At 41.8% G+C, this 72,089-nt stretch overlaps 5 gene segments (V, D, J or C); 4 read left to right on the top strand and 1 right to left on the bottom strand.

Moving 5' to 3' along the window:
• The first annotated feature begins 6,171 nt into the window (after nucleotides 1–6,171).
• Nucleotides 6,172–7,790, top strand: LOC139378461 (Ig kappa-b4 chain C region-like). The segment is given in 2 exon segments: nucleotides 6,172–6,281; nucleotides 7,203–7,790. Coding segments are annotated over 2 exon segments (402 nt in total).
• A 30,955-nt stretch (nucleotides 7,791–38,745) lies between these two features.
• Nucleotides 38,746–40,208, top strand: LOC139379590 (Ig kappa-b4 chain C region-like). The segment is given in 2 exon segments: nucleotides 38,746–38,830; nucleotides 39,693–40,208. Coding segments are annotated over 2 exon segments (402 nt in total).
• A 1,206-nt stretch (nucleotides 40,209–41,414) lies between these two features.
• LOC139379588 (probable non-functional immunoglobulin kappa variable 6D-41) lies at nucleotides 41,415–41,912 on the bottom strand. The segment is given in 2 exon segments: nucleotides 41,415–41,737; nucleotides 41,864–41,912. Coding segments are annotated over 2 exon segments (372 nt in total).
• Nucleotides 41,913–49,861: 7,949 nt separating this feature from the next.
• LOC139379587 (Ig kappa-b4 chain C region-like) lies at nucleotides 49,862–54,462 on the top strand. The segment is given in 2 exon segments: nucleotides 49,862–49,874; nucleotides 54,146–54,462. Coding segments are annotated over 2 exon segments (330 nt in total).
• A 3,186-nt stretch (nucleotides 54,463–57,648) lies between these two features.
• On the top strand, nucleotides 57,649–59,212 carry LOC139378459 (Ig kappa-b4 chain C region-like). The segment is given in 2 exon segments: nucleotides 57,649–57,762; nucleotides 58,626–59,212. Coding segments are annotated over 2 exon segments (402 nt in total).
• Nucleotides 59,213–72,089: the final 12,877 nt, after the last annotated feature.

Genomic DNA, 72,089 nt, shown 5'->3' with positions numbered 1-72,089 from the left:
TATAAATACTAATAGAGCACTGAAGCATGTGCTGCTGTATTTGAAGAGCTCTTCTTCTTTCTGGATTGGGTTGGAGGATTGCATTCAATTTAAGGGTGTATAAACTGCCACCTACTGTACTAAATTGTGAGGCCATCTTCATTAGATTACCTTTATTATTCCTGTTCCTAAAAGGAAAAACTTACACACCAACTAACCCTACACCTACATACCACTATTTCATAAAAACACTGTCCCATGAACTCTTCTGCAGTAATATCTCGTACACTCAGGTACTTCCCTTCAGCTACCACCTACATATTAAAACCCACTACCATTTTCCACTACTTTGACCCTATCTGCTCCTGCACCATGCCAATGGCCTGGCATGACGGGACACCACCCCTCAACACACCCTGTAACTCTTCTGAAGTTGGCATCCTGAGTGGCACAGCGGTCTAAGACACTGCATCACAGGTTTCTGAGGCACTGCATCGCAGCTGTCTACGGCACTGCATCACAGTGCTTGAGGTGTCACTTCAGACCTGGGTTTGATCCCAGGCTGTGTCACAGCTGGCCGTGACTGTGAGACCCATGAGGCGGCGCACAATTGGACCACTGTCGTCCGGGTTAGGGGAGGGTTTGGCCAGCCGGGATTTCCTTGAATTAGAATGTATTTATTTAGAATGTATTTATATAGAATGTATTTATTTAGAATGTATTTATATAGAATGTATTTATTTAGAATGTATTTATATAGAATGTATTTATATAGAATGTATTTATTTAGAATGTATTTATATAGAATGTATTTATATAGAATGTATTTATATAGAATGTATTTATTTAGAATGTATTTATATAGAATGTATTTATTTAGAATGTATTTATATAGAATGTATTTATATAGAATGTATTTATATAGAATGTATTTATATAGAATGTATTTATTTAGAATGTATTTATATAGAATGTATTTATTTAGAATGTATTTATTTAGAAGTCCTTTAATATTTATTTAGTCCTATCGTGTGCTGTGTTTTGCTTTCTTTCTTATTTACTTATTTGATTGACTTCCTTTGAATTGGTTAACGCCTTTTGAGTGCTCTTCTCGTTGAGTGAATGAGGGAAGGAGTGTGTTAGTTAGGGACCTGAACCACAACCCCCACACCTGAGGAGTATTGGGGTTAATGAGCTGCCCTGCACAAAGGCAGCTCAGACAATGTTCAGGACATTCAAGCCAGCAACGGGAGAGGATAGGTGCCCCAGACTGTGGCTACATCACTGCTGTGTCTGGAGAGAAGAAACCAGATGAGTGTGACACTGCTCGGGAAGAGCCGAACAGAATGTGATGACACATTGGTGTGGCTAGCTTCAGGGTTAAGCGAACAGTGTGTCAAGAAGTGGTGTGGCTTCGCAGGGTTGTGTTTTGGAGGACGCATGGCTCTCAACCTTTGACTGTCCCGAGTCCATAGGGGAGTTGCAGCGATCGGACAAGACTGTAACTACCAATTGGATATCACAAAATTAGGGACAACAAATATAATAGTAACTCTTCTGAAGTTTACTCTCGTATACCCAAGTACTTCTCTGCAGCTGCCACCACAAAATCTTTTCTCTGTGGTTTACGTTCCATTTCTGCGGTATAGTTGACAACCATTGCTATGAACGCTAAGAAGACAACCTTACTAAAGCATAACTCACATGTTTCCTTATCCCTCTGTGCTGGCACACATCCTCTATTCTCAGGATACCTCACCTATTGTATTATACTAGTAATGCAGTACTATGAGTCCCTACTGCATTATACTAGTAATTCAGTACTATGATTCCCTTCTGCATTACACTAGTAGTTCAGTTCTATCAGTCCCTGTGGGTGTGGTCATCTATGAACATTTGAACATCTTGGCCATGTTCTGTTATAATCTCCACCCGGCACAGCTAGAAGAGGTCTGGCCACCCCTCATAGCCTGGTTCCTCTTTAGGTTTCTTCCTAGGTTCTGGCCTTTCTAGGGAGTTTGTCCTAGCCACCGTGCTTCTACACATGCATTGCTTGCTGTTTGGGGTTTTAGGCTGGGTTTCTGTACAGCACTTTGAGATATCAGCTGATGTAAGAAGGGCTATATAAATACATTTGATTTGATCCCTAATAAATGTCTGACTCTCCGTACCTGCTTCTCCTGTCCGGCGTCAGTCCTTACAGTTTGCAACTGTTGGACGAATGATTACACGCTAGGTCAGCAAGATGCAGGCAAGAGTGTGCAAGGCGGTATTGAATGTGTCACTGTCTGTCCATGTGTCACTGTCACCTCAAATCTTTCTCTCGAGCTGTGTGCACCTATATTGAATTCATAGGCTAGGTGGTTGGGAACCTCATGATGGGTATAGGGAAAATGCAAGTAATATTTAGTAGCCTAAACCAATCTATGTTAAACTGGGTGAATGGAATATCAATGACAGTCATCCAATATGCTGTAATAGAAATAAGGCCATGCTCATAATAAAACATAATCATCCTCCCTCATCTTAAATGGCACCGACTGCCACTGTTTAGTTCAGTCAGTGGTCCATGTCACTGTCTCTTCCCCCTGGCTGAACATCTGGTGACAGTGCTGGTCTATTCTGGGACAAGCAGAACCACCCAGCCCTGTCTATGTAAATCTCAGTTTCACTCCTACAGCTCCCAGTCTACCAGTTGACCAGTTTCACTCCCTGATATACCCTGGACTTGGACTGATGTGAGGGAGGTGACTGATTTGATCCTCTATGGCGGATTCAGGGAGGGACACATAACAGATAAGGCACCAAGTAATTAATGACAGATAAAAAATAATTATACCTCACGATGATAGTGTGTAGTGTATGTCTCTATGTAAATGTGTCTCATGTTTGAGCCCAGCATCCTGTCTCATTCACAGATCTAACAGCTCAGGAAAAGGGTTAATACATGCTAGTTGATCACATCAATAGCTGCTTGTGAAGTGCATGTAGGGATTTGGTTTGAGGGGCTGATGATGATTTAACATCACTTTTCTTTTACTTCTGTAGATCTTACTCTGCATATGGACTGGTAATGTGTTTCAAAACGTCTAATAACTTTCATACACACTTTCAGTTCATTACCAATATAACAAGATACAACCATGATGATGATATTAATGATGATGATGATGAGGACGATAATGAGGACGTTGGAGAACGTGTGATTTGTATCATGCGTTCTAACCATTTTCAAAGTTGACCTGCTCAGTGTTCCATGTCAATGTCTCTTCCTGCAGTAGGTCCCAGCTGTAGCAGTACTGTCACTGTGCAGTCTGACTGAGGGAGGTTTTTGTACGACTTCAGACAGTATTCCCTGCAATGCTTCGGCTGTTAATTCCTGAAGACCCAAAAACCTTTCAGCTGCAGATACAATTATGTCCAGTTTCTTGGATTTCTTGTTCGTTTGGGCAGTACAATTTATCACCTGCACAATAAATGCCTCAAAATCCACCTTCTCAGGATCAGTGTATCAGGATCCTTCAAGGACATTCTCAGGCTCTGGGGCATCCACTGCCATAGGTTCCCCAGCTCAACTCCTACAACTATTTCCACCTCCTCTGTGTAAGAGACCTGTTGAAGAGGTTTGTGTGAGCAGCAGCATTTTAAAGGTTGGGGCTGATTGTCCAGGCAATCATGGCCCTGGTGAACTAGATTTAACTGGGCTAAATTAAAGTGTGGCAAGGTGCTACAGGAGAGCGGGAGAGCGGTCTTGCTCTTGACCGAACCTCACGTTGTTTTAGGGGCTTATAACTTTGTTATACCATCTCAATAAATATGGATGAATCTTTGCTTGAAATTCACTTCCTGACAGAGGGATCTTACTGGGGATTTTGTTCTGAAATGATGTGAGACACTTGTTGTTGCACAGAGTCCATTCAACGTATTATGTGACATGTAAAGGCAATGTTTACATATGAACTACAGCAACATAAGAGGAATACTAATGCAATCTGGACATATGGGTGTTATCACTTAAGGAATGATTTAACATGAAGGTGGATGAGTTGACATTACTGTCAGCATCACTGATATATTTAGCTCAGTGTCTCTTCCCCCTCAGCACCTGCAGTAGGTCCCAGCTGTATCAGTACAGTCACTGTGCAGTCTGACTGAGGGAGGTTTTTGTACGACTCTGTATCACTGTGTGAACACTCCATCACTGTGGTAACTCTGACAGTAGTAATCTCCTGCATCTTCAGCCTGGACTCCACTGATGGTCAGAGTGAAGTCACTCCCAGATCCACTGCCACTGAATCTAGATGGAGTCCCAGACTGAAGTGTTGTAGCTGAGTAAATAAGGAGTTTAGGAGCTCCTCCAGGTTTCTGTTGGTACCAGGCTAGATAGTAACCACCGTGAACATCACTGCTGGTTTTACAGTCAAGAGTGACTGTCTGTCTTGGCAGAACAGCTTTCACTGTAGGAGTCTGAATCACAGTGTACTGTCCTCTGGATTCTGAAACAGAGAATAAAAACATTTCTATAAATGAAATATTACATATAGTAATGAATAATTCTGAATAGAAATAGTAACATTGATATAGATGTCGACGGTATAGATTTAATTTATTTTCAACAAAACATTCTGAAAATTGTAACCTTGAAAGCAGAAAGCAAGTGTCCAGATGAAGATGGTGATAAAAGTCATGGTTGTTGTGGGTTCTGTTGTCATGACGAACAGATCTCAGTCATGAAGTGTTCAACTCACAGGGATATAAATGCTCTTAGAGCAGCAGGACAGATGCATTATGCAAATTATGGTTTCAAATCTATTTCAGGTTCCAAGTAGTATCCCATCAGTATATATTTCGGCTTGGTTGAGCTTTCTTTTATAATAATTAGGTGGGTGCTTAAATTCGTCCTATTTCCCACATGTACACGTTTGTTTTATGCCCATTTGTGAATTGGAAATGTGTTTTTTTTGTGTTTTTGGATATTCCAACTCCCCTTGAGTCATCCTTGGAGAGTAGGTTCGAGACCAGGGTTTGCCAGTGCCTTGTTCAAAGGTACATCAAAACATTTTTCACCTTGTCGACCCAGATATTTGAACTAGTGACCTTTCAGTTACTGGCCCAACACTCTAACCGCTAGCTACCTGCTGCCCCTTTTACAACATCAAACAGCAACTGTTTACTCAGATCCCTAATGTATGGTAACTTTTATGTCACACTACCATTATATTGTTATTCTGATGATGATCAGATATAATGAACTGTCTGTTCACTCATGCTTGGTCTCTCATGTAAGTTCCTCTAATCAGTTAGTGAACACTTCTCTAAACTAAATCTGGTGGGATTCCTCTGGTAGTGTTGTCTGTCCTCTGTGACTTTACCACCACTGTTAAATCTGAGATCAACATGTTTAATAAAGGAATATACAACATGGATCACTATCACTACTGCTGCTGCTGTTGTCTTTCATATGGACAATATGGAGGAATACTAGCAACACTGATCTAATGCTGGACTGTACCTCCAGACTAGGAGAACCTGATACACAGAGGAAGGAAAAATGTCTCACATCTGGATTTAAGATACAATTCATATTTGTATAATCTAGAAACAGCTTATATGAAGTGTTTGTTCTACCTGGAAGATGTTAAAGTGTATTTGTGTTGATTATGATTCTGTATGAGTGATCTTCACTGTAACGCTGCAGCAACACAACACAGAGGTTTTTGTACCAGCAGTAATAGGGATTGTATCACTGTGGAGGACTTTTGGTAGCGGTACCAGACTTGATGTTGGAAGTAAGTAAAGTCCAAATTAACTATTTATTCAACTTTTGATGTCGTGTTTCAATTTCTCTATACGTTTTGACTTGATATTGAGGAATTTTCAAATTAACTTAATTAGATGATTTAAACAAAATACACAAGGCCTACACATACTATGGCCACTTTTAATATGAATGTTATTACATCTAATCAAATTTGACCTGCCTTTAAACTATGAAAGTGATTAGCCTACATTTTAGATTAGTTGTATGAATAAACATGCTGCACCTACAGTAGTAGGAGATGTACAAGAAAAAGTCAGGTTTGGTCCATGTTAAGGAAATCAACATAAAAAACACTTTATTTCTAATTGAGTAGAATAATTCATTTCTGAAATGTATTCATACTATAGTAGAGTTAATTATTTGAACCACAGTCTAAAGAAATGAAGAGTGCCAAACATGCAGGAGGTTGTTGTACCAGCAGTAATAGGGATTGTATCACTGTGGTACACTTTTGGTAGCGGCACCAGACTAGATGTTGGAAGTAAGTAACACGCTCTTTGATATTTCTTTCTGATTCTTTTTTGGGGTATTTTACTCTGTGAAACTTCGTCTATATGAATATATTGCGATTTTTCATATTTTCCTTCCTAAAAAAATATATTTTTTGTATTACTTTTGACTAAGCCTTCTTTCAAATGAAATGTTATTTAAATAACATGTTCAAATGTAGGTGTTTATTTAAATGTGTGGTTTGATGGATTGCAGAGGAGAGTTCCAGTATGATAACTATTTAATAATATGGAATATAGTTGTTGCATTGTGTATTACTGTTTGTGTGCCATTTTTTAGTTATATTTTTATTATCTTTAACTCAAAAAATGTTGGTTAAATGTAGATTTTGACTGAGCCTTCTTTCAAATAACTATTTATTGAATCAAAATTATACATTTTAGGTTTAAATACATGTTTTATTTGTATAATTGCAGAATATAACTCCTAATTCTGGTATAATAACTAATGGTATTTTATATAGTATGCATCATTGTTGCATTCTGTTCATGGTAGACTTCACTGTTAGTGTGAAGACAAAGGATCTCAGTTATGGTTGTAACTGACTTCATAATCCAACATGTTTGATATGTGATGTAAATACTATGAATATGACTTGGCTGTTCTGATCAGATCCATTCCTAAACAATATCTGTATAACATGTATAACTGACACCATATGACTAGTAACTCTAGTTATTTAACCACTTTATACTTGTTTGGTTCATAAATCTGCTTTGTATCCTATTACTTTAGTGTTTTCTCCACATCTTTTAAATAATCCAACTTCTACATTCATATTTAGAGGGCATTTCCAATTCACTTTATTTGGTTGTGGACCTTAATGGAGATAATCTCTTAGTGTTGCTGTACTTGTTGTAATTACTTAGTTGATGTGTTCTGTTTGTTCCAGGTAACAGTGCCCCCACCCTCACTGTCCTGCCCCCCTCTAGTGAGGAGCTGTCCAGTACAACAACAGCCACACTGACGTGTCTGGCCAACAAGGGCTTCCCCTCAGACTGGACCTTGAGCTGGAAAGTGGACGGGACCAGCCAGAAGCAGGAGACCAGTTCTAGGGTCCTGGAGAAGGATGGCCTGTACAGCTGGAGCAGCACCCTGACTCTCACTGGCCTGGAGTGGACCAAGGCAGGAGAGGTGACCTGTGAAGCTCAGCAGAATTCCCAGACTCCAGTCACCAAGACCTTGAGGAGGGCTGACTGTTCTGGGTAGGCCCCCTAGTCACACACCCCTGTGGATAGAGGCTGCTGGTTCCTCTGCTTTGACTCTGTTCTGAGATCAGATGTTCTCTGTCTTATTGATCACTGACATGTAGACTAACAGGGGGCTTTGCTTGAGTTCATGTGTCAATCCTCTCTGTAGACTGATGTTGTATCAGTGTTAGATGTGATGTGTTCTGTTATATAACTATTAGAATCTGTAGGAATGTTTGCTTTGATGCTTTGATGAATAGATGAAAATAAAGACTTATCTTAGAAACAAATATGTTTTTGTCTCTTTCAATAATTTTACTTTAGTCTTAAATGTTGAATGACATAGAACATTTTTCATAAAGTAGGACTCACAGTTTCTATGAAAACTATCTGACCTAAACCTTATTGCTTAGTTATTTATGTTCTAACCACAACGTCATTAACAGGTAGTTCATACTAACAAAGGATACTACTATTTTCACAGATTAACAGGAGAGGTTTAGCCATTTGTAGTACAGTAGGTACTCTTTATTCATATTTCTCAGAAGTTTTTGACCTGCTTGACTTCTAGATTTATAAATACAATAATGTAATGCTATTGAACATTTGATCGATATCTCACACCTGCATTTAGCTACATTTATTTAAAAAGTTGTCCACATAATATTACCAGTATCACATCTGCAAGATAGTCATAGAGTCTTCTCTACCTCTAACACCCTGGTAACAGAGTGAACATCTGGTGACATTAGAGCTCTATTCTGGGACATGCAGGACCACCCAGCTCTGTCTATGTACATTTTAGTTTCACTCCCACAACTTCCAGTCTAGCTGATGAACAGTTTCACTGCCTGAAATATCCTGGACTGGGCCAGATGTGGGGGAGTGGACTGGTTTGAACGTTTATGGTTGATTCAGGGAGGGAGACATAACAGATACATAAGTAATCAGTAATAAATGGACATCATACTTAAATTAGATATGTGCATAAACAAGTCTCATATTTGAGCCCAGCATCATGTCTCATTCACTAATGTAACAGTCAGTAACCTGCTCATAAAGATAGTTCATATAATGCTAGATGATCACATCATATGTTTGGTTGTGAGGTTCATATGGAGATTCTATTTATGGTGCGGATGCTGATGTAACATCACCTCACTTGAATATGGACTGATATTGTGTGTGTTTAATAGCATCAAATAACATTTATAGGTGTACTTTCAGACTGTGACAAATATAATGAGTCAACCATGAAATTATGATGATGATGGTGGTGAGGATGATACTGTTGATGACGATGGAGAACATGTGATCTGAATGAAGGTTTCTAACGTTATTCAAAGTTTCGTCACTGATCAGTGTTCCATGTCACTGTCTCTTCTCCCTCAGTCACTGTGCAGTCTGACTGAGTTAGGTTTTTGTACGGCTCTGTATCACTGTGTGAACACCCAGACACTGTTGGGGTAGTGTAAACTCTGACAGTAGTAATCTCCTGCATCTTCAGCCTGGACTCCACTGATGGTCAGAGTGAAGTCAGTCCCAGATCCACTACCACTGAATCTAGATGGTCCCAGTGAACTTGTTGTTTATCTGATAAATGAGGAGTTTAGGAGCTTCTCCAGGTCTCTGTTGGTACCAGTGCAGATAATTACTGTATATACCACTGCTGAGTTTACAGCCAATGTTGACCGTCTCTCCATTGCCATCAGCTTTCACTGCAGGTGTCTGAGTCAGAGTGTACTGTCCTCTGGATTCTGAATATTGAATGGTGAGAGAAACAAACAAAACATATCTGAAATGATGTAATGAATACGTTATTATGAGATAATCATGCATTACTTACTCAATTATTGTTACTTAGATAATCATAATTCTTATACCTTGTATGTAGAAGACAAGTGTCCAGATGAAGATGGTGATGAAAGCCATGGTTGTTGTGGGTTCTGTTGTCATGAAGAACAGCTCTCAGTCATGAAGTGTTCAACTCACAGGGATATAAACACTATTAGAGCAGTGGAGCAGATGCATTATGCAAATGAATGTTTCAAATCTTTATCAGTTTCCAAGTAGGCTCCCATCAGAATATATTTTGTCCCGTATGAGCTTTCTTTTAGAATAACTAGGCGGTGCTTATATTTGTCCTATTTCACGCATGTGTAAATGAAAAATGTTTATGTTTTTATATCCCAACTCCCCCTGAGACAGCCTCAGAGAGTGGGGTCAAGGCCAGGATCTGCCATTATCAACTGCGACCCTGGAGCAATTAGGGTTAAGTGCCTTGCTAAAGGGAACATCGACAGATGTTTCACCGTGTCGGCCTGGGGATTTGAACAAGCAACCTTTCGGCTACTAGCGCAACGCTCTAACCGCTAGCTACATGTCGCCCCTTTAACATCATCAAACAGCAACTGTTTTATCTGATAACTAATGTATGGTAACTTTTATGTCACACCACCATTATATTATTATTCTGATGATGATCAGATATAATGAACTGTCTGTTCACTCATGCTCGTTCTCTCATGTAAGTTCCTCTAATCAGTTAGTGAACACTTCTCTAAACTAAAGCTGGTAGGATTCCTCTGGTTGTGTTATCTGTCCTCTGTGACTTTACCACCACTGTTAAATCTGAGATCAACATGTTTAATAAAGGAATATACAACATGGATCACTATCACTACTGCTGCTGCTGTTGTCTTTCATATGGACAATATGGAGGAATACTAGCAACACTGATCTGATGCTGGACTGTACCTCCAGACTAGGAGAACCTGATACACAGAGGAAGGAAAAATGACTCAGATCTGGATTTAAGATACAATTCATATTTGTATTATCTAGAAACAACTAATATGAAGTGTTTGTTCTACCTGGAAGATGTTAAAGTGTATCTGTGTTGATTATGATTCTGTATGAGTGATCTTCACTGTAACAGCTGCAGCATCACAACACAGAGAGGTTTTTGTACCAGCAGTAATAGTGTAATGAACACGATGGGAGACAGAGAGCTGGTTTCAAGTGCAGGGCGCAGCAGGTGTTTGTTTGTAAAGGACAACAGGAGGAGGCACGTAGCTGGGTCCAGGGACAGGCAGAAGGTCATACACAGGGGTCCAAAAAGGCAACAGTACAGGCAGCGACAAGGCTAGGAATGTAGTCCGGGAGAGCAGGCAAGAGGTTGATAACAGGAAATCCGTTAGGCTGAAGTACAGGCAGGGAATAGGCAACAGGCATCGTTAGTGAGGCAGGCCAAAAACTATCATACACAGGACTGAATACGGGACAAACAGAGCTCTGAATAGAAGTGTGTCACAAAACAAACAATACCTCACAATGACGGGGTGAAAAGAACAGAACTAAGTAGTGTGTGTAAATGACATACAGGTGTGTGAATAGAATTCAGGTGATTGAGGTCTGGACAGTGAGCTAGAGGGGATCTAGGTGTTTGAGAGTGTGAGTTGGAAAGTGAGCTGCGTTCAGGGGATCTATGTGTTTGAGAGTGTGAGTTGGAAGCAGACGTTACAAATAGGGATTGTATCACAGTGGTACACTTTTGGTAGCGGCACCAGGCTAGATGTTGGAAGTAAGTAAACAGCAAAATGTATCATTTTATTCACTTTTGTTGTCGTGAGTCAATACTTTTGAATGAGCCTTCTTTCAAATAACATTTTATTGAATCAAAATGCTAAATTATAAGTTTGTATGTATGGTTTGTATGATTGCAGACTATAACTCCCAATTCTGGTATAATAACTAATAGTATTGTATATAGTATTCATCATTGTTGCATTGTGTTCATGGTAGACTTCACTGTTAGTGTGAAGACAAAGGGTCTCAGTTATGGTTGTAACTGACTTGATAATCCAACATGGATGATATGTGATGTAAATACTATTAATATGACTTGGCTGTTCTGATCAGATCCATTCCTAAACAATATCTGTATAACATGTATAACTGACACCATATGACTAGTAACTCTAGTTATTTAACCACTTTATACTTGTTTGGACCAAGGCAGGAGAGGTGACCTGTGAAGCCCAGCAGAAATCCCAGGCTGTTGGTTCCTCTGCTTTGACTGTTCTGTTCTGTTCTGAGATCAGATGTTCTCTGCCTTATTGATCACTGACATGTAGACTAACAGGGGGCTTTGCTTGAGTTCATGTGTCAATCCTCTCTGTAGACTGAGATTGAATCGGTGTTAGATTTGATGAATTCTGTTTTTTTACTGTTAGATACTGTAGGAATGTTTGCTTTGATGCTTTGATGAATAGATGAAAATAAAGATTTCCCTTTGGAACACATATTTCTGTCTCTTTTAATAATTTGACTGCAGTCTTAAATGTTGTTGAATGGTATAGACATACAGTAATCAAGCCTGATTCACAGTTTCCTTGAAAACTATCAGGCCTGAATGTCATTGCTTAGTTATTTATGTTCTCACTTGAAACCACATCATCTTCAACCAGCAAATCAAATCAAAACAAATGTTACTAATCACATGCGCCGAATACAACAGACCTTACAGAGAAATGCTTACTTACGAGAGCCCCACCCCTGAGGGGTCCTCGTGCTGAGAATCAGCGTTGCAGATGTGTTGTTACCTACCCTTACCACCTGGGGGCTGCCCGTCAGGTTGTCTAGGATCCAGTTGCAAAGGGAAGTGTTTATTCCGATGGTCCTTAGCTTATTAATGAGCTTTGAGGGCACTATGGTGTTGAAAGATGAGCTGTAGTCAATGAATAGCATTCTCACATAAGTGTTCCTTTTGTCCAGGTGGGAAAGGGCAGTGTGGAGTGCAATAGAGATTGCATCATCTGTGGATCTGTTGGGGCGGTATGCAAATTAGAGTGGGTCTAGGGTTGCTGGGATGATGGTGTAGATGTGAGCCGTGACCAGCCTTTCAAAGCAATTCATGGCTACAGATGTGAGTGCTACGAGTTGGTAGTCCTTTAGGCAGGTTACCTTAGTGTTTTTGGGCACAGTCACTATGGTGGTCTGCTTGAAACATGTTGGTATTACAGACTCAGACAGAGAGAGGTTGAAAGTGTCAGTGAAGAGACTTGCCAGTTGGTCAGCGCATGCTCGCAGTACACGTCCTGGTAAAAATGTTGACCTGTTTAAAGGTCTTACTCACATCGGCTGCAGAGAGCATGATCACACAGCCTTCCATGACAGTTGGTGCTCTCATGCATGTTTTAATGTTATTTGCCTCGAAGCGAGCATAGAAGTTATTTAGCTCATCTGGTATGCTCGTGTCACTGTGCAGCTCTCGGCTGTGCTTCCGTTTGTAGTCTGTAATGGTTTGCAAGTACTGCCACATCCGTCTAGCGTCAGAGCCAGGGAGGTACAATTCGATCTTAGTCCTGTATTGACGCTTTGCCAATTTGATGGTTTGTCGGATGGCATAGCAGGATTTCTTATAAGCTTCCGGGTTAGAGTCCTGCTACTTGAAAGCGGAAGCTCTAGCCTTTAGCTCAGTGTGAATGTTGCCTGCAATCCATGGTTTCTGGTTAGGGTTTGTACATACGGTCACTGTGAGGATGACGTCATCAATGCACTTATTGATTAAGCCAATGACAGATGTGGTGTACTCCTCAATGCCACTGAAGGAATCCCGGAACATATTCCAGTCTGTGCCAGCAAACAGTCCTGTTGCTTAGAATCTGCTTCATCTGACCACGTTTTTATTGATCAAGTCACTGATGCTTCCTGCTTTAATTTTAGCTTGTACGCAGGAATCAGGAGGATAGAATTATGGTCAGATTTGCCAAAAGGAGGGCGAGGGAGGGTTTTGCATGCGTCTCTGTATGCGGAGTAAAGATGGTCCAGAGGTCTTTTTCCCCTTGTTGCACATTTAACAGGAGAGGTCTAGATACTACAATGTTAACAGATTAACAGGAGAGGTCTAGATACTACAATGATAACAGATTAACAGGAGAGGTCTAGATACTACAATGTTAACAGGTTAACAGGAGAGGTCTAGAAACTACCATGTTAACAGATTAAATCAAATCAAATTTATTTATATAGCCCTTCTGTCACGCCCTGACCATAGTTTACTTTGTATTTTCTATGTTTTGGTTGGTCAGGGTGTGATCTGAGTGGGCATTCTATGTTACATGTCTAGTTTGTCCAGTTCTATGTTCGGCCTGATATGGTTCTCAATCAGAGGCAGGTGTTCGTCATTGTCTCTGATTGGGAACCATATTTAGGTAGCCTGGGTTTCACTGTGTGTTGGTGGGTGATTGTTCCTGTCTATGTGTTTTTCACCAGATAGGCTGTTTTAGGTTTTCGTTACGTTCATCACGTTCTTTATTTTTTGTAGTGTTTGCATTGATTCGTGTTTTACGTTTGTTCATTAAAACATGGATCGCAATCTACATGCTGCATTTTGGTCCGACTCTCCTTCACATATAGAAAACCGTTACAGAATCACCCACCACCAACGGACCAAGCAGCGTGTTAACAGGCAGCAACAGCAGCGTAAAGAGGAATGGACATGGGAGGACGTTTTGGATGGCAAGGGCTGTTACACTTGGGAGGAGATACTGGCTGGAAGAGATCGCCTCCCATGGGAACAGGTGGAGGCACTTAGGAGAGCTGAGGCAGCCGGAGAGAGGAGCCGGCGATATGAGGGAACACGGCTGGCAAGGAAGCCCGAGAGGCAGCCCCAAAAATTTCTTGGGGGGGGGCTAACAGGGAGTATGGCTACGCCAGGTAGGAGACCTGCGCAAACTCCCTGTGCTTACCGGGGGGCTAGAGAGACCGGACAGGCACCGTGTTATGCAGTGGTGCGCACGGTGTCTCCAGTGCGGGTGCATAGCCCGGTGCGGTATATTCCAGCTCCGCGTGTCGGCCGGGCTAGATTGAGCGTCGAGCCTAATGCCATGAAGCCGGCTCTACGCAGCTGGTCCCCAGTGCGTCTCCTTGGGCCGGCTTACATGGCACCAGCCTTGCGCTCGGTGTCTCCGGTTCGCCTGCATAGTCCAGTGCGGGCTATTCCACCTCGCCGCACTGGCAGGGCGACCGTGAGCATTCAACCAGGTAAGGTTGGGCAGGCTCGGTGCTCAAGAGCTCCAGTGCGCCTGCACGGTCCGGTTTTTCCAGTACCACCTCCACACCCCAGCCCTCCGGTAGCAGCTCCCCGCACCAGGCTTCCTGTGCGTGTCCTCGGCCCAGTACCACCAGTGCCAGCACCACGCATCAGGCCTACAGTGCGCCTCGCCTGTCCAGCGCTGTCGGAGCCCTCCTCCTCTCCAGCGCTGTCGGAGTCTCCCGCCTGTTTAGCGCTGTCAGAGCTTTCCGCCTCTACAGCGCTGCCGGAGTCTCCCGCCTGTTCAGAACTGCCAGTTAACATAGAGCTGCCAGTTAGCATAGAGCTGCCAGTTAGCATAGAGCTGCCAGTTAGCATAGAGCTGCCAGTTAGCAAGGAGCTGCCAGTCTGCAAGGAGCTGCCAGTCTGCAAGGAGCTGCCAGTCTGCAAGGAGCTGCCAGTCTGCAAAGAGCTGCCAGTCTGCATGGAGCTGCCAGTCTGCAAGGAGCCGCCAGAGCTGCCTGTCTGCAGGATGCCGCCAAAGCTGCCAGTCTGCAAGGAGCCGCCAGAGCTGCCAGTCTGCAAGGAGCCGCCAGAGCTGCCAGTTAGCATGGAGCAGCCAGGGCCGCCAGTCAGCATGGAGCAGCCAGGGCCGCCAGTCAGCATGGAGCAGCCAGGGCCGCCAGTCAGCATGGAGCAGCCAGGGCCGCCAGTCAGCATGGAGCAGCCAGTCAGCATGGAGCAGCCAGTCAGCATGGAGCAGCCAGAGCAGCCAGTCAGCATGGAGCAGCCAGAGCTGCCAGTCAGCATGGAGCAGCCAGTCAGCATGGAGCAGCCAGAGCTGCCAGTCAGCATGGAGCAGCCAGTCAGCATGGAGCAGCCAGAGCTACCAGTCATCATGGAGCAGCCAGTCAGCATGGAGCAGCCAGAGCTGCCAGTCGACCAGACTCTTCCAGATCTGCCAGTCGTCCAGACTCTTCCAGATCTGCCAGTCGTCCAGACTCTTCCAGATCTGCCAGTCGACCAGACTCTTCCAGATCTGCCAGTCGACCAGACTCTTCCAGATCTGCCAGTCGACCAGACTCTTCCAGATCTGCCAGTCGTCCAGACTCTTCCAGATCTGCCAGTCGTCCAGACTCTTCCAGATCTGCCAGTCGTCCAGACTCTTCCAGATCTGCCAGTCGTCCAGACTCTTCCAGATCTGCCAGTCGACCAGACTCTTCCAGATCTGCCAGTCGACCAGACTCTTCCAGATCTGCCAGTCGACCAGACTCTTCCAGATCTGCCAGTCGACCAGACTCTTCCAGATCTGCCAGTCGACCAGACTCTTCCAGATCTGCCAGTCGTCCAGACTCTCTCAGATCTGCCAGTCGTCCAGACTCTCTCAGATCCGCCAGTCGACCAGATTCTCCCAGATCCGCCAGTCGACCAGATTCTCCCAGATCCGCCAGTCGACCAGATTCTCCCAGATCCGCCAGTCGACCAGATTCTCCCAGATCCGCCAGTCGACCAGGATCTGCTGAAACCGCCAGTCGACCAGGATCTGCTGAAACCGCCAGCCAGCCAGGTTCTGGTAGTTTCTACTACCTGCCTGGGCTTCCTCTCAGTGCTGAGCTTCTTCTCAGTGCTGAGCTTCCTCTCAGTGCTGAGCTACCCATCTGTCCCGAGTTACCTCTGTCCCGAGCTGTCCCTCTGTCCCATGTTATCATTGTGGTGGGTAACCTATTTAGGGACGTTTAGGAGGGGGATTAAAACTGTCATGGAGTGGGGTCCACGTCCAGCGCCAGAGCCGCCACCGCGGACAGATGCCCACCCAGACCCTCCCCTATAGGTTCAGGTTTTGCGGCCGGAGTCCGCACCTTGGGGGGGGGGTACTGTCACGCCCTGACCATAGTTTACTTTGTATTTTCTATGTTTTGGTTGGTCAGGGTGTGATCTGAGTGGGCATTCTATGTTACATGTCTAGTTTGTCCAGTTCTATGTTCGGCCTGATATGGTTCTCAATCAGAGGCAGGTGTTCGTCATTGTCTCTGATTGGGAACCATATTTAGGTAGCCTGGGTTTCACTGTGTGTTGGTGGGTGATTGTTCCTGTCTATGTGTTTTTCACCAGATAGGCTGTTTTAGGTTTTCGTTACGTTCATCACGTTCTTTATTTTTTGTAGTGTTTGCATTGATTCGTGTTTTACGTTTGTTCATTAAAACATGGATCGCAATCTACATGCTGCATTTTGGTCCGACTCTCCTTCACATATAGAAAACCGTTACACCTTCGTACATCAGCTGATATCTCAAAGTGCTGTACAGAAACCCAGCCTAAAACCCTAAACAGCAAGCAATGCAGGTGTAGAAGCACGGTGGCTAGGAAAAACTCCCTAGAAAGGCCAAAACCTAGGAAGAAACCTAGAGAGGAACCAGGCTATGTGGGGTGGCCAGTCCTCTTCTGGCTGTGCCGGGTGGAGATTATAACAGAACATGGTCAAGATGTTCAAATGTTCATAAATGACCAGCATGGTCGAATAATAATAAGGCAGAACAGTTGAAACTGGAGCAGCAGCACAGTCAGGTGGACTGGGGACAGCAAGGAGTCATCATGTCAGGTAGTCCTGGGGCATGGTCCTAGGGCTCAGGTCCTCCGAGAGAGAGAAATAGAGAAGGAGAGAATTAGAGAACGCACACTTAGATTCACACAGGACACCGAATAGGACAGGAGAAGTACTCCAGATATAACAAACTGACCCTAGCCCCCCGACACATAAACTACTGCAGCATAAATACTGGAGGCTGAGACAGGAGGGGTCTTGATACTACAATGTTAACAGGTTAACAGGAGAGGTCTAGATACTACAATGTTAACAGGTTAACAGGAGAGGTCTTGATACTACAATGTTAACAGGTTAACAGGAGATGTCTTGATACTACAATGTTAACAGGTTAACAGGAGATGTCTAGATACTACAATGTTAACAGGTTAACAGGATAGGTCTAGATAGTACGTTACCAGATTAACAGGAGAGGTCTAGATACTACAATGTTAACAGAAGAGGTCTAGATACTACAATGTTAACAGATTAACAGGAGAGGTCTAGATACTACAATGTTAACATATTAACAGGAGAGGTCTAGATACTACAATGTTAACAGATTAACAGGAGAAGTCTACATACTACAATGTTAAAAGGTTAACAGATGAGGTCTAGATACTACAATGTTAACAGATTAACAGGAGAGGTCTACATACTACAATATTAACATATTAACAGGAGAGGTCAAGATACTACAATGTTAACAGATTAACAGGAGAGGTCTAGATACTACAATGTTAACATATTAACAGGAGAGGTCTAGATACTACAATGTTAACAGGTTAACAGGAGAGGTCTAGATACTACAATGTTAACAGGTTAACAGATGAGGTCTAGATACTACAATGTTAACAGATTTACAGGAGAGGTCTAGATAATACAATGTTAACAGATTAACAGGAGAGGTCTAGATACTACAATGTTAACAGATTAACAGGAGAGGTCTAGATACTACAATGTTAACATATTAACAGGAGAGGTCTAGATAATACAATGTTAACAGGTTAACAGGAGAGGTCTAGATACTACAATGTTAACAGGTTAACAGATGAGGTCTAGATACTACAATGTTAACAGATTAACAGGAGAGGTCTAGATAATACAATGTTAACAGATTAACAGGAGAGGTCTAGACACTACAATGTTAACAGATTAACAGGAGAGGTCTAGATACTACCATGTTAACAGATTAACAGGAGAGGTCTAGATACTACAATGTTAACAGATTGACAGGAGAGGTCTATAGATACTACAATGTTAACAGGTTAACGGGATAGGTCTAGATAGTACGTTACCAGATTACCAGGAGAGGTCTAGATACTACCATGTTAACAGATTAATAGGAGAGGTCTAGATACTACAATGTTAACGTGTTAACAGGAGAGGTCTAGATACTACCATGTTAACAGGTTAACAGGAGAGGTCGAGATACTACAATGTTAACAGGTTAACAGGAGAGGTATTGATACTACAATGTTAACAGGTTAACATGAGAGGTCTTGATACTACAATGTTAACAGATTAACAGGAGAGGTCTTGATACTACAATGTTAACAGATTAACAGGAGAGGTCTTGATACTACAATGTTAACAGGTTAACAGGAGATGTCTAGATACTACAATGTTAACAGGTTAACAGGATAGGTCTAGATAGTCTGTTACCAGATTAACAGGAGAGGTCTAGATACTAAAATGTTAACAGATTAACAGGAGAGGTCTAGATACTACAATGTTAACAGATTAACAGGAGAGGTGTAGATACTACAATTTTAACAGATCAACAGGAGAGGTCTAGATACTACAATGTTAACAGATTAACAGGAGAGGTCTAGATACTACAATGTTAACAGATTAACAGGAGAGGTCTAGATACTACAATGTTAACAGATTGACAGGAGAGGTCTATAGATACTACAATGTTAACAGGTTAACAGAATAGGTCTAGATAGTACGTTACCAGATTAACAGGAGAGGTCTTGATACTACAATGTTAACAGGTTAACAGGAGATGTCTAGATACTACAATGTTAACAGATTAACAGGAGAGGTCTAGATACTACAATGTTAACAGATTAATAGGAGAGGTCTAGATACTACAATGTTAACAGATTAACAGGAGAGTTCTAGATACTACAATGTTAACAGATTAACAGGAGAGGTCTAGATAATACAATGTTAACAGATTAACAGGAGAGGTCTAGACACACACTGTAGATGGTACTCCTTACTCATTTTTCTTGGACTGTTTTTTACCTGCTTGATTTATAGACTCATAAAGACAGTAAACTAATGTTATTGAACATTTGATCAATATCTTGGACTCTCAACAATGTGATCACACCTACATTAAGCTACATTTGTTTTACAAGATCCACATAATATAACCAGTATCACAGCTTCACGATAGTCATAGTCTTTTCTATCTCCAACCCTCTGGGGACAGTGTGAACATCTGGTAACAGTGCTGCTCTATTCTGGGACAAGCATAACCACCCAGCCCATGTAAATCTCAGTTTCACTCCCACAGCTACCAGTCTAGTAGTTAGACTGGGACATATATGAGTGACTGGTTTAAACCTCTATGGTGGATTCAGGTTAGTTACAATTACAGATATTATGACAGATCAAATGTATATTATTCAAACATATTTCATGTTTGAGCCCAGCATCATGTCTCATTCACAGATGTAACAGACCTGCTCATCAAGATAGTTCATATATTGCTCGATGATCACATCACATGTTTGGTTGTGAGGTTCATATGGAGATTCGATTTATGGGGCTGATGCTGATGTAACATCACCATTGTTCATTTTTTACATCTGTGGATCTGACTCTGATTATGAACAGGTAATGTGTGTTTTAAAACTTCATATAACTTTTATAAGTGAACTTCACGACCATGACAATAAATATTCACAAGTGTGATGAGGTTGATGGGGAACTTGTGATCTGAATGATGCTTTGTAAACATACTCAAAGTTGACCTCCTCTACTGATCAGTGTTCCATGTCACTGTCTACCCCTCAGCACCTGGGATAAATTTACATTATAGACACCATCACTGATATATTTAGCTCAGTGTAATTTAGTTCAGTCAGTGTTCCATCTCAATGTCTATTCCTCCTCAGCACCTGCAGTAGGTCCCAGCTGTATCAGTACAGTCACTGTGCAGTCTGACTGAGGGAGGTTTTTGTACGGCTCTATATCACTGTGTGAACCACCGAGTGCTACCTGGAAAGTGTAAACTCTGACAGTAGTAATCTCCTGCATCTTCAGCCTGGACTCCACTGATGGTCAGAGTGAAGTCACTCCCAGATCCACTGCCACTGAATCTAGATGGAGTCCCAGACTGAAGTGTTGTAGCATAGTAAATAAGGAGTTTAGGAGCTCCTCCAGGTTTCTGTTGGTACCAGGCTATGTGATTATTAGAATACACATCACTGCTGATTTTACTTTTCAGAAAGATGTTCTGTCCTGGGAGAGCAGCTTTTACTGTAGAAGTCTGAGTCACAACGTACTGTCCTCTGGATTCTGAAAAATATAATAAAAACATTTATATTAATGAAATATTACATATAGTAATCAAACCTTTTGAACAACATTGATATACATGTCGATAGTGTAGATTTAATTCAAAAAAATTGTAACCTTGGAAGCAGAAAACAAGTGTCCAGATGAATATGGTGATAAAAGTCATGGTTGTTGTGGGTTCTGTTGTCATGAAGGACAGATCTCAGTCATGAAGTGTCTCTTAAACTCACAGGGCTATAAACACTCCCAGACCACTGAAGCTTGTGCTGCCAATGCAAAGTGTCCTCTCTTTGCAAACTTACTTTTTTGGTCCTACTAGGAAACTGTAGTTGAAGAGGTTCTTCTTCTTCTCATAATTATTATTTTTTCAGACTACAACCCCCCCAAAAAGTTGTATTACTGCACTTCATTTATGCCGAGAAAAGGGAGAGGGGTGAAAATGTTCCTAAAAAAAATTCAAGAAATATTTATGTACTCCATAGGTCAAAGTCACCTGTCTAATCAGGTCCCGACACAGTCTCAGGGGGCTGGCAGGGAGAAACATCTTCAGACAGTATTCCCTGCAATGCTTCGGCTGTTAATTCCTGAAGACCCAAAAACCTTTCAGCTGCAGATACAATTATGTCCAGTTTCTTGGATTTCTTGTTCGTTTGGGCAGTACAATGTATCACCTGCACAATAAATGCCTCAAAATCCACCTTCTCAGGATCAGTGTATCAGGATCCTTCAAGGACATTCTCAGGCTCTGGGGCATCCACTGCCATAGGTTCCCCAGCTCAACTCCTACAACTATTTCCATCACCTCTGTGTAAGAGACCTGTTGAAGAGGTTTGTGTGAGCAGCAGCATTATAAATTAGTGTCTGGCTAAATTAGAGTCTTGCAAGGTGCTGGAAGGTTCTAGCAGGAGAGATGTTTTTTTAGGGGCTTATAACTTTGTTACACCATCTCAATAAACATGGATGAATCTTTGCTTGAAATTCACTTCCTGACAGAGGGATCTTAAAGAGACTGGGGATTTTGTTCTGAAATGATGTGAGACACTTGTTGTTGCACAGAGTCCATTCAACGTATTATGTGACATGTAAAGGCAATGTTTACATATGAACTACAGCAACATAGGAGGAATACTAATGCAATCTGGACTTATGGGTGTTATCACTTAAGGAATGATTTAACATGAAGGTGGATGAGTTGACATTATTGTCAGCATCACTGATATATTTATCTCAGTGTATTTCAGTTCAGTCAGAGTTCCATGTGACTGTGTCTTCCCCCTCAGCACCTACAGTCACACTCAACTAGTGCAGTTACTGTGAGATCTGAGAGAGGTTTTTGTACGACTCTACATCACTGTGTGAACACCCAGACACTGTTGGAGTAGTGTGCACTCTGACAGTAGTAATCTCCTGCATCTTCAGCCTGGACTCCACTGATGGTCAGAGTGAAGTCACTCCCAGATCCACTGCCACTGAATCTAGATGGAGTCCCAGACTGAAGTGTTGTAGCTGAGTAAATAAGGAGTTTAGGAGCTCCTCCAGGTTTCTGTTGGTACCAGGCTAGATAGTTATTAGAATACACATTACTGCTGGTTTTACAGTTCAGAGAGATTTGCTGTCCTGGGAGAGCAGCTTCCACTGAAGGAGTTTGTGTTATGGTGAGTGAATGAGGACCCAAAAGCGAACTAACTTAAACAGAGCTTCTTTAATAACCAAACATAGGTAGGCTCAGATAGACCGGCAGATTCCGACAGGACAGGACAAGGTTACAGCAAACATGACGATAGTCTGGCTCAGGCATGAAACACAACAAACAAGAATCCGACAAGGACAGGAACAGAAACAGAGAGAGATATAGGGACCTAATCAGAGGGAAAAAGGGAACAGGTGGGAAACGGGGTGAATGGGTAGTTAGAGGAGACATGGAACAGCTGGGAGAAAGCGGGGGAGAAAAGGTAACCTAACAACGACCAGCAGAGGGAGACAGGGTGAAGGGAAAGGACAGAGACAAGACACAACATGACATTACATGACAGTACCCCCCCACTCACCGAGCGCCTCCTGGCGCACTCGAGGAGGAAACCTGGCGGCAACGGAGGAAATCCTCGATCAGCGCACGGTCCAGCACGTCCCGAGAGGGAACCCAACTCCTCTCCTCAGGACCGTACCCCTCCCAATCTACGAGGTACTGGTGACCACGGCCCCGAGGACGCATGTCCAAAATTCTACGGACCCTGTAGATGGGTGCGCCCTCGACAAGGATGGGGGGGGGGGGGGGAAGACGAGCGGGGGCGCGAAGGACGGGCTTGATGCAGGAGACATGGAAGACCGGGTGGACGCGACGAAGGTATCGCGGAAGAAGAAGTCGAACTGCGACAGGATTAATGACCCGAGAAATACGGAACGGACCAATGAACCGCGGGGTCAACTTGCGAGAAGCCGTCTTAAGGGGAAGGTTCTGAGTGGAGAGCCAAACTCTCTGACCGCGACAATATCTAGGACTCTTAGTTCTACGCTTATTAGCAGCCCTCACAGTCTGCGTCCTATAACGGCAAAGTGCAGACCTGACCCTCTTCCAGGTGCGCTCGCAACGTTGGACAAAAGCCTGAGCGGAGGGGACGCTGGACTCGGCGAACTGAGATGAGAACAGCGGAGGCTGGTACCCGAGGCTACTCTGAAAAGGAGATAGCCCGGTCGCAGACGAAGGAAGCGAGTTGTGGGCGTATTCTGCCCAGGGGAGCTGTTCTGACCAAGACGCAGGGTTACGAAAAGAAAGACTGCGTAAGATGCGACCAATAGTCTGATTGGCCCGTTCTGCTTGACCGTTAGACTGGGGGTGAAAGCCGGAAGAGAGACTGACGGAAGCCCCAATCAAACGGCAAAACTCCCTCCAAAATTGAGACGTGAATTGCGGACCTCTGTCCGAAACGACGTCTGACGGAAGGCCATGAATTCTGAAAACATTCTCGATGATGATTTGTGCCGTCTCTTTAGCAGAAGGAAGCTTAGCAAGGGGAATGAAATGAGCCGCCTTAGAGAACCTATCGACAACCGTAAGAATAACAGTCCTCCCCGCTGACGAAGGCAGTCCGGTGACAAAATCTAAGGCGATGTGAGACCACGGTCGAGAGGGAATAGGAAGCGGCCTGAGACGGCCGGCAGGAGGAGAGTTACCGGACTTAGTCTGCGCGCAGACCGAACAAGCAGCCACGAAACGACGCGTGTCATGCTCCCGGGTGGGCCACCAAAAACGCTGGCGAATGGAAGCAAGCGTACCCCGAACGCCAGGGTGGCCGGCTAACTTGGCAGAGTGAGCCCACTGAAGAACGGCCAGACGAGTAGGAACGGGAACGAAAAGAAGGTTCCTAGGACAAGCGCGCGGCGACGGAGTGTGAGTGAGCGCTTGTTTTACCTGCCTCTCAATTCCCCAGACAGTCAACCCGACAACACGCCCCTCAGGGAGAATCCCCTCGGGGTCAGTGGAGGCTACTGAAGAACTGAAGAGACGAGACAAAGCATCAGGCTTGGTGTTCTTAGAGCCCGGACGATAAGAAATCACGAACTCGAAACGAGCGAAAAACAGCGCCCAACGCGCCTGACGCGCATTAAGTCGTTTGGCAGAACGGATGTACTCAAGGTTCCTATGGTCAGTCCAAACGACAAAAGGAACGGTCGCCCCCTCCAACCACTGTCGCCATTCGCCTAGGGCTAACCGGATGGCGAGCAGTTCGCGGTTACCCACATCATAGTTACGTTCCGACGGCGACAGGCGATGAGAAAAATACGCGCATGGGTGGACCTTGTCGTCAGAGAGGGAGCGCTGAGAAAGGATGGCTCCCACGCCCACCTCTGACGCGTCAACCTCGACAACGAACTGTCTAGAGACGTCAGGTGTAACAAGGATAGGAGCGGATGTAAAACGATTCTTGAGGAGATCAAAAGCTCCCTGGGCGGAAACGGACCACTTAAAGCACGTCTTGACAGAAGTAAGGGCTGTGAGAGGAGCTGCCACCTGACCGAAATTACGGATGAAACGACGATAGAAGTTCGCGAAGCCGAGAAAGCGCTGCAGCTCGACGCGTGACTTAGGGACGGGCCAATCAATGACAGCTTGGACCTTAGCGGGATCCATCTTAATGCCTTCAGCGGAAATAACAGAACCGAGAAATGTGACGGAGGAGGCATGAAAAGTGCACTTCTCAGCCTTCACAAAAAGACAATTCTCTAAAAGGCGCTGGAGGACACGTCGAACGTGCTGAACATGAATCTGGAGTGACGGTGAAAAAATCAGGATATCGTCAAGGTAAACGAAAACAAAGATGTTCAGCATGTCTCTCAGGACATCATTGACTAATGCCTGAAAGACAGCTGGAGCGTTAGCGAGGCCGAAAGGAAGAACCCGGTATTCAAAGTGCCCTAACGGAGTGTTAAACGCCGTCTTCCACTCGTCCCCCTCCCTGATGCGCACGAGATGGTAAGCGTTACGAAGGTCCAACTTAGTGAAAAACCTGGCTCCCTGCAGGATCTCGAAGGCTGAAGACATAAGAGGAAGCGGATAACGATTCTTCACTGTTATGTCATTCAGCCCTCGATAATCTATGCAGGGGCGCAGAGACCCGTCCTTCTTCTTGACAAAAAAAAACCCCGCTCCGGCGGGAGAGGAGGAGGGGACTATGGTACCGGCGTCAAGAGCTACAGACAAATAATCTTCGAGAGCCTTACGTTCGGGAGCCGACAGAGAGTATAGTCTACCCCGGGGGGGGGTGGTTCCCGGAAGGAGATCAATACTACAATCATACGACCGGTGTGGAGGAAGAGAGGTGGCCCTGGACCGACTGAACACCGTGCGCAGATCGTGATATTCCTCCGGCACCCCTGTCAAATCACCAAGCTCCTCCTGTGAAGAAGAGACAGAGGAAACAGGAGGGATAGCAGACATTAAACATTTCACATGACAAGAGACGTTCCAGGAGAGGATAGAATTACTAGACCAATTAATGGAAGGATTATGACAAACTAGCCAGGGATGGCCCAAAACAACAGGTGTAAAAGGTGAACGAAAAATTAAAAAAGAAATGGTTTCACTATGATTACCAGAAACAGTGAGGGTTAAAGGTAGCGTCTCACGCTGAATCCTGGGGAGAGGACTACCATCCAGGGCGAACAAGGCCGTGGGCTCCTTTAACTGTCTGAGAGGAATGTCATGTTCCCGAGCCCAGGTCTCGTCCATAAAACAGCCCTCCGCCCCAGAGTCTATTAAGGCACTGCAGGAAGCTGACGAACCGGTCCAGCGTAGATGGACCGACAAGGTAGTGCAGGATCTTGAAGGAGAGACAGGAGTAGTAGCGCTCACCAGTAGCCCTCCGCTTACTGACGAGCTCTGGCCTTTTACTGGACATGAAGTGACAAAATGACCAGCGGAACCGCAATAGAGACAGAGGCGGTTGGTGATTCTCCGTTCCCTCTCCTTAGTCGAGATGCGGATACCTCCCAGCTGCATGGGCTCAGCACCCGAGCCGGCAGAGGAAGATGGTAGTGATGCGGAGAGGGAGGCGACGGAGAGCGCGAGCTCCTTTCCACGAGCTCGGTGACGAAGATCAACCCGTCGCTCAATGCGAATAGCGAGTTCAATCAAGGAATCCACGCTGGAAGGAACCTCCCGGGAGAGAATCTCATCCTTTACCTCTGCGCGGAAACCCTCCAGAAGACGAGCGAGCAAGGCCGGCTCGTTCCAGCCACTGGAGACAGCAAGAGTGCGAAACTCAATAGAGTAGTCTGTTATGGATCGATTGCCTTGACATAGGGAAGACAGGGCCCTGGAAGCCTCCTCCCCAAAAACAGATCGATCAAAAACCCGTATCATCTCCTCCTTAAAGTCTTGATACTGGTTAGTACACTCAGCCCTTGCCTCCCAGATTGCCGTGCCCCACTCACGAGCCCGTCCAATAAGGAGAGATATGACGTTGACTCCACTGATGGTCAGAGTGAAGTCACTCCCAGATCCACTGCCACTGAATCTAGATGGAGTCCCAGACTGAAGTGTTGTAGCATAGTAAATAAGGAGTTTAGGAGCTCCTCCAGGTTTATGTTGGTACCAGGCTAGATAGTTATTGTTGTTAACATCACTGCTGGTTTTACAGTTCAGAGAGACTGTCTGTTCTGGGAGAACAACTTTCACTACCGGAGTCTGTGTCACAACGTACTGTCCTCTGGATTCTGAAAAATATAGTAAAAACATTTATATGAATTAAATATTACATATAGTAATGAATAGTTCTGAATAGAAATATTAACATTGATATAATGTACATGTAAACACTGTAGATTTAATTAATGTTCAACAATAAATTCCAAAAACTGTAACCTTGAAAGCAGAAAACAAGTGTCCAGATGAATATGGTGATAAAAGTCATGGTTGTTGTGGGTTCTGTTGTCATGAAGAACAGCTCTCAGTCATGAAGTGTTAAACTCACAGGGATATAAACACTCTCAGAGCACTGAAGCATGTGCTGTCAATGCAAAGTGTTCTCTCTATGCAAACAGACTATTGGTCCCTCAGGGAAACTGTAGTTGAAGAGCTCTTCTTCTTTGGGATTGGGTTAGAGGATCACATCTAATTTAAAGGTGTACACACCACCCCCTACTGTACTAAATTGTAAGGCCAGTCACTGCCTACCATATCAACATTAAATTATCTTTATTATTCCTGTTCCTAAAAGGACAAACTTGCCCCACCAACTAACCCTACATACCACTATTTCATACAAATAAAATCACCCCATGAACTGTTCTAGTGTATCACCTCATACACCAGGTACTTCTCTTCAGCTACCACCTACCCATTAAAACCCACTACCCCATTTCCACTACTTTGACCCTATCGACTCCTGCACCATGCCAACGACCTGGGAGGACGGGACACCACCACTCAACACACCTTGCAACTCTTCTTAAGTGAAATCTCATATACCCAAATACTTCTCTGCAGCTGCCACCTCGACAGCTATTTCCAAAAATGTACATTACATTTCTATGGTACAGTTGATAATGAATGCTATGAACGCTAAGACAACCTTACTGAAGCATAATTCACTCACTGCCCTATCCCCCTGTGCTGGCACAAATCTACTACTTACTGGGATCCCTCACCCTTCACCCATCCTCTTCCACTTCCTTCATTGCCTCAGCATACGACATCCTCTGCACTACTCTGACTCTGGTCATGTCAACCTGCCTCTCTCGCACCTGACACTTACGATCTCCAACAACATCAGCACCCCTACTGTTGACACAACTTTATCCAGCAAATCTACACAATCCTCTGTCCCATGCCCTCCTGCACACTTCCCACATCTTGGAATCTCCCTCCTACACACTGCTGCAACATGAGCATGAACGTTGCACCTGAAACAGTACAGTGGATTCTGCACAAAAGCTCTAACAGGATAACTAATATAGACTCAAAACTCAAAAGGACTGACAATGACTCCTCTGCTTCACCACCGGATCTACGGCGCACCAAACGGCGGGCGTCACAAACACCAGGTATTTAAACTTCAATTGCTCCACCTCCACACTTATCACTTGCCAGAATTCACCCCTTTCAATGGTGCCATGTGTCATGTAAAAATCTCTCCCAGTGTGAAATAGTCCAACCGTTCTGATTGTTTTCTGATTGTACATCATGATGTAAAATCTCTCCCAGTGTGAAAATGTTCAATACAATAATTGCATGCGCATCTCTTTATGTAACCTGTGTCCCCTGACCTCGACAAACAGTTCTGTGGGCACGCACATTTGCTTCACACATCTGCCAATCAATGGTGGCCAGGGGTATTGACTCTGACCAATCAGAAGCTTGTTGAGGCGTGAGGTCAGCATATAAACACCCAGACTTGCACGTCAAAGTGCTGAGGGTTGATGTGAGGAGAGAACTAACAGCGATGGCAAAGACTTGGATGCTACATTTTCGATTGACAGTGCATATATTTGTTAGTAAGTTAGCTATACAAACATGTTAAAACCGTACACCTCTGAGAACAAGTTATCTTGACCAGTTTACAGCTCATTATGCTACTTAGATAGTTAAATCAAGGGCGAGGTGGTGTGAGAGAAACATCTGCAGGAGCTCAGCCATCCACAGACACGCGTGCAACTGACTAGAAACATTTTCACACTGAAAAGTTTTACATGACTTCACAATCACAACAATTAAGAGCTACTTCACACTGGGAATATTTTTACATTACATCCTGTTGCTAAAAGCAAAGCAAGAAACAGATCATGACCCAAGTTGAGTGACACAGAGAACCCGCTCCCTCTAATCAGAAGAAACACAAACATCACAAGTCCACTACAGGTTACCTTCACTGATTCAACTGCACCCAACTCCTTTCTGACCCAACCTGAAATCAGAAATGGATCTGCCAAAAGGCAAGGGATTCCTATTGGTCCAGATTCTTCTTTATCATGTCTGACACCATTCTTCCTCAACAAACATCTTCCCAATTCCCACATCTTCTCCTTCTTCCTCGCTGTCCACAATCACATCTATCTGTTCACCAAGCTCCTGCCTCTCCATCAGCTACATTGCTTACAGAGCACTGATGGTGTTTCTCCAAAACCCAACTTCTGTTCCTGACCTCTCCATGCTTCCTTCACCTTCCCACAACCTCCATTCATTGGAGAGATCTGTGTGAGCAGCAGCATTTTAAAGGTTGAGGCTGATTGTTCAGACAATCAGGGTCTTAAGTGGTTAACAAGCCTCAGCTCGGCTCAATTAAAGGCCTGGGAACGTGCTGAAAGGATCTAGCCAGGTGTGGCAGGAGAGGCGTTTTGCCTTGACATAACCACAGGACGTTTTAGGGGGTTATAATAATGTTAGATAATCTCAATAAATATTGTTGAATCTTTGCTTGAAATTCAATACCTGACTGAGATACTTCAGGGAGGGAGACACAACAGATATGCCTCCATGTAATTAATGATAGATAATACTGTATGTCTGTTTGAGCCCAGCAGCTTGTTTCATTCACAGATCCAGCATCATTTCTCAATCACAGATGTAACAGCCAGTAACCTACTCATTAAAATAGTTAATATAATGCTAGATGATCACATCACATGTTTGGTTGTGAGGTTCATATGGGGATTTGATTTAGGGGGCTGATGCTGATGTAACACCACCTTCTTTTTATTTACGTCTCTACATCTTCTTTTGCATATTGGACTGGTATTGTGAGTATTTCAGAACTTCAAATAACTTTTGAAGGTGCACTACATTGATGATGATGATGATGATGATGATGGGGAACATGTGATTAGAATGATGCTTTCTAAACATATTCAAAGTTGACTTCACTAACCAGTGTTCCATGTCACTGTCTCTTGTATGACAGAACCTCAGGTTGTTATTATGGGTCATAATCATGTTATATGATCTCAGTAAATATAGTTCAATCTTAACTTGAAATGCACTACCCAATACAGGGGCCTAACAGAGACTGGGATACTTATTCTGAAATTATGTGAGACATTATTACTTCACATAGATGGAGTCTATTCAATTTATTGTCTGAAATGTTAATAAACTGTTTGTTAGCCACAGCAAAAGGGAAGACATATTTATGTAGTCTGGACCTATGGGTGTTGTCAGTTCAGGAATGATTTAACATGAAGGTGGATAAGTTGACATTATAGTCAGCATCACTGATATATTTATCTCAGTGTAATTTAGTTCAGTCAGTGTTCCATGTCACTGTCTCTTCCCCCTCAGCACCTGCAGTAGGTCCCAGCTGTAGCAGGACAGTCACTGTGCAGTCTGACTGAGGGAGGTTTTTGTACGACTCTGTATCACCGTGTGAACACTTCACCACTGTGTTCACTCTGACAGTAGTAATCTCCTGCATCTTCAGCCTGGACTCCACTGATGGTCAGAGTGAAGTCACTCCCAGATCCACTGCCACTGAATCTAGATGGAGTCCCAGACTGAAGTGTTGTAGCATAGTAAATAAGGAGTTTAGGAGCTCCTCCAGGTTTCTGTTGGTACCAGGCTAGATAGTTATTGTTGTAAACATTACTGCTGGTTTTACAGTTCAGAGAGACTGTCTGTTCTGGGACAACAGCTTTCACTGCCGGAGTCTGTGTCACAACGTACTGTCCTCTGGATTCTGAAAATATAGTAAAAACATTTATATGAATTAAATATTACATATAATAATGAATTGTTCTGAATATAAATATTAACATTGATATACCGTACATGTAAAAACTGTAGATTGAATTAAAATTGTAACCTTGGAAGCAGAAAGCAAGTGTCCAGATGAATATGGTGATAAAAGTCATGGTTGTTGTGGGTTCTGTTGTCATGAAGGACAGATCTCAGTCATGAAGTGTCTCTTAAACTCACAGGGCTATAAACACTCCCAGACCACTGACGCATGTGCTGCCAATGCAAAGTGTCCTCTCTATGCAAACTTACTTTCTTTGGTGCTACTAGGAAATTGTAGTTATTTTTATTATTATTTAGTTTTTTTTTTAGACTACAACCCCCCCCCCCCCCCCCAAAAAAAAGGTGTATTACTGCACTCAATTTATGTCGAAAAAAGGGAAAGGGGAGAAAAATGTTCCTAAAATAAAATCAACAAATATTTATGTACTCCATAGGTTAAAGTCATCTGTCTAATCAGGTCCCGACACAGTCTCAGGGGGCTGGCAGGGAGAAACATCTTCAGACAGTATTCCCTGCAATGCTTCGGCTGTTAATTCCTGAAGACCCAAAAACCTTTCAGCTGCAGATACAATTATGTCCAGTTTCTTGGATTTCTTGTTCGTTTGGGAAGTACAATTTATCACCTGCACAATAAATGCCTCAAAATCCACCTTCTCAGGATCAGTGTATCAGGATCCTTCAATGACATTCTCAGGCTCTGGGGCATCCACTGCCATAGGTTCCCCAGCTCAACTCCTACAACTATTTCCACCTCCTCTGTGTAAGAGACCTGTTGAAGAGGTTTGTGTGAGCAGCAGCATTTTAAAGGTTGGGGCTGATTGTCCAGGCAATCATGGCCCTGATTGGTAAACTAGATTTAACTGGGCTAAATTAGAGTCTGGCAAGGTGCTGGAAGGTTCTAGCAGGAGAGTGGTCTTGCTCTTGACCGAACCTCACGTTGTTTTAGGGGCTTATAACTTTGTTATACCATCTCAATAAACATGGTTGAATCTTTGCTTGAAATTCACTTCCTGACAGAGGGATCTTACAGAGACTGGGGTTTTTGTTCTGAAATGATTTGAGACACTTGTTGCACAGAGTCCATTCAACGTATTATGTGACATGTAAAGGCAATGTTTACATATGAACTACAGCAACATAAGAGGAATACTAATGCAATCTGGACATATGGGTGTTATCACTTAAGGAATGATTTAACATGAAGGTGGATGAGTTGACATTATAGTCAGCATCACTGATATATTTATCTCAGTGTATTTCAGTTCAGTCAGAGTTCCATGTGACTGTCTCTTCATCATCAGCACCTCCAGTCACACTCAACTAGTGCAGTTACTGTGAAATCTGAGAGAGGTTTTTGTACGGCTCAATATCACTGTGTGAACACATTCCCACAGTGGTAACTGACAGTAGTAATCTCCTGCATCTTCAGCCTGGATCCACTGCCACTGAATCTAGATGGAGTCCCAGAAATAAGAGTACTTCCTCGATAAATAAGGAGACCATTTGTCCTGGGAGAACAGTTTCCACTGAAGGAGTCTGAGTCACAGTGATCTGTCCCCTGGATTCTGAATAGAATAAAAACATTTCTATCCAATAAATATTACATATACTAATCAATAGATATGAAAACAAATTTTAACATGAATATACTGTATGTTATACCTTCATGTAGATTCAAATATTTTTCAACAATACATTCTGATAATGTTAACTTTGAAAGCAGAAGGCAAGTGTCCAGATGAAGATGGTGATAAAAGTCATGTTGTGGGTTCTGTTGTCATGAAGAACAGCTCTCAGTCATCAAGTGTTAAACTCACAGGAATATAAATACTATTAGAGCACTGAAGCATGTGCTGCTGTATTTGAAGAGCTCTTCTTCTTTCTGGATTGGGTTGGAGGATTGCATTCAATTTAAGGGTGTATAAACTGCCACCTACTGTACTAAATTGTGAGGCCATCTTCATTAGATTACCTTTATTATTCCTGTTCCTAAAAGGAAAAACTTACACACCGACTAACCCTACACCTACATACCACTATTTTATAAAAACACTGTCCCATGAACTCTTCTGCAGTAATATCTCGTACACTCAGGTACTTCCCTTCAGCTACCACCTACATATTAAAACCCACTACCATTTTCCACTACTTTGACCCTATCTGCTCCTGCTCCTGCACCATGCCAATGGCCTGGCATGACGGGACACCACCCCTCAACACACCCTGTAACTCTTCTGAAGTGGGCATCCTGAGTGGCACAGCGGTCTAAGACACTGCATCGCAGGTTTCTGAGGCACTGCATCGCAGCTGTCTACGGCACTGCATCACAGTGCTTGAGGTGTCACTTCAGACCTGGGTTTGATCCCAGGCTGTGTCACAGCTGGCCGTGACTGTGAGACCCATGAGGCGGCGCACAATTGGACCACTGTCGTCCGGGTTAGGGGAGGGTTTGGCCAGCCGGGATTTCCTTGATTTAGAATGTATTTATATAGAATGTATTTATTTAGAATGTATTTATATAGAATGTATTTATATAGAATGTATGTATTTATATAGAATGTATTTATTTAGAATGTATTTATATAGAATGTTTTTATATAGAATGTATTTATATAGAATGTATTTATATAGAATGTATCTATTTAGAAGTCCTTTAATATTTATTTAGTCCTATCGTGTGCTGTGTTTTGGTTTCTTTCTTATTTACTTATTTGATTGACTTCCTTTGAATTAGTTAACGCCTTTTGAGTGCTCTTCTCGTTGAGTGAATGAGGGAAGGAGTGTGTTAGTTAGGGACCTGAACCACAACCCCCACACCTGAGGAGTATTGGGGTTAATGAGCTGCCCTGCACAAATGCAGCTCAGACAATGTTCAGGACATTCAAGCCAGCAACGGGAGAGGATAGGTGCCCCAGACTGTGGCTACATCACTGCTGTGTCTGGAGAGAAGAAACCAGATGAGTGTGACACTGCTCGGGAAGAGCCGAACAGAACGTGATGACACATTGGTGTGGCTAGCTTCAGGGTTAATCGAACAGTGTGTCAAGAAGTGGTGTGGCTTCGCAGGGTTGTGTTTTGGAGGACGCATGGCTCTCAACCTTTGACTCTCCCGAGTCCATAGGGGAGTTGCAGCGATCGGACAAGACTGTAACTACCAATTGGATATCACAAAATTAGGGACAACAAATATAATAGTAACTCTTCTGAAGTTTACTCTCGTATACCCAAGTACTTCTCTGCAGCTGCCACCACAAAATATTTTCTCTGTGATTTACGTTCCATTTCTGTGTTACAGTTGTAAAACAATGCTATGAACGCTAAGAAGACAACCTTACTAAAGCATAACTCACATGTTGCCTTATCCCTCTGTGCTGGCACACATCCTCTATTCTCAGGATACCTCACATATTGTATTATACTAGTAATGCAGTACTATGAGTCCCTACTGCATTATACTAGTAATTCAGTACTATGATTCCCTTCTGCATTACACTAGTAGTTCAGTTCTATCAGTCCCTGTGGGTGTGGTCATCTATGAACATTTGAACATCTTGGCCATGTTCTCTTATAATCTCCACCCGGCACAGCCAGAAGAGGTCTTGCCACCCCTCATAGCCTGGTTCCTCTTTAGGTTTCTTCCTAGGTTCTGGCCTTTCTAGGGAGTTTTTCCTAGCCACCGTGCTTCTACACCTGCATTGCTTGCTGTTTGGAGTGTTAAAATGGGTTTCTGTACAGCACTTTGAGATATCAGCTGATGTAAGAAGGGCTTTATAAATACATTTGATTTGATTTGTTCCCTAATAAATGTTTGACTCTCCGTACCTGCTTCTCCTGTCCGGCGTCAGTCCTTACAGTTTGCAACTGTTGGACTAATGATTGCACGCTAGGTCAGCTAGATGCAGGCAAGAGTGTGCAAGGCGGTATTGAATGTGTCACTGTCACCTCAAATCTTTCTCTCGAGCTGTGTGCACCTATATTGAATTCATAGGCTAGGTGGTTGGGAACCTCATGATGGGTATAGGGAAAATGCAAGTAATATTTAGTAGCCTAAACCAATCTATGTTAAACTGGGTGAATGGAATATCAATGACAGTCATCCAATATGCTGTAACAGAAATAAGGCCATGCTCATAATAAAACATAATCATCCTCCCTCATCTTAAATGGCACCGACCGCCACTGTTTAGTTCAGTCAGTGGTCCATGTCACTGTCTCTTCCCCCTGGCTGAACATCTGGTGACAGTGCTGGTCTATTCTGGGACAAGCAGAACCACCCAGCCCTGTCTATGTAAATCTCAGTTTCACTCCTACAGCTCCCAGTCTACCAGTTGACCAGTTTCACTCCCTGATATACCCTGGACTTGGACTGATGTGAGGGAGGTGACTGATTTGATCCTCTATGGCGGATTCAGGGAGGGACACATAACAGATAAGGCACCAAGTAATTAATGACAGATAAAAAATAATTATACTTCACGATGATAGTGTGTAGTGTATGTCTCTATGTAAATGTGTCTCATGTTTGAGCCCAGCATCCTGTCTCATTCACAGATCTAACAGCTCATGAAAAGGGTTAATACATGCTAGTTGATCACATCAATAGCTGCTTGTGAAGTGCATGTAGGGATTTGGTTTGAGGGGCTGATGATGATTTAACATCACTTTTCTTTTACTTCTGTAGATCTTACTCTGCATATGGACTGCTAATGTGTTTCAAAACGTCTAATAACTTTCATACACACTTTCAGTCCATTACCAATATAACAAGATACAACCATGATGATGATATTAATGATGATGATGATGAGGACGATAATGAGGACGTTGGAGAACGTGTGATTTGTATCATGCGTTCTAACCATTTTCAAAGTTGACCTGCTCAGTGTTCCATGTCACTGTCTCTTCCTGCAGTAGGTCCCAGCTGTAGCAGTACTGTCACTGTGCAGTCTGACTGAGGGAGGATTTTGTACGACTTCAGACAGTATTCCCTGCAATGCTTCGGCTGTTAATTCCTGAAGACCCAAAAACCTTTCAGCTGCAGATACAATTATGTCCAGTTTCTTGGATTTCTTGTTCGTTTGGGCAGTACAATTTATCACCTGCACAATAAATGCCTCAAAATCCACCTTCTCAGGATCAGTGTATCAGGATCCTTCAAGGACATTCTCAGGCTCTGGGGCATCCACTGCCATAGGTTCCCCAGCTCAACTCCTACAACTATTTCCACCTCCTCTGTGTAAGAGACCTGTTGAAGAGGTTTGTGTGAGCAGCAGCATTTTAAAGGTTGGGGCTGATTGTCCAGGCAATCATGGCCCTGGTGAACTAGATTTAACTGGGCTAAATTAAAGTGTGGCAAGGTGCTACAGGAGAGCGGGAGAGCGGTCTTGCTCTTGACCGAACCTCACGTTGTTTTAGGGGCTTATAACTTTGTTATACCATCTCAATAAATATGGATGAATCTTTGCTTGAAATTCACTTCCTGACAGAGGGATCTTCCTGGGGATTTTGTTCTGAAATGATGTGAGACACTTGTTGTTGCACAGAGTCCATTCAACGTATTATGTGACATGTAAAGGCAATGTTTACATATGAACTACAGCAACATAAGAGGAATACTAATGCAATCTGGACATATGGGTGTTATCACTTAAGGAATGATTTAACATGAAGGTGGATGAGTTGACATTACTGTCAGCATCACTGATATATTTAGCTCAGTGTCTCTTCCCCCTCAGCACCTGCAGTAGGTCCCAGCTGTATCAGTACAGTCACTGTGCAGTCTGACTGAGGGAGGTTTTTGTACGACTCTGTATCACTGTGTGAACACTCCATCACTGTGGTAACTCTGACAGTAGTAATCTCCTGCATCTTCAGCCTGGACTCCACTGATGGTCAGAGTGAAGTCACTCCCAGATCCACTGCCACTGAATCTAGATGGAGTCCCAGACTGAAGTGTTGTAGCATCGTAAATAAGGAGTTTAGGAGCTCCTCCAGGTTTCTGTTGGTACCAGGCTAGATAGTAACCACCGTGAACATCACTGCTGGTTTTACAGTCAAGAGTGACTGTCTGTCTTGGCAGAACAGCTTTCACTGTAGGAGTCTGAATCACAGTGTACTGTCCTCTGGATTCTGAAACAGAGAATAAAAACATTTCTATAAATGAAATATTACATATAGTAATGAATAATTCTGAATAGAAATAGTAACATTGATATAGATGTCGACATAGTCGGTATAGATTTAATTTATTTTCAACAAAACATTCTGAAAATTGTAACCTTGAAAGCAGAAAGCAAGTGTCCAGATGAAGATGGTGATAAAAGTCATGGTTGTTGTGGGTTCTGTTGTCATGACGAACAGATCTCAGTCATGAAGTGTTCAACTCACAGGGATATAAATACTCTTAGAGCAGCAGGACAGATGCATTATGCAAATTATGGTTTCAAATCTATTTCAGGTTCCAAGTAGTATCCCATCAGTATATATTTCGGCTTGGTTGAGCTTTCTTTTATAATAATTAGGTGGGTGCTTAAATTTGTCCTATTTCCCACATGTACACGTTTGTTTTATGCCCATTTGTGAATTGGAAATGTGTTTTTTTTGTGTTTTTGGATATTCCAACTCCCCTTGAGTCATCCTTGGAGAGTAGGTTCGAGACCAGGGTTTGCCAGTGCCTTGTTCAAAGGTACATCAAAACATTTTTCACGTTGTCGACCCAGATATTTGAACTAGTGACCTTTCAGTTACTGGCCCAACACTCTAACCGCTAGCTACCTGCTGCCCCTTTTACAACATCAAACAGCAACTGTTTTATCTGATAACTAATGTATGGTAACTTTTATGTCACACCACCATTATATTATTATTCTGATGATGATCAGATATAATGAACTGTCTGTTCACTCATGCTTGGTCTCTCATGTAAGTTCCTCTAATCAGTTAGTGAACACTTCTCTAAACTAAAGCTGGTGGGATTCCTCTGGTAGTGTTGTCTGTCCTCTGTGACTTTACCACCACTGTTAAATCTGAGATCAGCATGTTTAATAAAGGAATATACAACATGGATCACTATCGCTACTGCTGCTGCTGTTGTCTTTCATATGGACAATATGGAGGAATACTAGCAACACTGATCTGATGCTGGACTGTACCTCCAGACTAGGAGAACCTGATACACAGAGGAAGGAAAAATACTACTATCTGGATTTAAGATACAATTCATATTTTTATTATCTAGAAACAGCTTATATGAAGTGTTTGTTCTACCTGGAAGATGTTAAAGTGTATCTGTATTGATTATGATTCTGTATGAGTGATCTTCACTGTAACAGCTGCAGCATCACAACACAGAGGTTTTTGTACCAGCAGTAATAGTGATTGTATCACTGTGGTGTACTTTTGGTAGCGGCACCAGACTTGATGTTGGAAGTAAGTAAAGAACAAATTATTTATTACAAACTATTTATTCAACTTTTGATGTTGTGTTTCAATTTCTCTATACATTTTGACTTGATATTGAGGATTTTTCAAATGAACTTTTTTAGATGATTTAAACAAAATACACAAGGCCTACACATACTATGGCCAATTTGAATATTAATGTTATTACATCTAATCAAATATGACCTGCCTTTAAACTATGAAGTGATTAGCCTACATTTTAGATTAGTTGTATGAATAAACATGCTGCACCTACAGTAGTAGGAGATGTACAAGAAAAAGTCAGGTTTGGTCCATGTTAAGGAAATCAACATGAAAAACACTATTTCTAATTGAGTAGAATAATTCATTTCTGAAATGTATTCATACTATCGTAGAGTTAATTATTTGAACCACAGTCTAATGAAATGAAGAGTGCCAAACATGCAGGAGGTTGTTGTACCAGCAGTAATAGGGATTGTATCACTGTGGTACACTTTTGGTAGCGGCACCAGACTAGATGTTGGAAGTAAGTAACACGCTCTTTGATATTTCTTTCTGATTCTTTTTGGGGGTATTTTACTCTGTGAAACTTCATCTATATGAATATATTGCGATTTTTCATATTTTCCTTCCTAAAAAATATATGTAATTTTTATTACTTTTGACTAAGCCTTCTTTCAAATGAAATGTTATTTAAATAACATGTTCAAATGTAGGTGTTTATTTAAATGTGTGGTTTGATGGATTGCAGAGGAGAGTTCCAGTATGATAACTATTTAATAATATGGAATAGAGTTGTTGCATTGTGTATTACTGTTTGTGTGCGATTCTGTATTTATATTTTTATTATCTTTAACTCAAATATTTTTGGTTAAATGTAGATTTTGAATGAGCCTTCTTTCAAATAAATATTTATTGACTCAAAATGATAAATTGTAGGTTTATTTGAATGTCTGATTTGTAAAATTGCATAATATTACACCTAATTGTGGTATAAAAACTAATCGTATTGTATATAGTATTCATCATTGTTGCGTTGTATTGATGGTAGACTTCACTGTTAGTGTGAAGACAAAGACAAAGAATATGAGTAGGTTGTTCTGATCAGATCCATTCCTAAACAATATCTGTATAACATGTATAACTGACACCATATGACTAGTAACTCTAGTTATTTAACCACTTTATACTTGTTTGGTTCATAAATCTGCTTTGTATCCTATTACTTTAGTGTTTTCTCCACATCTTTTAAATAATCCAACTTCTACATTCATATTTAGATGGCATTTCCAATTCACTTTATTTGGTTGTGGACCTTAATGGAGATAATCTCTTAGTGTTGCTGTACTTGTTGTAATTACTTAGTTGATGTATTCTGTTTGTTCCAGGTAACAGTGCCCCCACCCTCACCGTCCTGCCCCCCTCTAGTGAGGAGCTGTCCAGTACAACAACAGCCACACTGACGTGTCTGGCCAACAAGGGCTTCCCCTCAGACTGGACCATAAGATGGAAAGTGGACGGGACCAGCCAGAAGCAGGAGACCAGTTCTAGGGTCCTGGAGAAGGATGGCCTGTACAGCTGGAGCAGCACCCTGACTCTCACTGGCCTGGAGTGGACCAAGGCAGGAGAGGTGACCTGTGAAGCCCAGCAGAATTCCCAGACTCCAGTCACCAAGACCTTGAGGAGGGCTGACTGTTCTGGGTAGAACCCCTCAGTGACACAATCCTGTGGAGGGAGGCTGCTGGTTCCTCTGCTTTGACTCTGTTCTGAGATCAGATGTTCTCTGTCTTATTGATCACTGACATGTAGACTAACAGGGGGCTTTGCTTGAGTTCATGTGTCAATCCTCTCTGTAGACTGATGTTGTATCAGTGTTAGATGTGATGTGTTCTGTTATATAACTATTCAAATCTGTAGGAATGTTTGCTTTGATGCTTTGATGAATAGATGAAAATAAAGACGTATCTTAGAAACAAATATGTTTTTGTCTCTTTCAATAATTTTACTTTAGTCTTAAATGTTGAATGACATAGAACATTTTTCATAAAGTAGGACTCACAGTTTCTATGAAAACTATCTGACCTAAACCTTATTGCTTAGTTATTTATGTTCTAACCACAACGTCATTAACAGGTAGTTCATACTAACAAAGGATACTACTATTTTCACAGATTAACAGGAGAGGTTTAGCCATTTGTAGTACAGTAGGTACTCTTTATTCATATTTCTCAGAAGTTTTTGACCTGCTTGGCTCCTAGATTTATAAATGAACATTTGATCGATATCTCACACCTGCATTTAGCTACATTTATTTAAAAAGTTGTCCACATAATATTACCAGTATCACATCTGCAAGATAGTCATAGAGTCTTCTCTACCTCTAACACCCTGGTAACAGAGTGAACATCTGGTGACATTAGAGCTCTATTCTGGGACATGCAGGACCACCCAGCTCTGTCTATGTAAATTTTAGTTTCACTCCCACAACTTCCAGTCTAGCTGATGAACAGTTTCACTGCCTGAAATATCCTGGACTGGGCCAGATGTGGGGGAGTGGACTGGTTTGAACGTTTATGGTTGATTCAGGGAGGGAGACATAACAGATACATAAGTAATCAGTAATAAATGGACATCATACTTAAATTAGATATGTGCATAAACAAGTCTCATATTTGAGCCCAGCATCATGTCTCATTCACTAATGTAACAGTCAGTAACCTGCTCATAAAGATAGTTCATATAATGCTAGATGATCACATCATATGTTTGGTTGTGAGGTTCATATGGAGATTCTATTTATGGTGCGGATGCTGATGTAACATCACCTCACTTGAATATGGACTGATATTGTGTGTGTTTTATAGCATCAAATAACATTTATAGGTGTACTTTCAGACTGTGACAAATATAATGAGTCAACCATGACATGATGATGATGATGGTGATGTTGGTGATGATGATACTGTTGATGACGATGGAGAACATGTGATCTGAATGAAGGTTTCTAACGTTATTCAAAGTTTCGTCACTGATCAGTGTTCCATGTCACTGTCTCTTCTCCCTCAGTCACTGTGCAGTCTGACTGAGTTAGGTTTTTGTACGGCTCTGTATCACTGTGTGAACACCCAGACACTGTTGGGGTAGTGTAAACTCTGACAGTAGTAATCTCCTGCATCTTCAGCCTGGACTCCACTGATGGTCAGAGTGAAGTCAGTCCCAGATCCACTACCACTGAATCTAGATGGAGTCCCAGTGAACTTGTTGTTTATCTGATAAATGAGGAGTTTAGGAGCTTCTCCAGGTCTCTGTTGGTACCAGTGCAGATAATTACTGTATATACCACTGCTGAGTTTACAGCCAATGTTGACCGTCTCTCCATTGCCATCAGCTTTCACTGCAGGTGTCTGAGTCAGAGTGTACTGTCCTCTGGATTCTAAATATTGAATGGTGAGAGAAACAAACAAAACATATCTGAAATGATGTAATGAATACGTTATTATGAGATAATCATGCATTACTTACTCAATTATTGTTACTTAGATAATCATAATTCTTATACCTTGTATGTAGAAGACAAGTGTCCAGATGAAGATGGTGATGAAAGCCATGGTTGTTGTGGGTTCTGTTGTCATGAAGAACAGCTCTCAGTCATGAAGTGTTCAACTCCCAGGGATATAAATGCTCTTAGAGCAGTGGAGCAGATGCATTATGCAAATGAATGTTTCAAATCTTTATCAGTTTCCAAGTAGGCTCCCATCAGAATATATTTTGTCCCGTATGAGCTTTCTTTTAGAATAACTAGGCGGTGCTCATATTTGTCCTATTTCACGCATGTGTAAATGAAAAATGTTTATGTTTTTATATCCCAACTCCCCCTGAGACAGCCTCAGAGAGTGGGGTCACGGCCAGGATCTGCCATTATCAAATGCGACCCTGGAGCAATTAGGGTTAAGTGCCTTGCTAAAGGGAACATCGACAGATGTTTCACCGTGTCGGCCTGGGGATTTGAACAAGCAACCTTTCGGCTACTACGGCTACGGTCACACCACCATTATATTTTGTTCTGATGATGATCAGATATAATGAACTGTCTGTTCACTCATGCTCGTTCTCTCATGTAAGTTCCTCTAATCAGTTAGTGAACACTTCTCTAAACTAAAGCTGGTAGGATTCCTCTGGTAGTGTTGTCTGTCCTCTGTGACTTTACCACCACTATTAAATCTGAGATCAACATGTTTAATAAAGGAATATACAACATGGATCACTATCACTACTGCTGCTGCTGTTGTCTTTCATATGGACAATATGGAGGAATACTAGCAACACTGATCTAATGCTGGACTGTACCTCCAGACTAGGAGAACCTGATACACAGAGGAAGGAAAAATACTACTATCTGGATTTAAGATACAATTCATATTTTTATTATCTAGAAACAGCTAATATGAAGTGTTTGTTCTACCTGGAAGATGTTAAAGTGTATCTGTATTGATTATGATTCTGTATGAGTGATCTTTACTGTAACAGCTGCAGCATCACAACACAGAGAGGTTTTTGTACCAGCAGTAATAGTGTAATGAACACGATGGGAGACAGAGAGCTGGTTTCAATGCAGGGCGCAGCAGGTGTTTGTTTGTAAAGGACAACAGGAGGAGGCAGGTAGCTGTGTCCAGGGACAGGCAGAAGGTCATACACAGGGGTCCAAAAAGGCAACAGTACAGGCAGCGACAAGGCTAGGAATGTAGTCCGGGAGAGCAGGCAAGAGGTTGATAACAGGAAATCCGTTAGGCTGAAGTACAGGCAGGGAATAGGCAAAAGGCATCGTTAGTGAGGCAGGCCAAAAACTATCATACACAGGACTGAATACGGGACAAACAGAGCTCTGAATAGAAGTGTGTCACAAAACAAACAATACCTCACAATGACGGGGTGAAAAGAACAGAACTAAGTAGTGTGTGTAAATGACATACAGGTGTGTGAATAGAATTCAGGTGATTGAGGTCTAGACAGTGAGCTAGAGGGGATCTAGGTGTTTGAGAGTGTGAGCTGGAAAGTGAGCTGCATTCAGGGGATCTATGTGTTTGAGAGTGTGAGTTGGAAGCAGACGTTAAACAGCAAAATGTACCATTTTATTCACTTTTGTTGTCGTGAGTCAATACTTTTGAATGAGCCTTCTTTCAAATAACATTTTATTGGATCAAAATGATAAATTATAAGTTTATTTACGTCTGGTTTGTATGATTGCAGACTATAACTCCCAATTCTGGTATAATAACTAATAGTATTGTATATAGTATTCATCATTGTTGCATTCTGTTCATGGTAGACTTCACTGTTAGTGTGAAGACAAAGGGTCTCAGTTATGGTTGTAACTGACTTGATAATCCAACATGGATGATATGTGATGTAAATACTATTAATATGACTTGGCAGTTCTGATCAGATCCATTCCTAAACAATATCTGTATAACATGTATAACTGACACCATATGACTAGTAACTCTAGTTATTTAACCACTTTATACTTGTTTGGACCAAGGCAGGAGAGGTGACCTGTGAAGCCCAGCAGAAATCCCAGACTCCAGTCGCCAAGACCTTGAGGAGGGCTGACTGTTCTGGGTAGGACCCCTCAGTGACACAACCGTGTGGAGGGAGGCTGCTGATTCCTCTGCTTTGACTCTGTTCTGAGATCAGATGTTCTCTGCCTTATTGATCACTGACATGTAGACTAACAGGGGGCTTTGCTTGAGTTCATGTGTCAATCCTCTCTGTAGACTGAGATTTAATCGGTGTTAGATTTGATGAATTCTGTTTTTTTACTGTTAGATACTGTAGGAATGTTTGCTTTGATGCTTTGATGAATAGATGAAAATAAAGATTTCCCTTTGGAACACATATTTCTGTCTCTTTTAATAATTTGACTGCAGTCTTAAATGTTGTTGAATGGTATAGACATACAGTAATCAAGCCTGATTCACAGTTTCTTTGAAAAATATCAGACCTAAATGTCATTGCTTAGTTATTTATGTTCTCACTTGAAACCACCTCATCTTCAACCAGCAAATCAAATCAAATGTTACTAGTCACATGCACCGAATACAACAGACCTTACAGAGAAATGCTTACTTACGAGAGCCCTAACCAACAACACAGCTTTAAAAATACGGATAAGAGATAAAAGTAACAAGTAATTAAAGAGCAGCAGTAAAATAACAATAGTTAGACTATATACAGGGGGGAGCCGATACAGACCTTCTGCCTATTGGCTGTCTCGTCATTGTCGGTGATCAGGCCTACCAATGTTGTGTCGTCGGCAAACTTAATTTATGGTGTTGGCATCATGCTTGGCCATGCAGTCATGGGTGAACAGGGAGTACAGGAGGTGACTGAGCACGCACCCCTGAGGGGTCCTCGTGCTGAGAATCAGCGTTGCAGATGTGTTGTTACCTACCCTTACCACCTGGGGGCTGCCCGTCAGGTTGTCTAGGATCCAGTTGCAAAGGGAAGTGTTTATTCCCATGGTCCTTAGCTTATTAATGAGCTTTGAGGGCACTATGGTGTTGAAAGATGAGCTGTAGTCAATGAATAGCATTCTCACATAAGTGTTCCTTTTGTCCAGGTGGGAAAGGGCAGTGTGGAGTGCAATAGAGCATTTGCATCATCTGTGGATCTGTTGGGGCGGTATGCAAATTGGAGTGGGTCTAGGGTTGCTGGGATGATGGTGTAGATGTGAGCCGTGACCAGCCTTTCAAAGCAATTCATGGCTACAGATGTGAGTGCTAAGAGTTGGTAGTCATTTAGGCAGGTTACCTTAGTATTTTTGGGCACAGTCACTATGGTGGTCTGCTTGAAACATGTTGGTATTACAGACTCAGACAGGGAGAGGTTGAAAGTGTCAGTGAAGAGACTTGCCAGTTGGTCAGCGCATGCTCGCAGTACACGTCCTGGTAAAAATGTTGACCTGTTTAAAGGTCTTACTCACATCGGCTGCAGAGAGCATGATCACACAGCCTTCCATGACAGTTGGTGCTCTCATGCATGTTTCAATGTTATTTGCCTCGAAGCGAGCATAGAAGTTATTTAGCTCATCTGGTAGGCTCGTGTCACTGTGCAGCTCTCGGCTGTGCTTCCGTTTGCAGTCTGTAATGGTTTGCAATGGTTTTGCAAGTCCTGCCACATCCGTCTAGCGTCAGAGCCAGGGTAGTACAATTCGATCTTAGTCCTGTATTGACGCTTTGCCTGTTTGATGGTTTGTCGGATGGCATAGCAGGATTTCTTATAAGCTTCCGGGTTCAAGGAGTCCTGCTCCTTGAAAGCGGAAGCTCTAGCCTTTAGCTCAGTGCGAATGTTGCCTGCAATCCATGGTTTCTGGTTGGGGTTTGTACGTACGGTCACTGTGGGGATGACGTCATCAATGCACTTATTGATGAAGCCAATGACAGATGTGGTGTACTCCTCAATGCCATTGGAGGAATCCCGGAACATATTCCAGTCTGTGCCAGCAAACAGCTTCCTGCTTTAATTTTAGCTTGTACGCAGGAATCAGGAGGATAGAATTATGGTCAGATTTGCCAAATGGAGGGCGAGGGAGGGTTTTGCATGCGTCTCTGTATGCGGAGTAAAGATGGTCCAGAGGTCTTTTTCCCCTTGTTGCACATTTAACAGGAGAGGTCTAGATACTACAATGTTAACAGATTAACAGGAGAGGTCTAGATACTACAATGTTAACATATTAACAGGAGAGGTCTAGATACTACAATGTTAACAGATTAACAGGAGAGGTCTAGATACTACCATGTTAACAGATTAACAGGAGAGGTCTAGATACTACAATGTTAACATATTAACAGGAGAGGTCTAGATACTACAATGTTAACGTGTTAACAGGAGAGGTCTAGATACTACAATGTTAACAGACTAACAGGAGAGGTCTAGATACTACAATGTTAACAGATTAACAGGAGAGGTCTAGATACTACAATGTTAACAGGTTAACAGGAGAGGTCTAGATACTACAATGTTAACAGATTAACAGGAGAGGTCTAGATACTACAATGTTAACAGATTAACAGGAGAGGTCTAGATACTACAATGTTAACGTGTTAACAGGAGAGGTCTAGATACTACAATGTTAACAGACTAACAGGAGAGGTCTAGATACTACAATGTTAACAGATTAACAGGAGAGGTCTAGATACTACAATGTTAACAGGTTAAGAGGAGAGGTCTAGATACTACAATGTTAACAGATTAACAGGAGAGGTCTAGATACTACAATGTTAACAGATTAACAGGAGAGGTCTTGATACTACAATGTTAACAGGTTAACAGGAGAGGTCTAGATACTACAATGTTAACAGATTAACAGGAGAGGTGTAGATACTACAATTTTAACAGATTAACAGGAGAGGTCTCGATACTACAATGTTAACAGGTTAACAGGATAGGTCTAGATAGTACGTTACCAGATTAACAGGAGAGGTATTGATACTACAATGTTAACAGGTTAACAGGAGAGTTCTAGATACTACAATGTTAACAGATTAACAGGAGAGGTCTTGATACTACAATGTTAACAGGTTAACAGGAGATGTGTAGATACTTCAATGTTAACAGATTAACAGGAGAGGTCTAGATACTACAATGTTAACAGATTAACAGGAGAGGTCTAGATACTACAATGTTAACAGATTAACAGGAGAGGTATAGATATTACAATGTTAACAGATTAACAGGAGAGGTATAGATATTACAATGTTAACAGATTAACAGGAGAGGTCTAGATACTACAATGTTAACAGGTTAAGAGGAGAGGTCTAGATACTACAATGTTAACAGATTAACAGGAGAGGTCTAGATACTACAATGTTAACAGATTAACAGGAGAGGTCTTGATACTACAATGTTAACAGGTTAACAGATGAGGTCTAGATACTACAATGTTAACAGATTAACAGGAGAGGTCTTGATACTACAATGTTAACAGGTTAACAGGAGAGGTCTAGATACTACAATGTTAACAGATTAACAGGAGAGGTCTTGATACTACAATGTTAACAGATTAACAGGAGAGGTCTTGATACTACAATGTTAACAGGTTAACAGGAGAGGTGTAGATACTACAATGTTAACAGATTAACAGGAGAGGTCTTGATACTACAATGTTAACAGGTTAACAGATGAGGTCTAGATAGTACGTTACCAGATTAACAGGAGAGGTCTAGATACTACAATGTTAACAGGTTAACAGGAGAGTTCTAGATACTACAATGTTAACAGATTAACAGGAGAGGTCTAGATACGACAATGTTAACAGATTAACAGGAGAGGTCTTGATACTACAATGTTAACAGGTTAACAGGAGATGTCTAGATACTACAATGTTAACAGGTTAACAGGAGAGGTCTTGATACTACAATGTTAACAGATTAACAGGAGAGGTCTTGATACTACAATGTTAACAGGTTAACAGGAGAGGTCTACATACTACAATGTTAACAGAAGAGGTCTAGATACTACAATGTTAACAGGTTAACAGGAGAGGACTAGATACTACAATGTTAACAGATTAACAGGAGAGGTCTAGATACTACCATGTTAACAGATTAACAGGAGAGGTCTAGATACTACCATGGTAACAGATTAACAGGAGAGGTCTAGGTACTACAATGTTAACAGATTAACAGGAGAGGTCTAGATACTACAATGTTAACAGATTAACAGGAGAGGTCTAGATACTACAATGTTAACAGATTAACAGGAGAGGTCTAGACACTACAATGTTAACAGATTAACAGGAGAGGTCTAGATACTACAATGTTAACAGATTAACAGGAGAGGTCTAGATACTACAATGTTAACAGATTAACAGGAGAGGTCTAGACACTACAATGTTAAGAGATTAACAGGAGAGGTCTAGACACTACAATGTTAACAGATTAACAGGAGAGGTCTAGACACTACAATGTTAACAGATTAACAGGAGAGGTCTAGATCCTACAATGTTAACAGATTAACAGGAAAGGTCTAGATACTACAATGTTAACAGATTAACAGGAGAGGTCTAGATACTACAATGTTAACAGATTAACAGGAGAGGTCTAGATACTACAATGTTAACAGATTAACAGGAGAGGTCTAGACACTACAATGTTAACAGATTAACAGGAGAGGTCTAGATACTACCATGGTAACAGATTAACAGGAGAGGTCTAGACACTACAATGTTAACAGATTAACAGGAGAGGTCTAGATACTACAATGTTAACAGATTAACAGGAGAGGTCTAGATACTACAATGTTAACAGATTAACAGGAGATGTCTAGATACTACAATGTTAACGTGTTAACAGGAGAGGTCTAGATACTACAATGTTAACAGATTAACAGGAGAGGTCTTGATACTACAATGTTAACAGGTTAACAGGAGAGGTCTAGACACTACAATGTTAACAGATTAACAGGAGAGGTCTAGATACTACAATGTTAACAGATTAACAGGAGAGGTCTAGATACTACAATGTTAACAGATTAACAGGAGAGGTCTAGATACTACAATGTTAACAGATTAACAGGAGAGGTCTAGATACTACAATGTTAACAGATTAACAGGAGAGGTCTAGACACTACAATGTTAACAGATTAACAGGAGAGGTCTAGATACTACAATGTTAACAGATTTACAGGAGAGGTCTAGATACTACCATGTTAACAGATTAACAGGAGAGGTCTAGATACTACAATGTTAACAGATTAACAGGAGAGGTCTAGATACTACAATGTTAACAGATTAACAGGAGAGGTCTAGATACTACAATGTTAACAGATTAACAGGAGAGGTCTAGATACTACAATGTTAACAGGTTAACAGGAGAGGTCTAGATACTACAATGTTAACAGATTAACAGGAGAGGTCTAGATACTACAATGTTAACAGATTAACAGGAGAGGTCTAGATACTACCATGGTAACAGATTAACAGGAGAGGTCTAGATACTACAATGTTAACAGATTAACAGGAGAGGTCTAGATACTACAATGTTAACAGATTAACAGGAGAGGTCTAGATACTACAATGTTAACAGGTTAACAGGAGAGGTCTAGATACTACAATGTTAACAGATTAACAGGAGAGGTCTAGATACTACAATGTTAACAGATTAACAGGAGAGGTCTAGACACACACAGTAGATGGTATTCCTTATTCATTTTTCTTGGACTGTTTTTTACCTGCTTGATTTATAGACTCATAAAGACAGTAAACTAATGTTATTGAACATTTGATCAATATCTTGGACTCTCAACAATGTGATCACACCTACATTAAGCTAAATTTGTTTTACAAGATCCACATAATATAACCAGTATCACAGCTTCACGATAGTCATAGTCTTCTCTATCTCCAACCCTCTGGGGACAGTGTGAACATCTGGTAACAGTGCTGCTCTATTCTGGGACAAGCAGAACCACCCAGCCCATGTAAATCTCAGTTTCACTCCCACAGCTACCAGTCTAGTAGTTAGACTGTGACAGATATGAGTGACTGGTTTTACCCTCGATGGTGGATTCAGGTTAGTTACAATTACAGATATTATGACAGATCAAATGTATATTATTCAAACATATTTCATGTTTGAGCCCAGCATCATGTCTCATTCACAGATGTAACAGACCTGCTCATCAAGATAGTTCATATATTACTCGATGATCACATCACATGTTTGGTTGTGAGGTTCATATGGGGATTCGATTTATGGGGCTGATGCTGATGTAACATCACCATTGTTCATTTTTTACATCTGTGGATCTGACTCTGATTATGAACAGGTAATGTGTGTTTTAAAACTTCATATAACTTTTATAAGTGAACTTCACGACCATGACAATAAATATTGTGTGATGAGGTTGATGGGGAAATTGTGATCTGAATGATGCTTTGTAAAAATACTCAAAGTTGACCTCTTCTACTGATCAGTGTTCCATGTCACTGTCTTCCCCTCAGCACCTGGGATAAGTTTACATTATAGACATCATCACTGATATATTTAGCTCAGTGTAATTTAGTTCAGTCAGTGTTCCATGTCAATGTCTCTTCCCCCTAAGCACCTGCAGTAGGTCCCAGCTGTATCAGTACAGTCACTGTGCAGTCTGACTGAGGGAGGTTTTAGTACGACTCTGTATCACTGTGTGAACCACTGAGTGCTACCAGGCCAGTGTAAACTCTGACAGTAGTAATCTCCTGCATCTTCAGCCTGGACTCCACTGATGGTCAGAGTGAAGTCACTCCCAGATCCACTGCCACTGAATCTAGATGGAGTCCCAGACTGAAGTGTTGTAGCATAGTAAATAAGGAGTTTAGGAGCTCCTCCAGGTTTCTGTTGGTACCAGGCTAGGCGATTATTAGAATACACATTACTGCTGGTTTTACAGTTCAGAGAGACTGTCTGTCCTGGGAGAATAGCTTTCACTACCGGAGTCTGTGTCACAACGTACTGTCCTCTGGATTCTGAAAAAGACAAAAATAAACATTTATATAAATTAAATATTACATGTTGTAATGAATAGTTCTGAATAGAAATATTAACATTGATATACTCTACATGTATACACTATAGATTAAATTAATCTCAAACAATGAATTCTGAAAACTGTAACCTTGAAAGCAGAAAACAAGTGTCCAGATGAATATGGTGATAAAAGTCATGGTTGTTGTGGGTTCTGTTGTCATGAAGAACAGCTCTCAGTCATGAAGTGTTAATCTCACAGGGATATAAACACTCTTAGAGCAGTGGAGCAGATGCATTATGCAAATTCATGTTTCAAATCTATTTCAGTTTCCAAGTAGGTTCCAGTTATTGGAGTATTTTATCCTTCATGTCACAGCTTTTCTAACATCAAACAGCAACTGTTTACTCAGATAACTAATGTATGGTAACTTTTATGTCACACCACCATTATATTATTATTCTGATGATGATCAGATATAATCAAATGTTATTGGTGACATGCACATGGTTAGCAGATGTTAATGCGAGTGTAGCGAAATGCTTGTGCTTCTAGTTCCGACAATGCAGTAATAACCAACAAGTAATCTAGCTAACAATTCCAAAACTACTACCTTACAAGTGTAAGGGGATGAAGAAGAATATGTACATATAAATACATGGATGAGCGATGGCCGTGCGGCGCAGGCAAGATACAGTAGATGGTATCGAATACAGTATTTGCATAAGAGATGAGTAATGTAGGACATTTAAACATTATTAAAGGGGCGTTATTTAAAGTGACTAGTGATACATTTATTAAAGTGGCCAGAGATTGAGTCTGTATGTTGGCAGCAGCCTCTCTATGTTAGTGATGGCTGTTTAACAGTCTGATGGCCTTGAGATAGAAGCTGTTTTTCAGTCTCTCAGTCTCAGATTTGATGCACCTGTACTGACCTCGTCTTCTGGATGATAGCAGGGTGAACAGGCAGTGGCTCGGGTGGTTGTTGTCCTTGATGATCTTTTTGGCCTTCCTGTGACATATGGTGCTGTAGGTGTCCTGGAGGGCAGGTAGCTTGCCCCTGGTGATACGTTGTGCAGACCGTACTACCCTCTGGGGTTGCCATACCAGGCGGTGATACATCCCAACAGAATGCTCTTGATTGTGCATCTGTAAAAGTTTGTGAGTGTTTCTGGTGACAAGTCAAATTTCTTCAGCCTCCTGAAGGCGCTGTTGCGCTTTCTTCACCACGCTGTCTGTGTGGGTGGACCATTTCAGTTTGTCTGTGATGTGTATGCCGAGAAACTTAAAACTTTTCACCTTCTCCACTTCGGTCCCGTCGATGTGGATGGGGGGGTGATCCCTCTGCTGTTTCCTGAAGTCCACGATCATCTCCTTTGTTTTGTTGACGTTGAGTGAGAGGTTATTTCCTGACACCACACTCCGAGGCCCCTCACCTCCTCCCTGTAGGCTGTCTCGTCGTTGTTGGTAATCAAGCCTACCACTGTAGTGTCATCTCCAAACTTGATGATTGAGTTGCAGGCGTACATGGCCAAGCAGTCATGGGTGAACAGGGAGTACAGAAGAGGGCTGAGAACACACCCCTGTGGGGCCCCAGTGTTGAGGATCAGCGGAGTGGAGATATTGTTTCCTACCTTCACCACCTGGTGGGCGGCCCGTCAGAAGGTCCAGGACCCAGTTGCACAGGGCGGGGTCGAGACCCAGGGTCTCAAGCTTAATAATGAGTTTGGAGGGTACTATGGTGTTGAATGCTGAGCTGTGGTCAATGAGCAGCATTCTTACATAGGTATTCCTCTTGTCCAGACGGTGTGATGGCATCGTCTGTGGACCTATTGGGGCGGTAGGCAAATTGGAGTGGGTCTAGGGTGTCAGGTAGGGTGGAGGTGATATGATCCTTGACTAGTCTCTCAAAGCTCTACATGATGTCAGAAGTGAGTGCTATGGGGTGATAGTCATTTAGTTCAGTTACCTTAGCTTTCTTAGAAACAGGAATAATGGTGGCCATTTTCAAGCATGTGGGGACAACAGACTGGGAAAGGGATTGATTGAATATGTCTGTAAACACACTAGACAGTTGGTCTGCGCATGCTCTGAGGACGCACCTAGGGATGCAGTCTGGGCCGGCAGCTTTGCGAGGGTTAACACGTGTAAATGTTTTACTCACATTGGCCACAGAGAAATAACAAAACTGAAACAGTTCCATGTGGAACAAACACTGACACGGAAAATAATCACCCACAACTCAAAAGTGAAATCAGGCTACCTAAGTATGGTTCTCAATCAGGGACAACGATTGACAGCTCCCTCTGATTGAGAACCATACCAGGCCAAACACAGAAATCACAAATTATAGAAAAAGGAACATAGACTGCCCACCCCAACTCACGCCCTGACCATACTAAAACAAAGACAAAACAATGGAACTAAGATCAGAACGTGACAATGTTTTTATACAACCTGTTGGATTATCTTAATATACTGGAGATGTTAAGAGTATTCTGATCAGAGGCGTCCCGGGTGGCGCAGTGGTTAAGGGCGCTGTACTGCAGCGCCAGCTGTGCCATCAGAGACTCTGGGTTCACGCACAGGCTCTGTCGCAACCGGCCGCGACCGGGAGGTCTGTGGGGCGAAGCACAATTGGCCTAGCGTCGTCCGTGTTAGGGAGGGATTGTCTCACCGTGCACCAGAGACTCCTGTGGCGGGCCGGGCGCAGTGCACGCTAACCAAGGTTGCCAGGTGCACAGTGTTTCCCCTGACACATTGGTGCGGCTGGCTTCCGGGTTGGATGCGCGCTGTGTTAAGAAGTGCGGCTTGGTTGGGTTGTGTATCCGAGGACGCATGACTTTCAACCTTCGTCTCTCCTGAGCCCGTACGGTTGTTGGAGTGATGAGACAAGATAGTAGCTACTAAAAACAATTGGATACCATGAAAAGGGAGTAAAATTTATTCTGATCAGAAACAATCCTAAGATATCTGACATACTAGTAATGCTAAAGTTAACCACTTGTCTCATATTGTTCATAAATCTGCATTGTATATCTATCATTTTGTGTTTTCTTCAAATCTTTTATAAAAATAAAAAAATAGTATTCTGATCAGAAACAATCCTAAGATATCTGACATACTGCTAAAGTTAACCACTTACACTTGTCTCATATTGTTCATAAATCTGCATTGTATATCTATCATATTATGGTTTGTGTTTTCTTCAAATCTTTTATCAATCTAACTACATTATATTTAGAAGGCATTTCCAAATCAATATATTTGTATATCTATTGCTTTTATAAATCTTTTGGACATAGTTGATGCAGTTGATGTGTTCTGTTTGTTCCAGGTAACAGTGCCCCCACCCTCACTGTCCTGCCCCCCGCTAGAGAGGAACTGTCCAGTACAACAACAGCCACACTGACGTGTCTGGCCAACAAGGGCTTCCCCTCAGACTGGACCTTGAGCTGGAAAGTGGACGGGACCAGCAACAACCAGAAGACCAGTTCTAGGGTCCTGGAGAAGGATGGCCTGTACAGCTGGAGCAGCACCCTGACTCTCACTGGCCTGGAGTGGACCAAGGCAGGAGAGGTGACCTGTGAAGCCCAGCAGAAATCCCAGACTCCAGTCACCAAGACCCCGAGGAAGGCTGACTGTTCTGGGTAGGACCCCTCAGTCACACAACCCTGTGGAGAGAGGCTGCTGGTTCCTCTGCTTTGACTCTGTTCTGAGATCAGATGTTCTGTATTTTGATCACTGACATGTCGAGCAACGGGGGGCTTTGCTTGAGTTCATGTGTCAATCTTCTCTGTAGACTGAGGTTGTATCAGTGCTAAATTTGATGAGTTCTGTTTTATTTCTATCAGATACTGTAGGAATGTTTGCTTTGAAGATTTTATGAAAATAAAGTTTTCCCTTTGGAACAAATATTTTAGTTGTCTCTTTCAATATTTCAACTTTAGTTGTACATGTTGAATGGTATAGACATATATTAATAAAGCCTGATTCACAGTTTCTTTTAAAACTATCAGACCTAAATGTCATTGCTTAATTATTTATGTTCTAACTGCGTTGTCATCAACCAGTAGTTCATTGTAAGGGACGGATCGAAATGTACAGAATGGGTACCTGGAGGAAAATGGGTTCATGCTTTTTAAATTTATCTCAAGGGGAGGGTTTAGTATTCTTTTTTTCTCAATTTAGTCCAGGGGAGGATCATGTAATTAGCATTTTATAAAATGTGTGTATTTCTCAGTGTTTTAGAATTAGTTGCTTATTAGACTTTACAATATATCGTTGTGTGTCCGATGCCACCCCTCATAATCAAGTGCGTCTATAGGCTATTTAGTGTGGTCTCAATGAAATTATCCCTAGCCTAGAGGCTATAGGCTACAAAGTGTATGCTCAGAGAAGCACAGCACAAAGTTATGTTTCTAAGATAGCTGTTGGGATGGTGTAAAATAAACTAGGCTGCATTACACATCGCAATGGATATTTCAAACCTGAGCCCCGGCCTTCTCTATGCTTGCTGATCAAAAACGTGTTGTGTGCTGGCTAACCAATGGCTGTGCTGTGTAGGCCTATGGTTACAGTTCAGGAGGAGAGTCAAAGGCTTCTTCTGAAAGCAACTTTTGATTAGGCCTAGTCAGTGGTATAAAGTACTTAAGTAAAAATACTTTGAAGTACTACTTAAAGGACATGACAAAAACTATAAGTCATAACCATGATGATGATGATGATGATGAGGATGGTCATGTGATCTGAATGATTGCTTTCTATTATTGTCACATGTTACAGTTCATCTCCTCTAGTGACCATTGTTCCATGTCACTGTCTCGTCCCCCTCAGCACCTGCAGTAGGTCCCAGCTGTATCAGTACTGTCACTGTGCAGTCTGACTGAGGGAGGTTTTAATATGTCTCTGTATCACTGTGTGAACCACCGAGTGCTATCAGGCCAGTGTAAACTCTGACAGTAGTAATCTCCTGCATCTTCAGCCTGGACTACACTGATGGTCAGAGTGAAGTCAATCCCAGATCCACTGCCACTGAATCTAGATGGAGTCCCAGACTGAAGTGTTGTAGCTGAGTGAATAAGGAGTTTAGGAGCTCCTCCAGGTTTATGTTGGTACCAGGCTAGATAGTTATTCTTGTAAACATCACTGCTGGTTTTACAGTTCAGAGAGACTGTCTGTTCTGGGAGAACAGCTTTCACTACCGGAGTCTGTGTCACAACGTACTGTCCTCTGGATTCTGAAAAATATTGTAAAACATTTATAGGAATGGAATGTTACATATACTAATGCATAGTTCTGAATAGAAACATTAACATTGATATACTGTACATGTAAACACTGTAGATTTAATTCATTTTCAACAATACATTCTGAAAATTGTAACCTTGTATGTAGAAAACAAGTGTCCAGATGAAGATGGTGATAAAAGTCATGAAGAACAGCTCTCAGTCATGAAGTGCTCAACTCACAGGGATATAAACACTCTTAGAGCAGCAGGACAGATGCATTATGCAAATTAATGTTTCAAATCTATTTCAGGTTCCAAGTAGGCTCCCATCAGAATACATTTTGAGATGTATTTTATAATAATTAGGTGGGTAATTAAATTTGTCTTATTTCACACAGTTTTATGTCCAAGTGTGAATTGGCGACCCTGGAGCAATTAGGGTTAAGTGCCTTGCTCAAGGTCACATCAGCATATTTTTCACCTTATCAACCCAGATATTTGAACTAGTGACCTTTCAGTTACTGGCCCAACGCTCTAACCGCTAGCTACCTGCTGCCCCTTTTACAACATCAAACAGCAACTGTTTTATCTGATAACTAATGTATGGTAACTTTTATGTCACACCACCATTATATTATTATTCTGATGATGATCAGATATAATGAACTGTCTGTTCACTCATGCTCGGTCTCTCATGTAAGTTCCTCTAATCAGTTAGTGAACACTTCTCTAAACTAAAGCTGGTAGGATTCCTCTGGTAGTGTTGTCTGTCCTCTGTGACTTTACCACCACTGTTAAATGTGAGATCAACATGTTTAATAAAGGAATATACAACATGGATCACTATCACTACTGCTGCTGCTGTTGTCTTTCATATGGACAATATGGAGGAATACTAGCAACACTGATCTAATGCTGGACTGTACCTCCAGACTAGGAGAACCTGATACATGAATACATGAATGACTCATATCTGGATTTAAGATACAATTCATATTTGTATTATCTAGAAACAGCTAATATGAAGTGTTTGTTCTACCTGGAAGATGTTAAAGTGTATTAGTGTTGATTATGATTCTGTATGAGTGATCTTCACTGTAACAGCTGCAGCATCACAACACAGAGGTTTTTGTACCAGCAGTAATAGTGATTGTATCACTGTGGTGTACTTTTGGTAGCGGCACCAGACTTGATGTTGGAAGTAAGTAAAGTCCAAATGATTTATTACAAACTATTTATTCAACTTTTGATGTTGTGTTTCAATTTCTCTATACATTTTGACTTGATATTGAGGATTTTTCAAATGAACTTTTTTAGATGATTTATACAAAATACACAAGGCCTACACATACTATGGCCACTTTTAATATGAATGTTATTACATCTAATCAAATCTGACCTGCCTTTAAACTATGAAACTGATTTGCCTACATTTTAGATTAGTTGTATGAATAAACATGCTGCACCTACAGTAGTAGGAGATGTACAAGAAAAAGTCAGGTTTGGTCCATGTTAAGGAAATCAACATGAAAAACACTTTATTTCTAATTGAGTAGAATAATTCATTTCTGAAATGTATTCATACTATAGTAGAGTTAATTATTTGAACCACAGTCTAAAGAAATGAAGAGTGCCAAACATGCAGGAGGTTGTTGTACCAGCAGTAATAGGGATTGTATCACTGTGGTACACTTTTGGTAGCGGCACCAGACTAGATGTTGGAAGTAAGTAACACGCTCTTTGATATTTCTTTCTGATTATTTTATTTGGGGTATTTTACTCTGTGAAACTTCGTCTATATGAATATATTGCGATTTTTCATATTTTACTTCCTAAAAAAATATATTTTTTGTATTACTTTTGACTAAGCCTTCTTTCAAATGAAATGTTATTTAAATAACATGTTCAAATGTAGGTGTTTAGTTAAATGTGTGGTTTGATGGATTGCAGAGGAGAGTTCCAGTATGATAAATATTTAATAATATGGAATATAGTTGTTGCATTGTGTATTACTGTTTGTGTGCCATTCTTTATTTATATTTTTATTATCTTTAACTCAAATATTTTTGGTTAAATGTAGATTTTGACTGAGCCTTCTTTCAAATGAATATTTATTGACTCAAAATGATAAATTGTAGGTTTATTTGAATGTCTGATTTGTAAAATTGCATAATATTACACCTAATTGTGGTATAAAAACTAATAGTATTGTATATAGTATTCATCATTGTTGCGTTGTATTCATGGTAGACTTCACTGTTAGTGTGAAGACAAAGACAAAGAATATGAGTAGGTTGTTCTGATCAGATCCATTCCTAAACAATATCTGTACAACATGTATAACTGACACCATATGACTAGTAACTCTAGATATTTAACCACTTTATACTTGTTTGGTTCATAAATCTGCTTTGTATCCTATTACTTTAGTGTTTTCTCCACATCTTTTAAATAATCCAACTTCTACATTCATATTTAGAGGGCATTTCCAATTCCCTTTATTTGGTTGTGGACCTTAATGGAGATAATATCTTAGTGTTGCTGTACTTGTTGTAATTACTTAGTTGATGTATTCTGTTTGTTCCAGGTAACAGTGCCCCCACCCTCACCGTCCTGCCCCCCTCTAGTGAGGAGCTGTCCAGTACAACAACAGCCACACTGACGTGTCTGGCCAACAAGGGCTTCCCCTCAGACTGGACCATAAGATGGAAAGTGGACGGGACCAGCCAGAAGCAGGAGACCAGTTCTAGGGTCCTGGAGAAGGATGGCCTGTACAGCTGGAGCAGCACCCTGACTCTCACTGGCCTGGAGTGGACCAAGGCAGGAGAGGTGACCTGTGAAGCCCAGCAGAATTCCCAGACTCCAGTCACCAAGACCTTGAGGAGGGCTGACTGTTCTGGGTAGGCCCCCTAGTTACACACCCCTGTGGAGAGAGGCTGCTGGTTCCTCTGCTTTGACTCTGTTCTGAGATCAGATGTTCTCTGTCTTTTGATCACTGACATGTCGAGTAACAGGGGGCTTTGCTTGAGTTCATGTGTCAGTCCTCTCTGTAGACTGAGATTGAATCGGTATTAGATTTGATGAGTTCTGTTTTGTTACTATTAGATACTGTAGGAATGTTTGCTTTGATGCTTTGATGAATAGATGAAAATAAAGATTTCCCTTTGGAACACATATTTCTGTTGTCTCTTTTAATAATTAGACTGCAGTCTTAAATGTTATTGAATTGTATAGACATACAGTAATCAAGCCTGATTCACAGTTTCCTTGAAAACTATCAGGCCTGAATGTCATTGCTTAGTTATTTATGTTCTCACTTGAAACCACATCATCTTCAACCAGCAAATCAAATCAAAACAAATGTTACTAATCACATGCGCCGAGTACAACAGATGTAGACCTTACAGAGAAATGCTTACTTACGAGAGCCCTAACCAACAACACAGCTTTAAAAGTACGGATAAGAGATAAAAGTAACAAGTAATTAAAGAGCAGCAGTAAAATAACAATAGTTAGACTATATACAGGGGGGAACCGATACAGAGTCAATGTGCGGTGGCACCGGTTTGTTGAGGTAGTATGTACATGTAGGTAGAGTTATTAAAGTGACTATGCATAGATGACAACAGAGTAGCGGTGGTGTGAAGAGGGGGAGAGGGGGGGAATGCAAATAGTCTGGGTAGCCATTTGACTAGATGTTCAGGAGTCTTATGGCTTGGGGGTAGAAGCTGTTAAGAAGCCTCTTGGACCTAGACGTGGCGCTCCGGTACTGCTTGCCATGCTGTAGCAGAGAGAACAGTCTATGACTAGGGTGGTGTTTAGTCCCATGGTCCTTAGCTTATTGATGAGCTTTGAGGGCACTATGGTGTTGAAAGCTGAGCTGTAGTCAATTAATAGAATTCTCACATAGGTGTTCCTTTTGTCCAGGTGGGAAAGGGCAGTGTGGAGAGCAATAGCGATTGTATCATCTTTGGATCTGTTGGGGCGGTATGCAAATTGGAGTGGGTTCAGGGTTGCTGGGATGATGTTGTAGATCTGAGCCATGACCAGCCTTTCAAAGCACTTCATGGCTACAGACGTGAGTGCTACGGGTTTGTAGGCAGGTTACCTTAGTGTTCTTGGGCACAGTCACTATGGTGGTCTGCTTGAAACATGTTGGTATTACAGACTCAGACAGGGAGAGGTTGAAAGTGTCAGTGAAGAGACTTGCCAGTTGGTCAGTGCATGCTCGCAGTACACGTCCTGGTAATCCGTCTGGCCCTGCAGCCTTAAAAATGTTGACCTGTTTAAAGGTCTTACTGACATCGGCTGCAGAGAGCATGATCACACAGCCTTCCATGACAGTTGGTGCTCTCATGTATGTTTCAATGTTATTTGCCTCGAAGCGAGCATAGAAGTTATTTAGCTCATCTGGTAGGCTCGTGTCACTGTGCAGCTCTCGGCTGTGCTTCCGTTTGTAGTTTGTAATGGTTTGCAAGTTATGCCACATCCGTCTAGCGTCAGAGCCAGGGTAGTACAATTCGATCTTAGTCCTGTATTGACGCTTTGCCTGTTTGATGGTTTGTCGGATGGCATAGCAGGATTTCTTATAAGCTTCCGGGTTAGAGTCCTGCTCCTTGAAAGCGGAAGCTCTAGCCTTTAGCTCATTGCGGGTGCTGCCTGCAATCCATGGCTTCTGGTAGGCGTATGTACGTACGGTCACTGTGGGGACGACGTCATCAATGCACTTATTGATGAAGCCAATGACTGATGTGGTGTACTCCTCAATGCCATCGGAGGAATCCCGGAACATGTTCCAGTCTGTGCCAGCAAACAGTCCTGTTGCTTAGAATCTGCTTCATCTGACCACGTTTTTATTGATCTAGTCACTGGTGCTTCCTGCTTTAATTTTAGCTTGTAAGCAGGATTCAGGAGGATAGAATTATGGTCAGATTTGCCAAATGGAGGGCGAGGGAGGGTTTTGCATGCGTTTTGCATGAGTTTTGCATGAGATGTATGTGGAGTAAAGATGGTCCAGAGGTCTTTTTCCCCTTGTTGCACATTTAACATACTACCATGTTAACAGATTAACAGGAGAGGTCTTGATACTACAATGTTAACAGGTTAACAGGAGATGTCTAGATACTACCATGTTAACAGATTAACAGGAGAGGTCTAGATACTACCATGGTAACAGATTAACAGGAGAGGTCTACATACTACAATGTTAACAGATTAACAGGAGAGGTCTGGATACTACCATGGTAACAGATTAACAGGAGAGGTCTAGATACTACAATGTTAACAGATTAACAGGAGAGGTCTAGATACTACCATGGTAACAGATTAACAGGAGAGGTCTACATACTACAATGTTAACAGATTAACAGGAGAGGTCTAGATACTACCATGGTAACAGATTAACAGGAGAGGTCTAGACACTACAATGTTAACAGATTAACAGGAGAGGTCTAGATACTACAATGTTAACAGATTAACAGGAGAGGTCTAGATACTACAATGTTAACAGATTAACAGGAGAGGTCTAGATACTACAATGTTAACAGATTAACAGGAGAGGTCTAGATACTACAATGTTAACAGATTAACAGGAGAGGTCTAGATACTACAATGTTAACAGATTAACAGGAGAGGTCTAGATACTACAATGTTAACAGATTAACAGGAGAGGTCTAGATACTACAATGTTAACAGATTAACAGGAGAGGTCTAGACACTACAATGTTAACAGATTAACAGGAGAGGTCTAGATACTACAATGTTAACAGGTTAACAGGAGAGGACTAGATACTACAATGTTAACAGATTAACAGGAGAGGTCTAGATACTACAATGTTAACAGATTAACAGGAGAGGTCTAGATACTACAATGTTAACAGATTAACAGGAGAGGTCTAGATACTACAATGTTAACAGGTTAACAGGAGAGGTCTAGATAGTACGTTACCAGATTAACAGGAGATGTCTAGATACTACAATGTTAACAGATTAACAGGAGAGGTCTAGACACACACAGTAGATGGTATTCCTTATACATTTTTCTTGGACTGTTTTTTACCTGCTTGATTTATAGACTCATAAAGACAGTAAACTAATGTTATTGAACATTTGATCAATATCTTGGACTCTCAACAATGTGATCACACCTACATTAAGCTAAATTTGTTTTACAAGATCCACATAATATAACCAGTATCACAGCTTCACGATAGTCATAGTCTTCTCTATCTCCAACCCTCTGGGGACAGTGTGAACATCTGGTAACAGTGCTGCTCTATTCTGGGACAAGCAGAACCACCCAGCCCATGTAAATCTCAGTTTCACCCCCACAGCTACCAGTCTAGTAGTTAGACTGGGACAGATATGAGTGACTGGTTTTACCCTCGATGGTGGATTCAGGTTAGTTACAATTACAGATATTATGACAGATCAAATGTGTATTATTCAAACATATTTCATGTTTGAGCCCAGCATCATGTCTCATTCACAGATGTAACAGACCTGCTCATCAAGATAGTTCATATATTGCTCGATGATCACATCACATGTTTGGTTGTGAGGTTCATATGGAGATTCGATTTATGGGGCTGATGCTGATGTAACATCACCACTGTTCATTTTTTTTACATCTGTGGATCTGACTCTGATTATGAACAGGTAATGTGTGTTTTAAAACTTCTTATAACTTTTATAAGTGAACTTCACGACCATGACAATAAATATTCACAAGTGTGATGAGGATGATGGGGAACTTGTGATCTGAATGATGCTTTGTAAACATACTCAACGTTGACCTCCTCTACTGATCAGTGTTCCATGTCACTGTCTCGTCCTCCTCAGCACCTGCAGTAGGTCCGATCTGTATCAGTACAGTCACTGTGCAGTCTGACTGAGGGAGGTTTTTGTACGGCTCTGTATCACTGTGTGAAAACATCTTTACTGTTGATGTAGTGGTAACTCTGACAGTAGTAATCTCCTGCATCTTCAGCCTGGACTCCACTGATCGTCAGAGTGAAGTCACTCCCAGATCCACTGCCACTGAATCTAGATGGAGTCCCAGACTGAAGTGTTGTAGCATGGTAAATAAGGAGTTTAGGAGCTCCTCCAGGTTTATGTTGGTACCAGGCTAGATAGTTATTGTTGTAAACATCACTGCTGGTTTTACAGTTCAGAGAGACTGTCTGTTCTGGGACAACAGCTTTCACTGCCGGAGTCTGTGTCACAACGTACTGTCCTCTGGATTCTGAAAAATATAGTAAAAACATTTATATGAATTAAATATTACATATAGTAATGAATAGTTCTGAATAGAAATATTAACATTGATATACCGTACATGTAAACACTGTAGATTTAATTCATTTTCAACAATACATTCTGAAAATTGTAACCTTGTATGTAGAAAACAAGTGTCCAGAAGAAGATGGTGATAAAAGTCATGGTTGTTGTGGGTTCTGTTGCCATGAAGAACAGCTCTCAGTCACGAAGTGTTAAACTCACAGGGCTATAAACACTCCCAGAGCACTGAAGCAAAGTGTTCTCTCTATGCAAACAGACTATTGGTCCCTCAGGGAAACTGTAGTTGAAGAGCTCTTCTTCTTTGGGATTGGGTTAGAGGATCACATCTAATTTAAAGGTGTACACACCACCCCCTACTGACTAAATTGTAAGGCCAGTCACTGCCTACAATATCAACATTAAATTATCTTTATTATTCCTGTTCCTAAAAGGACAAACTTTCCCCACCAACTAACCCTACATACCACTATTTCATACAAATTAAAATCACCCCATTAACTCTTCTAGTGTAAAACCTCATACACCAGGTACTTCTCTTCAGCTTCTACCTAACCATTAAAACCCACTACCCCATTTCCACTACTTTGACCCTATCGACTCCTGCTCCATGCCAACGACCTGGGAGGACGGGACACCACCACTCAACACACCCTGCAACTCTTCATAGGTGAAATCCCATAACCCAAATACTTCTCTGCAGCTGCCACCTCGACAGCTATTCTCTATAATTTACGTTCCATTTCTATGGTACAGTTGATAACCAATGCTATGAACGCTAAGACAACAACCTTACTGAAGCATAATTCACTCGCTGCCCTATCCCCCTGTGCTGGCACAAATCTACTACTCACTGGGATCCCTCACCCTTCAACCATCCTCTTCCTTCATTGCCTCAGCATATGACACCCTCTGCACTACTCTGACTCTGGTCACGTCAACCTGCCTCTCTCGCACCTGACACTTACGATCTCCAACAACATCAGCACCCCTACTGTTGACACAACTTTATCCAGCAAAACTACACAATCCTCTGTCCCATGCCCTCCTGCATACTTCCCACATCTTGGAATCTCCCTCCTACACACTGCTGCAACATGACCATGAACGTTGTACCTGAAACAGTACAGTGGATTCTGCACAAAAGCTCTAACATGATAACTAATATAGACTCAAAACTCAAAAGGACTGACAATGACTCCTTTGTTTCACCACCGGATCTACGACGCACAAAACGGCGGGCGTCACAAACACCAGGTATTTAAACTTCAATTGCTCCACCTCCACACTTATCACTAGCCCAGAACTCAATCTTTCAATGGTGCTCTGTGTCAAGTAAAAATCTTCCCAGTGTGAAATAGTCCAACCGTTCTGATTGTTTTCTGATTGTACATCATGATGTAAAATCTCTCCCAGCGTGAAAATGTTCAATACAATAATTGCATGCGCATCTCTTTATGTAACCTGTGCCCCTGACCTCGACAAACGGTTCTGTGGGCACGCACATTTGCTTCACACATCTGCCAATCAATGGTGGCCAAGGGCATTGACTCTGACCAATCAGAAGCTTGTTGAGGTGTGAGGTCAGCATATAAACACCCGGACTTGCTCGTCAAAGTGCTGAGGGTTGATGTGAGGAGAGAATTAACAGCGATGGCAAAGACTTGGATGCTACATTTTCGATTGACAGTGCATATATTTGAAACATCTGTAGGAGCTCAGCCATCCACAGACTCGCGTGCAACTGACTAGGAACATTTTCACACTGAAACGTTTTACATGACTTCACAATCACAACAATTAAGAACTACTTCACACTGGGAAGATTTTTACATTACATCCTGTTGGTAAAAGCAAAGCAAGAAACAGATCATGACCCAAGTTGAGTGACAGAGCACCTGCTCCCTCTAATACGAAGAAACACAAACATCACAAGTCCACTACAGGTTACCTTCACTGATTCAACTGCACCCAACTCCTTTCTGCCCCAACCTGAAACCAGAAATGGATCTGCCAAAAGGCAAGGGATTCCTATTGATCCAGATTCTTCTTTATCATGTCTGACACCATTCTTCCTCAACAAACATCTTCCCAATTCCCACATCTTCTCCTTCTTCCTCGCTGTCCACAATCACATCTATCTGTTCACCAAGCTCCTGCCTCTCCATCAGCTACTTTGCTTGCAGAGCACTGATGGTGTTTCTCCAAAACCCAACTTCTGTTCCTGACCTCTCCATGCTTCCTTCACCTTCCCACAACCTCCATTCATTGGAGAGATCTGTGTGAGCAGCAGCATTTTAAAGGTTGAGGCTGATTGTTCAGACAATTAGGGTCTTAAGTGGTTAACAAGCCTCAGATCGGCTCAATTAAAGGCCTGGGAACGTGCTGAAAGGATCTAGCCAGGTGTGGCAGGAGAGGCGTTTTGCCTTGACATAACCACAGGACGTTTTAGGGGGTTATAATAATGTTAGATAATCTCAAAAAATATTGTTGAATCTTTGCTTGAAATTCACTACCTGACTGAGGTACTTCAGGGAGGGAGACACAACAGATATGCCTCCATGTAATTAATGATAGATAATACTGTATGTCTGTTTGAGCCCAGCAGCTTGTTTCATTCACAGATCCAGCATCATTTCTCAATCACAGATGTAACAGCCTGCTGTAACCTGCTCATTAAAATAGTTAATATAATGCTAGATGATCACAACACATGTTTGGTTGTGAGGTTCATATGGGGATTTGATTTAGGGGGCTGATGCTGATGTAACACCACCTATTTTTTTATTTCTCTACATCTTGTTTTGCATATTGGACTGGTATTGTGAGTATTTCAGAACTTCAAATAACTTTTGAAGGTGCACTACATTGATGATGATGATGATGATGATGATGATGATGATGATGGGTAACATGTGATTAGAATGATGCTTTCTAAACATATTCAAAGTTGACTTCACTAACCAGTGTTCCATGTCACTGTCTCTTGTATGACAGAACCTCAGGTTGTTATTATGGGTCATAATCATGTTATATGATCTCAGTAAATATAGTTCAATCTTAACTTGAAATGCACTACCCAATACAGGGGCCTAACAGAGACTGGGATACTTATTCTGAAATTATGTGAGACATTATTACTTCACATAGATGGAGTCTATTCAATTTATTGTCTGAAATGTTAATAAACTGTTTGTTAGCCACAGCAAAAGGGAAGACATATTTATGTAGTCTGGACCTATGGGTGTTGTCAGTTCAGGAATGATTTAACATGAAGGTGGATAAGTTGACATTATAGTCAGCATCACTGATATATTTATCTCAGTGTAATTTAGTTCAGTCAGTGTTCCATGTCACTGTCTCTTCCCCCTCAGCACCTGCAGTAGGTCCCAGCTGTAGCAGTACAGTCACTGTGCAGTCTGACTGAGGGAGGTTTTTGTACGACTCTGTATCACCGTGTGAACACTCCACCACTGTGTGCACTCTGACAGTAGTAATCTCCTGCATCTTCAGCCTGGACTCCACTGATGGTCAGAGTGAAGTCACTCCCAGATCCACTGCCACTGAATCTAGATGGAGTCCCAGACTGAAGTGTTGTAGCATAGTAAATAAGGAGTTTAGGAGCTCCTCCAGGTTTCTGTTGGTACCAGGCTAGGCGATTATTAGAATACACATTACTGCTGGTTTTACAGTTCATAGAGACTGTCTGTTCTGGGACAACAGCTTTCACTACCGGAGTCTGTGTCACAACGTACTGTCCTCTGGATTCTGAAAAATATTGTCAAACATTTATAGGAATGGAATGTTACATATAGTAATGAATAGTTCTGAATAGAAACATTAACATTGATATACTGTACATGTAAACACTGTAGATTTAATTCATTTTCAACAATACATTCTGAAAATTGTAACCTTGTATGTAGAAAACAAGTGTCCAGATGAAGATGGTGATAAAAGTCATGGTTGTTGTGGGTTCTGTTGTCATGAAGAACAGCTCTCAGTCATGAAGTGTTCAACTCACAGGGATATAAACACTCTTAGAGCAGTGGAGCAGATGCATTATGCAAATTAATGTTTCAAATCTATTTCAGGTTCCAAGTAGGCTCCCATCAGAATACATTTTGAGATGCATTTTATAATAATTAGGTGGGTACTTAAATGTGTCTTATTTCACACAGTTTAATGTCCAAGTGTGAATTGGCGACCCTGGAGCAATTAGGGTTAAGTGCTTTGCTCAAGGTCACATCAGCATATTTTTCACCTTGTCGACCCAGATATTTGAACTAGTGACCTTTCAGTTACTGGCCCAACACTCTAACCGCTAGCTACCTGCTGCCCCTTTTACAACATCAAACAGCAACTGTTTTATCTGATAACTAATGTATGGTAACTTTTATGTCACACCACCATTATATTATTATTCTGATGATGATCAGATGTAATGAACTGTCTGTTCACTCATGCTCGGTCTCTCATGTAAGTTCCTCTAATCAGTTAGTGAACACTTCTCTAAACTAAAGCTGGTAGGATTCCTCTGGTAGTGTTGTCTGTCCTCTGTGACTTTACCACCACTGTTAAATCTGAGATCAGCATGTTTAATAAAGGAATATACAACATGGATCACTATCACTACTGCTGCTGCTGTTGTCTTTCATATGGACAATATGGAGGAATACTAGCAACACTGATCTAATGCTGGACTGTACCTCCAGACTAGGAGAACCTGATACATGAATACATGAATGACTCATATCTGGATTTAAGATACAATTCATTGTATTATCTAGAAACAGCTAATATGAAGTGTTTGTTCTACCTGGAAGATGTTAAAGTGTATTTGTGTTGATTATGATTCTGTATGAGTGATCTTCACTGTAACAGCTGCAGCATCACAACACAGAGAGGTTTTTGTACCAGCAGTAATAGTGTAATGAACACGATGGGAGACAGAGAGCTGGTTTCAATGCAGGGCGCAGCAGGTGTTTGTTTGTAAAGGACAACATGAGGAGGCAGGTAGCTGTGTCCAGGGACAGGCAGAAGGTCATACACAGGGGTCCAAAAAGGCAACCGTACAGGCAGCGACAAGGCTAGGAATGTAGTCCAGGAGAGCAGGCAAGAGGTTGATAACAGGAAATCCGTTAGGCTGAAGTACAGGCAGGGAATAGGCAAAAGGCATCGTTAGTGAGGCAGGCCAAAAACGATCATACACAGGACTGAATACGGGACAAACAGAGCTCTGAATAGAAGTGTGTCACAAAACAAACAATACCTCACAATGACGGGGTGAAAAGAACTGAACTAAGTAGTGTGTGTAAATGACATACAGGTGTGTGAACAGAATTCAGGTGATTGGGATCTGGACAGTGAGCTAGAGGGGATCTAGGTGTTTGAGAGTGTGAGTTGGAAAGTGAGCTGCGTTCAGGGGATCTATGTGTTTGAGAGTGTGAGTTGGAAGCAGACGTTACAAATAGGGATTGTATCACCGTGGTACACTTTTGGTAGCGGCACCAGACTAGATGTTGGAAATAAGTAAACAACAAAATGTATCATTTTATTCACTTTTGTTGTCGTGAGTCAATACTTTTGAATGAGCCTTCTTTCAAATAACATTTTATTGAATCAAAATGATAAATTATAAGTTTATTTACGTCTGGTTTGAATGATTGCAGACTATAACTCCCAATTCTGGTATAATAACTAATAGTATTGTATATAGTATTCATCATTGTTGCATTCTGTTCATGGTAGACTTCACTGTTAGTGTGAAGACAAAGGATCTCAGTTATGGTTGTAACTGACTTCATAATCCAACATGGATGATATGTGATGTAAATACTATTAATATGACTTGGCTGTTCTGATCAGATCCATTCCTAAACAATATCTGTATAACATGTATAACTGACACCATATGACTAGTAACTCTAGTTATTGAACCACTTTATACTTGTTTGGACCAAGGCAGGAGAGGTGACCTGTGAAGCCCAGCAGAAATCCCAGACTCCAGTTACCAAGACCTTGAGGAGGGCTGACTGTTCTGGGTAGGACCCCTCAGTGACACAACCGTGTGGAGGGAGGCTGCTGGTTCCTCTGCTTTGACTCTGTTCTGAGATCAGATGTTCTCTGTCTTATTGATCACTGACATGTAGACTAACAGGGGGCTTTGCTTGAGTTCATGTGTCAGTCCTCTCTGTAGACTGAGATTGAATCGGTGTTAGATTTGATGAGTTCTGTTTTTTTACTATTAGACACTGTAGGAATGTTTGCTTTGATGCTTTGATGAATAGATGAAAATAAAGATTTCCCTTTGGAACACATATTTCTGTCTCTTTTAATAATTAAACTGCAGTCTTAAATGTTGTTGAATGGTATAGACATACATTAATAAAGTCTGATTCACAGTTTCTTTGAAAAATATCAGACCTAAATGTCATTGCTTAGTTATTTATGTTCTCACATGAAACCACATCATCTTCAACCAGCAAATCAAATCAAATGTTACTAATCACATGCGCCGAATACAACAGACCTTACAGAGAAATGCTTACTTACGAGAGCCCTAACCAACAACACAGCTTTAAAAGTACGGATAAGAGATAAAAGTAACAAGTAATTAAAGAGCAGCAGTAAAATAACAATAGTTAGACTATATACAGGGGGGAACCGATACAGACCTTCTGCCTATTGGCTGTCTCGTCATTGTCGGTGATCAGGCCTACCAATGTTGTGTCGTCGGCAAACTTAATTTATGGTGTTGGCATCATGCTTGGCCATGCAGTCATGGGTGAACAGGGAGTACAGGAGGTGACTGAGCACGCACCCCTGAGGGGTCCTCGTGCTGAGAATCAGCGTTGCAGATGTGTTGTTACCTACCCTTACCACCTGGGGGCTGCCCGTCAAGTTGTCTAGGATCCAGTTGCAAAGGGAAGTGTTTATTCCCATGGTCCTTAGCTTATTAATGAGCTTTGAGGGCACTATGGTGTTGAAAGATGAGCTGTAGTCAATGAATAGCATTCTCACATAAGTGTTCCTTTTGTCCAGGTGGGAAAGGGCAGTGTGGAGTGCAATAGAGATTGCATCATCTGTGGATCTGTTGGGGCGGTATGCAAATTGGAGTGAGTCTAGGGTTGCTGGGATGATGGTGTAGATGTGAGCCGTGACCAGCCTTTCAAAGCACTTCATGGCTACAGACGTGAGTGCTACGAGTTGGTAGTCATTTAGGCAGGTTACCTTAGTGTTTTTGGGCACAGTCACTATGGTGGTCTGCTTGAAACATGTTGGTATTACAGACTCAGACAGAGAGAGGTTGAAAGTGTCAGTGAAGAGACTTGCCAGTTGGTCAGCGCATGCTCGCAGTACACGTCCTGGTAATCCGTCTGGCCCTGCGGCCTTAAAAATGTTGACCTGTTTAAAGGTCTTACTCACATCGGCTGCAGAGAGCATGATCACACAGCCTTCCATGACAGTTGGTGCTCTCATGCATGTTTCAATGTTATTTGCCTCGAAGCGAGCATAGAAGTTATTTAGCTCATCTGGTAGGCTCGTGTCACTGTGCAGCTCTCGGCTGTGCTTCCGTTTGTAGTCTGTAATGGTTTGCAAGTCCTGCCACATCCGTCTAGCGTCAGAGCCAGGGTAGTACAATTCGATCTTAGTCCTGTATTGACGCTTTGCCAATTTGATGGTTTGTCGGATGGCAAAGCAGGATTTCTTATGAGCTTCCTTGAAAGCGGAAGCTCTAGCCTTTAGCTCAGTGCGAATGTTGCCTGCAATCCATGGTTTCTGGTTAGGGTTTGTACGTACGGTCACTGTGGGGATGATGTCATCAATGCACTTATTGATGAAGCCAATGACAGATGTGGTGTACTCCTCAATGACCCTGAAGGAATCCCGGAACATATTCCAGTCTGTGCCAGCAAACAGTCCTGTTGCTTAGAATCTGCTTCATCTGACAACGTTTTTATTGATCAAGTCACTGGTGCTTCCTGCTTTAATTTTAGCTTGTACGCAGGAATCAGGAGGATAGAATTATGGTCAGATTTGCCAAATGGAGGGCGAGGGAGGGTTTTGCATGCGTCTCTGTATGCGGAGTAAAGATGGTCCAGAGATCTTTTTCCCCTTGTTGCACATTTAACAGGAGAGGTCGAGATACTACAATGTTAACAGATTAACAGGAGAGGTCCAGATACTACAATGTTAACAGATTAACAGGAGAGGTCTAGATACTACAATGTTAACAGGTTAACAGGAGAGGTCTAGATAGTACGTTACCAGATTAACAGGAGATGTCTAGATACTACAATGTTAACAGGTTAACAGGAGAGGTCTACATACTACAATGTTAACAGAAGAGGTCTAGATACAACAATGTTAACAGGTTAACAGGAGAGGACTAGATACTACAATGTTAACAGATTAACAGGAGAAGTCTACATACTACAATGTTAAAAGGTTAACAGATGAGGTCTAGATACTACAATGTTAACAGTTTAACAGATGAGGTCTAGATACTACAATGTTAACAGATTAACAGGAGAGGTCTAGATACTACAATATTAACAGGAGAGGTCTAGATACTACAATGTTAACAGATTAACAGGAGAGGTCTACATACTACAATATTAACAGATTAACAGGAGAGGTCTAGATACTACAATGTTAACAGATTTACAGGAGAGGTCTAGATACTACAATGTTAACAGATTAACAGGAGAGGTCTAGATACTACAATGTTAACAGGTTAACAGATGAGGTC

Source organism: Oncorhynchus clarkii, chromosome 21 (genome assembly GCF_045791955.1).
Source record: "Oncorhynchus clarkii lewisi isolate Uvic-CL-2024 chromosome 21, UVic_Ocla_1.0, whole genome shotgun sequence".
Classification (NCBI taxonomy): domain Eukaryota; kingdom Metazoa; phylum Chordata; class Actinopteri; order Salmoniformes; family Salmonidae; genus Oncorhynchus; species Oncorhynchus clarkii.
The sequence above is the reverse complement of the archived record's forward strand: the minus strand, read 5'-3'. Positions and strand labels throughout refer to the sequence as shown.